Raw genomic sequence first — 72,089 nt, forward strand, 5'->3', positions numbered from 1 at the left:
TCGCTCTGCTCCCGTCATCCTGGTTCGCCCAGGCTCGCTCTGCTCCCGTCATCCTGGATCGCCCAGGCTCGCTCTGCTCCCGTCATCCTGGATCGCCCAGGCTCGCTCTGCTCCTGTCATCCTGGATCGCCCAGGCTCGCTCTGCTCCCGTCATCCTGGATCGCCCAGGCTCGCTCTGCTCCCGTCATCTTGGATCGCCCAGGCTCGCTCTGCTCCCATCATCCTGGATCGCCCAGGCTTGCACTGTTACTGTTCCTGGATCGCCCAGGCCCGCTCTGTTCCTGTCATCCTGGATTGCCCAGGCTCGCTCTACCTCAGTCATCCTGGTTCGTCCAGGCACGCGTTGCCTCTCTCATCCTAGATCGCCCAGGCCTACGTGGCCTCTCTCATCCTGGATCACCCAAGCCTGCTCTTCCACTATCATCCTGGACCGTCACTTTACTAAATACCCAGTTCCTTCCCGAAGCACTCAGGTCATTTAACAGCCCAGCTCCTGCCTGAATCACTCAGGCCCTTGATACCTCCCGTGTCGTTCGGTTCAATTAACTATTCCCCTCCTACAGCGTGGGTAGTCTTTTTGCCCACTTATTCAGGCCTACCCCGCACTGGCTTTGGGCACAGTTCAGCCAGATGGATCATGGAGGGTGATAGGCATCCCTCCCGACTCTACGCCAATGTACACCTCAGCCCCTGCCACAAGTATTAAGGCTGGTTACAGCCTGTATTTGTGGGCGGGGCTGCTGACTATTTATTCTCACGCGACCTCACCCTGTGGACGGTCGCTTCAGGCCCCACCCTCCCGACCCTTCTTTCTTTCATCCCACTCTCTTGGGTGGCCCACTTATTCAGGCCTACCCCGCACTGGCTTTGGGCACAGTTCAGCCAGATGGATCATGGAGGGTGATAGGCATCCCTCCCGACTCTACGCCAATGTACACCTCAGCCCCTGCCACAAATTTCTTTTGATGTTTATATGCTACCCATAGTCAGCCAGCATTCAGAGTAAAAATTGGGTGATGACATGCTGTCAGATACTGAATGCCACACAGGTAGAATATGGGGTAAAAATGACACCCTGATGCTAGTAGGCAAGTACACCATGTAGTTACGAGCAATCATGGTAACATGATATCTGTCACGTGACTGCAAGCAGTTAATTTACTCCACTTACTCAATCTTGCACTCACTTTCCACTTAGGATGCAAATTGAGCACAAATCATAACCCAACTGAATCCACACACCCCATGCTGCCACCTCATATTGCATTCCAGGCCACATGAACTCACTGCTCTCCAACAGTCAGACGGCAAGACACACTTCACAAGGCAATGGATCCATAGAGCATATTGATCTAACAAGAAATAAGGTAATTCGGTGGCTCACTCACTGTGCAGTATGGATAGAGGTGCTCATACACCGGTACACCTAAAAACCGTATAAACAATAGATTGAGGAAAAGTAGTTGTGATGGCACACTCTCATCTGGTATAGATTGACATAAGTTGTTGTATTTAAAAACGTATTTATTTATATAGTAAAAACACTTTAATAGAGTGCCATGTAGTGTATTTCAAGAGCTATGGTGCTGTATACAGGCTAGATACACATTAGTGCTAGGGGGACTGATGTGCAAATGCGCTAATTGTAGGCTGAGTATAGGAATGCTGGGTGTCAGCTACAATATAAGGTGTTGGCGTGCAGGCTGAATACACATAGGTGCTGGTGTGAATTTAAATGAACTAAAGTGCTTGTGCGAGCTGAATACACTAAGTGCTAGTGTAGACTGAATGTATTTGCGTGTAGATGTACACTAAACACAAAGGTGCTGATGTGCGCTGGGTACACTAAAGTGCTAATGTCTGCTGAATACACTAAAGTGCTGATGCAAACTGGGTATATGTTGGATACACTAAGGTGCTAGTGCAAGCTGGGTACATTAAAGTGCTAATGCTTATCTGGATGTACTAAAGTGCTAATGCATAGTATATAATAAATTAGTAACATATGTATTACATGTGCTTGAGTGCTGTACAGATACAAACATAAATGTGATGCTTGCTGGATTTAGCTGGAGTGGAGCTGAATATATTCAGTACTATAAGCAATCGGTATGCTTAAAGTTTAAGCGGTATGCTGTAGCTGGGTATACAGATAAACACTATTATCTAGAAATGCACAATTAAAGATTGATCATTGAACATTGCATGCTTAAAAACAAGGAATTCTCTGGATATGCATATGCATACAGTTCAGTGCACTAAGACTTGGTTTAAGACGAGGAGAAAAGAAATAGCATTAGGGCATATAGAGTCTAGAATGTCACATATATCGATCGTTGGGTGTTAAGATCGACTGACTAATGTTCTGGTGTTGAATACAATTCCGATCACAAATGTTCCCACTTGAATTGCGGGTATAAACAGTAGTTATAGGAAACTTAATAATTTAAATTCAGCTGCTATGAGCTGGTTTAGTACGTTACCACTCCACGCCATTTGTTAGTTGTTTTGTCTTGCAAGGACCTTACGCGGCGTCCCACATGGTCTACTTGCTTTATCTGGTGGTGTCCCACGTTATCCTGGCGGGGCGGTACATAACTAAGTCCGTGATTCCTGATTGGTTGTTTTTTTTTTTACGAAGATACGTAGGCAGCTGCGATTGGAAATATTCGGCTTTGTATCTTTCCTTTGAATACGTGGATACGATCTTAAAAGTGTACGGCCTTGTGTCGTTCCTTTTAGTACGTGGATACGATATTAAAAGCTTGTTCCGATATAGATGTTCCTCACAGTTTTTTCTGTACCAAACGCGTTTCAAGTTGCCATCTCCCACAATGGCTAACCAATATTCAGATGAATCAGTTTACGAGACTCAAAAGAAACTGCACTAATGACATCAAGTTTGAAGAGGAAGCTGCAGAAATGAAACAAAAATTCAAAAATAAAATGTATCCAGATAGATTACTAGAGAGTTCACTCAATAAAGTGAAAAAAATGGATAGGCAAGATTTCTTCAAAGAAAAAACGAGTCACTCAACAAAACGATGAGGCTCGATTGATTTTACCGTATAATTCTCAACATAAGGCCATTGCAAAAATCATAACCAACATTGGTATCAATTACTAAATGATAAAATTATAGGTTCATTACTAAACACTACCCCGCAAATAATATACACCAAAGCCCCCAATTGAGGTCTCAAAATAGCTCCCACAATAAAACAGAAAATAAAAGGGACACCTAAAAACTGGCTCTCATTAAAAGTTTTTTTTTTCGGTGCGGACACTGCAGCAATTGCAAATGCACCAACTTTCCGAGAAAAACAACTCAAGTTTGATCTACACAAAACTCATATAAATTACAAATTGATGAGTGCCTAACATGTAACACTACAGATGTTATTTACATGTTAGAGTGCCCATGTTCTAAACAATATATTGGCAGAACAAAAAGACAAATGAAAACAAGAATAGCCGAACATGTGGCCAACATCAAAAAAGGATACGAACAACACACAGTATTCAAGCACTACAAAACTTACCATAACAGTGACCTTACATCATTGAAATTCACAGCACTTGAAAAAAATCATTAAATCCTGGAGAGGAGGCAATCACATTGAAAACATGTCCAGAACAGAATCGTAACGGATTTATGAATTTAATACTCTAATACCTTCTGGCCTCAATGCCGAACTCGAGATTTTTGGATTCCTCTAAACCACACCTCAGATAGGGGGGGTGCCCTCTGACAACAGTAGGATAGAGGTCAGGCTGTTCTACCAGCACCTCTATCCTCTCTTCTCTCAGGGCCCCCTTCCCACATACATCTTTCCCTGCAATACATAAGAACATTTACTAGAAGTTCAATATTTAGGCTTATAATAACGAAAACTCCACCATTCAAGGAATCCCAAGAATATAATAATATTGAAAAACTGATCGACTAACACATGTTAGACATTAAATCAAACCAATATCACAGTCTGCTACAACATCAAGAAAACTAATCTGAATAATATAAAATCTTTTCAAGACAAAAGAACAATAAGTTAAAATTCAGATAATATTTTTCCATATCTAGGTACATTAAAAATATCACAAGGAATAAAGCAACACATGTAAAAGTCCAAACAAACCCAAAAAACATCAAAACACTAATAAAATAATAAAACGCACAATAACCGCACACAAACCGCACTGATGGTTGGCTACTTCAAATTACAACAAGATTGGAACCATTCACATGAACATCCAGTTCAAACATTCTAGGTAGTTTTAAAAATAGTAAAAATAAGGAAGACCGACACTATACATATATTAAACTTGCATATATTAAATGTCTTATAACTTTTTATATATCTACCTCCAGACATTTGAACTGTACACATGTTACATTTTTTATTTGGTTTTTATCTAATCTTTCTTATGCATATTGATGCACATTTTATAGATTGTTTTATAATAGATACTATATGAAAGTCTATATGTATATATCCAAACAACAATATTCAAATCAAATGATCCGGTCCAGGACTTATACATTTCTCGATTTAATTCGGGACACACCCCTTGGAAGGAGACACCATATATAAACCCTCACTTGTTCCCAGCATACAGCTACTAACCACTGAGGAAGGGATAAGAATTCGTCCCGAAACGCATTTGGTACAGAAAAAACAGTGAGGAACATCTATATCGGAACAAGCTTTTAATATCGTATCCACGTACTAAAAGGAACGACACAAAGCCGTACACTTTTAAGATCGTATCCACGTATTCAAAGGAATGATACAAAGCCGAATATTTCCAATTGCAGCTGCCTACGAATCTTCGTAAAGAAGAAAAAAACCAATCAGGAATCACGGATTTAAAAACGTACCGCCCCACCAGGATCACGTGGAACGCCACCAGATAAAGCAAGTAGATCACGTGGGACGCAGCGTAAGGTCCTTGCAAGACAAAACAACTAACAAACGGCGTGGAGTGGTAATGTACTAAACCAGATCATAGCAGCTGAATTTAAATTATTAAGTTTCCTATAACTACTGTATATACCCGCAATTCAAGTGGGAACATTTGTGATCGGAATTGTATTCAACACCGGAACATTAGTCAGTCGATCTTAACACCCAACGATCGATATATGTGACATTCTAGACTCTATATGCCCTAATGCTATTTCTTTTCTCCTCGTCTTAAACCAAGTCTTAGTGCACTGAACTGTATGCATATGCATATCCAGAGAATTCCTTGTTTTTAAGCATGCAATGTTCAATGATCAATCTTTAATTGTGCATTTCTAGATAATAGTGTTTATCTGTATACCCAGCTACAGCATACCGCTTAAACTTTAAGCATACCGATTGCTTATAGTACTGAATATATTCAGCTCCACTCCAGCTAAATCCAGCAAGCATCACATTTATGTTTGTATCTGTACAGCACTCAAGCACATGTAATACATATGTTACTAATTTAGTATATACTATGCATTAGCACTTTAGTACATCCAGATAAGCATTAGCACTTCAAATAATACACTTTGTGGATGGGATAGGTGTTCCATGGTATAATTTGAACATGTTTCTGGACTAAGGCCCTACTAGTGAGTACCAACAACCTAGACTATATCGAGAACAATAAATTGACTTTTGTCTCTTATAACAAGAAGTAAATATTTCCATTTTTGGCTAAAACTAGCTATTAATAGTTATATGCAGCACTGCATGTAATGCTAATGAAAGACATTATAACTATAGCAGTGTTAGTATTTTCACCACATAAGTGCTTTTGCTTAAATCAAAATTCCCTATATCTGCAAACAGAGGTAGCTGGCATTATAAGTGTAAAACTAATTTAAAAAATATATGAATACCATTCTGTGTGACAGTGACATCAGAGGATTCATTTTGATTTTTAATTTTGAATCTACAGATGATAGGCAATTATTGAGGTTGAGTAAGAATCAGAATATCCTCTGCAAATGTTCTGTAGGCTGAATATTAATTTGACTTTTGAAATGTAATATTGCTGGTATTCAAGCTGTGTATTCCTGTATGCTATAAAGACAAATATTATCTGCCCTATGGGGAATTCTATGTTCAAGTGTTCTTCATAACAGCTGCCTACATTTATGAAATCTATACTAATGATTAGGCATCCGGTAATATATAGCAACAAAAAACTATAAATGAGCAATATAGTTTACAACATCAATGGTCTTGTTGTTGGCAACAGCAAAACATAAGCATCACCAGATATAATTGCCATCAATTGATCAGCCTAGAGAATGACAATTTAAAAGACCTTACTTGTTTAATATATTCAGATATAAACTGTGATTTTGTCATCTTTACTCAAGTGTACTTACATTTTCAATGTTTGTGCATTGAAAATGCTAAACACGGATACCGGCCGTGTGCATTTCGCATTTCAGGGAACACACACAACCAGCCCAATGATAGAAATGCCTATTCTGATCCAGAATTGCAGACAAGAATAGGACATACTCTATCTTTTTTGCTGGGCCGTGGAATGGAAATACGGACATGGAGTGACAGTGACACCTGCCACCTCGCAAACAAAGGATCTGCCAACAACACCACCATCTGGGTCGCCAAGTATCTCCACAATGTCCCACGGAAGTGTTCAGCTCTCCATCTCCCAAGCACTGGAGCGGAAGAGGAAGTACCCCCCAACCCACCCGCAATTCCTGGCCCTGAATGCCAGCATTTCTAAATGACTGTCCTTTGAAATGCTGTCATTCCGTCTGGTGGAGACGGAGAGTTTTAAAAGACTTATGGCGGTGGCTGTCCCACAGTATGTCATGTCCAGCCGCCACTACTTTTCCAGGTGTGCCATCCCTTCCCTGCACAACCAAGTGGGGGACAAAATCAGGTGTGCACTGCGCAACGCCATCTGTGGCAAGGTGCACCTCACTACGGATACGTGGACCAGTAAGCACGGTCAGGTACGTTATATCTGGCGCATGTCCTTCCACCACGAGGATTGCAGGGCACTTCAGTTTGCCTCCTGTTGCTTCCTCCTCCTACTCCGCTTCCTCATCCTCTACCGGCTCCTCATCCGGTCTGCATAACACCTTCACCACCAACTTCAGCACAGCCAGGGGTAAACGACAGCAGGTAGTTTTAAAACGTATCTGTTTGGGGGACAAACCCCACACTGCGCAGGAGCTGTGGACGGGCCTTGAATAACAGACCGATGAGTGGTTGGTGCCAGTGAGCCTCAAGCCCGGCTTGGTGGTGTGCGATAATGGGCAAAATCTCATAGCAGCTCTGGGACTAGCTGGTTTGACGCACATCCCTTGCCTGGTGCATGTGCTGAATTTGGTGGTGCAGAGATTCCTTAAAAATTACCCCGATAGGTCAGAGCTGCTGCATAAAGTGCGGGCCATCTGTGCGCGCTTTCAGCGTTCTCACCGTGCTGCTGCTCGCCTGTCAGCGCTGCAGCGTAACTTCGACCTTCCCGCTCACCGCCTCATATGCAACGTGCCCACAAGGTGGAAATCCACCTTGCACATGCTGGCCAAACTGTGCGAGCAGCAGCAGGCGATAGTGGAGTTTCGGCTGTAGAACGCAATGGTGAGTCGCTATGCGGAACAGCACCACTTCACCACCAATGATTGGACCTCCATGCGAGACCTGTGTTCCTGTTGCGCTATTTTGAGTACTCTACCAACATGGCAAGTGCCGATAACGCCGTTCTCAGCTTTACTATCCCACTTCTATGCCTCCTTGAAAAAACACTGCTGGCAATGATGGAAGAGGATGTAGCACAGGAGGAGGAGGAGGAAGGGGGATCATTTTATAGGGTTTCCCAGTCATTCACAAGTGGCTCCGACGGTGGGTTCCTGCACCCACAAATGCTAACTTACACAATTGTCTAGCGAGGGCACAGTTCTGGAGGATGATGAGATGGAGGAGGAGGAACCATGTTCATAGCAGGGTGGTACCCAGACCAGCTCATGGCCATCCCTGGTGCATGGATTTTGGGTATACAGAGGACACAGACGATACACCTCCCACATAGGACAGCTTTTTGTTGCCTCTGGGCAGCCTGGCACACATGAGCGATTAAATGCTGCAGTGTCTCTGCAACGACCGCCGAGTTCCCCACATTCTAACTTGTGCTGATTACTGGGTGGCCATGCTGCTGGATCCCCGTTACAAGGACAACGTACCGTCCTTAATTCCCTCACTGGAGCGTGATCGTATTATGCGCGAGTACAAGCGCATGCTGATAGACGTGCTGCTGGTGGCATTCCCACCTAACACCGGGGGCACAGTGGAAGCACAAGGTGAAGTCATAGGAGGAGGAATAGGTCGCCAATGCAACATTTTGTGAAGTTCGGCTGAACCCGTCGAACCCGAATATCCAGGTGTCCGCTCAACTCTACTCTTCTCCATTAATCTATGGATCAGCACGTGCACTACCTAATCTTAACCTGCAAATGACACCTCAACTCAGGGTACTAGGGTGCCTGAGCAATCAGTTTCTTAGTGTCTTGCAAAAGTGTGTTTCTCTGTTGTCTGCCCGTGTAATGACTTTCTGCCCGTTTACTGAATTCTGACCAATTCTGGCCCTTCAGTGATTTATCTGACCTGTGATTGACCACCTTATTGTCCCTTCCCTGTCTCCCCTGACCTCAAATCTGTCATTAAATGGCTTGTACTCTGACCTTGGCCTCTTCCTGACTATAGTTTTGTCTGGCCCTTTGGTGCTTTACACTGGTAATTCTTGACCACTGTGGGTCAGCTATCCATCACACAGAGACTACTCCAGGAACATGTCTAGATTCCTGTACAGGGGTTAAAGGGTGAAAACTATGGAACTGCAAGAAGGACCCTTATGGCCCCTTTCACATGGGCGAGTATTCCGCGCGGATGCGATGCGTGAGTTGAACGCATTGCACCCGCACTGAATACCGACCCATTCATTTCTATGGGGCTGTTCACATGAGCGTTGATTTTCACGCATCACTTATGCGTTGCGTGAAAATTGCAGCATGCTCTATATTCTGAGTTTTTCATGCAACGCAGGCCCCATAGAAGTGAATGGGGTTGCGGATGCGGTGCGATTTTCACGCACGGTTGCTAGGAGACGATCGGGATGGAGACCCGATCATTATTATTTTCCCTTATAACATGGTTATAAGGGAAAATAATAGCATTCTGAATACAGAATGCATAGTAAAATAGCGCTGGAGGGGTTAAAAAAATGAAAAATAAATTTAACTCACCTTAATCCACTTGATCGCGAAGCCCGGCTTCTCGTCTGTCTCCTTTGTTGAACAGGACCTGTGGTGAGCATTAATTACAGGAAAAGGACCTGTGATGACGTCACTCTGGTCATTACATGATCTATCACATGATCTTTTACCATGGTGAGGGATCATGTGATGACCGGAGTGACGTCACCACAGGTCCTTTTCCTGTAATTAATGCTCACCACAGGTCCTGTTCAACAAAGGAGACAGACGAGAAGCCGGGCTTCACGATCAAGTGGATTAAGGTGAGTAAATTTTTTTTTTATTTTTTTTTAACCCCTCCAGCGCTATTTTACTATGCATTCTGTATTCAGAATGCTATTATTTTCCCTTATAAACATGTTATAATGGAAAATAATACAATCTACAGAACACCGATCCCAAGCCCGAACTTCTGTGAAGAAGTTCGGGTTTGGGTACCAAACATGCACGATTTTCCTCACGCGAGTGCAAAACGCATTACAATCTTTTGCACTCGCGCTGAAAAATTGCGGGTGTTCCCGTAACGCACCCGCACATTTTTCCGCAACGCCCGTGTGAAAGGGGCCTATAAGTAGTTCAAAACCAAATCTGTTGGTTAACACGGTGGATCCACACCCACTGCTGTAACAACTGTATTCGAGAAATACATATCTGAACTTAATGAAGATACTGTATCTTCTGACAATGATCAGCATACAGTTAGGTCCATATATATTTGGACACTGATACAATATTTTATTTTTTTACCTGTTTACTAAAACATATTCAAGTTATAGTTATATAATGGACATGGACATAAAGTCCAGCTTTCATTTAATTGTTTCCACATTAAAATTGGATGAAGGGTTTAGGAGTTTCAGCTGTGGTACCCTGTTTTTAAAGGGACCAAATGTAATTGGACAATTGACTCAAAGGCTGTTTCATGGGCAGGTGTGGGCAATTACTTAATTATTTCATTCTCAATTAAGCACATAAAAGGCCTCGGGTTGATTTGAAGTGTGGAGCTTGTATTTTGAAGATTTTGCTGAGAAGTAAACATGTGGTCAAAGGAGCTCTCCATGCATGTGAAACAAGCCATCCTTGATATGCGAGAAAGAAAGAAAGAAAGAAAGAAAGAAAGAAAGAAAGAAAGAAAGAAAGAAAAACTGGTGACCTCAACAATGCAAAAAGACCTGGACACCCACATAAGACAACAGTGGTGGATGATTGCAGAATAATTACCATGGTGAAGAGAAACCTATTTGCAACAGCCAAACAAGTGAACAACACTCTCTAGGCGTATCAATATCCAAATCTACCATAAAGAGAAGACTGCATGAAAGTAAACACAGAGTGTTCACTGCAAACCACTCATAAGCCTCAAGAATAAGAAGGCTAGATTAGACTTTGCTAAAAAAAAACATCTTAATAAAACAGCACACTTGTTGAAGAGCATTCTTTGGACATATGAAACCAAGATCAACCTCTACCAGAATAGTGGAAAGAAAAAAGTATGGTGAAGGCATGGTACAGCTCATGATCCAAGGTATACCACATCATCTGTAAAACATGAAAGACGCAGTGTGATGGCTTGGGCATGCATGGCTACCAGTGGCACTGGGTCCCTAGTGTTTATTAATGGTGCAACACAGAACAGAATCAGCCGGTTAAATTATTGGGTTTTCAGAGACATACTGTGTACTCAAATCCAGCCAAATGCAGCCAAACTGATTGGTAGGCATTTCATAATACAGATGGATAATGACCCAAAACATAAAGTCAAAGCAACCCAGGAGATTATTAAAGCAAAGAAGTGGGATATTCTTGAATGGCCAAGTCAGTCACCTGATCTGAACCCATGAACCCAATAGAGCATGCATTTCACTTATTAAGACTAAACTTCAGACAGAAACGCCCACAAACAAACAGCAACTGAAAACCGCTACAGTAAAGGCCCGGCAGAACATTAAAAAGAAGGAAACACAGCATCTGGTGATGTCAATGAGTTCAAGACTTTAGGCAGTCATTGCCAACAAAGGGTTTTCAACCAAGTATTAGAAATTAAAATTTTATTTATAACTAGACATTAAGCCTTTTACAATAATGGGCGCTAGAACAGTAGTGCATAAACATTACTAGGAACAGTCTATATTAAATAGCAATGGAATTTGACCACATTGTATTTAATGTTTTATTTGTTTTGTCAAAAATATTTTGTCAAGAAGTTAAAATAAAAATAATAATAAAAATAAAATGGAAACGTATATATCACAATACAGTAAGTATAATTATTATTGCCTTAGTGTAAAACTGTAACAATCTGCAATATACAATATCTGAAGCAGATATTCAGGGAAAAAAAATTACATCTTGAAATTTTTCTATAAGATTTCTTTCTAGACAACATTTCTTGTAAATATTCTGTCTGAATTTGGCAACAGTTTGCCTTATTCAGGACCATCTACAACTTTTACAACCACACCTGAAAAAGTTCTAACTCTTGTTAATGCAACATATAACTGACCGTGGCTGAATACTGGTTCTGGCAAGTAAATGCCAACTTTTTTTTAAGGTTTCCCCCTGAGCTTTATTAATTGTCATGGCAAAGGCTAATGTAACTGGAAATTGTCGCCTTCTTAAGGTAAATGGTAAATTAGTAGAGGATGGAGCCATCCCTTTTATTGCTCCCTTTTTAAGGTTCAACTTATGCCTCGGTATTCCTGTTGGAGTTAGCTCATTAAGAAACTCAATAGGATAGTTCTGCATATCTTCCTCAGTTGAGTCATCAATTAAGTTTGAGCTGAGGAATGTCACAGTATTTCCTTCCAAAATGTTTAGTACCTCTTCATTTATGCTATCAACATCAGAGTTCTTTGGGCAAAGAATACATTTTATTTTTATCTTCGAGACATCAGCAACTAGAATTCTTTCTCCAAATAATTCTTTGACAATATTTTTATGTACATAAAATTTTTGAAGGGATTTCAATTATGTGTGTATCACCATTGCCAACATGGATCAACCATCTGCTGAATTCAGTGTCAACTGAACGCATATTGTTAGTAAAGTTAAGTATTTGGAAGTTTTGCCACAGTTTATTATACTTTATACATGCTTCTACAATTTTGTCCGGTCACCATGAGGAACCACAGGTGTTTGCCGAAAATCTCCACCAAGTAATAAAACTTTTCCTCCAAAGTGTTTGTGGTTATCCATTATTTCTTTTAGCAGTTTGTCGACCACTGTAAGAGCAATAGACAGGGCCATTGTACACTCATCCCAAATGAGTACTGTAGTGGATCTCAAGTTTTCAGCATCAGCAGAATTGAGACGCGTATTTGAAATTGAGTTCTCAACTATCGGAACAGGTAATTTGAACTGAGAGTGGTATGTTCTTCCACCCTCAAGATTGACTGCTATACCTGTTGAGGCTACAGGGAGTGCAATGTAAGGGTACTTTTGCACTAGCGTTAAAGTTTTCCGGTATTGAGTTCCGTCCTAGGGGCTCAATACCGGAAAAAAAAAGCTTTAGTTTTGTCCTAATGCATTCTGAATGGAAAGATTTCCATTCAGTATGCATCAGGATGACTTTAGTTCAGTCACTTTTAGGGTATTTGGTCGGAGAAAATACCTACATGCCAAAATTCCGGAACACTTGCCAGAATGCCGGATCTGGCATTATTTTCCATTGAAATGTATTAATGCCGGATCTGGTACCAGGTTTTCTTGAAAAACGGATCGTGTTTTCTGGTCTGCGCATGTGAAAATAATAAATACCAGATCCATTTTTCTGGATGACACCGGAGAGACAGATCCGGTATTTCAATGCATTTGTCAAACGGATCCGCATCTGGATCCGGAAACAAATGGTATCCGTTTGCACACAGATTTCCGGATCCGGCAGGCAGTTCCGGCAACGGAACTGCCTGCCGAATTCCTCTGACGCAAGTGTGATATTACCCTTACCTTCTCCATGAACTGTACTGAGACGATAGGTTTTACCACTACCCCCTGGACCATCCAAAAAAAAGAAACAACTGTTGCAAAGGTTGTCATTTTTGCCTGCAGACAATATTTTTTCTAAAGCTGTTTTTTTGTTCTCTGTTTAATGTTTTCTCCATTTTTTTACCTGTGCATTTTTGTAATTCCTTGTCATACATATTCCAAAATAGATCAGTGTTTAGCATTGTGGAAGGCAATCCAAAATCTTCACAGGTTTTACTATGCAGTACCAGATTTTTGGCTATTTCTGTAAGTGCGCACTCACGACATATTGTGCAATCATCATTGTGTTGTTTATGTTTGTGAACTAACTGTTCAATGAGATATTGCTCATATTTTAGAAAAATGGCATTCATATTTTGTAATGATGCAAAAACACAGATATATGAAAATAATTCCCTAAGTCGTTTAGGCATTGCAAAGTGGACAGCATCTTCCAGAGTGTTCTCCCACACGTGATCATCATTAATTAGTCCTTTTGCTTTTGCAGCCTCTTAGAAAGTGGGATAGACATTTCCATGTACCGTCGTCAGATCTTCAAAGGATACTGCACCTGCCACATGCAGCAATAGTAGACGCAGACAGTAACGCTCTGTATCTGATGTTAAATTGACAGAATACAATATTTTTTTCTGCACCACGTTGATGTAATTTCCAATTTTACAATTTACAATTTTGAGAGTCAAACACATGTCAGAATATAATATATTGTTTGCTTCCTGTTTTTGTTGATTCAATTTGAACCAAGCTGTCATTTGAGTATCACGGTTTAAAGCTCTCTGTACTGCTGTGGTAATGTTATTTGGGTTGAAAAAAACTGATTGTTTCTCAGGCAGATGCACAGCTTATCTATGGATTGTATGGGATTGATAATGCATTTCAAACCCATGCAAAAGCCATGCTGCTTCTGGAGCACTGACATACCTTAAATTAATAAAGGTGTTTATTTCATCGTGATTCAAATTACCTTGTTCTTGAATGACAATATTTGCACAATCATGAACTTTGTACGCATATTTAAAAAGGTTATTGACACTTTTCACCGATGCTCAAACTTCCACGCTCAAACGCTAACTAAGGATTATATGGTACAACCCAAGAGTTATCAATTTTCATTCCGTTAAGAATTATAGTTTGGCCTGTATTTTTTCTCTTGTACTTTGAATAGCCATTGCTGTTAGCAATAGTTTTTTGTTGGAATTCCTTCGGAAAATCCTTACAGCATTTGTCATTTGTCATACATGGAGAATTAGGATTGAGTGCTCCACATGGTCCATGAATCATATGCTTAGTTACAGTTGCATGTAAGTGAGGAGTGATTTATATGTTAGGGATTTAAGCAGAGATAATTATATCTATCAGTTCTTCATTTTTTGGTTTACAGCTTTCTTTAAGAATGAGAAGTATGTGAGCATGTGGTAAACCTTTCTTTTGAAATTCTATCATGTAGACCATTGCATTTGGGACTCCAAAGCACATAGACCATTGTGTTTGGGATTGCATGTCATTGTAATTAAAGATCTGTTTTTTCATATTTTCTGACAATTACCATAGCATCTTGATAAGTTTGTTGCATGTTTCTGGCGCTCCCTGCAAATGAAGAAAGCAAAAAATATATTTTCCAGGACTCATGCCTGCTTCATTGGCTTCATTAACCACCTCCCGTCTGCCCATAGGATATAAACGTTCGGGAGGTGGTTCTCTATTTCTGAATAGACGTTCCTGAACGACCGTTCAGAAACTGCAGCTGCACGCTAATCGTGCAGCTGCTGATCGGGTTGCCCGCTGTCAGTGACAGCAGGGCAACCCAGAGAGAAGGCAGGGACAGTTCCCAGGTGTCCCTGCCTTCTAGATCGCTGCATACACAGCACTCATCGAACGCTGTGTATGCAGACCAGGAAGCTCTATGTGCTTCCTGTTCCGGCCCAGTGGTCATGTGACCGCCGTGACCGGAGAGTGCAGGAGCTGTGTGAGGTCTTTCAGAGACCTCGATCAGCCCTGCACTGAGGCTGTACAGCACAGTATAGTGCTGTACAGCCTCTCTGGGGGCAGTATTTCTCCTGTAACTGGGGCTACTATGTCAGCCCCAGTTACAGGAGAAATCAACAGTAAAAAAAAAAAGAAAAAGTGAAGTAAATGTCCCCCAGAGGTCTTGTATGACCTTATGGGGGACGAAAAGTGTAAAATAAAAAAATAAAAATAAAAGGTTGAAAAAATAAAATAGAAAAAATAAAATAAAATAGACATATTTGGTATTGCCGCGTCCGTAAAAACCAGCTCTATAAAAATATCACATGAACTAACCCCTCGGGTGAACACCGTAAAAAAAACTGTGTCAAAACAAGCAATTTTTGTCACCTTACATCACAAAAACTGCAACACCAAGTGATCGAAAACGCTTATTTCCCACAAAATGGTACCAATAAAACCGTCACCTCACCCCAAAAAAATTAGCCCCTACATAAGAAAATTTCTCAAAAAATAAAAAAAACTATAGCTCTCAGAACATGGACACATTAAAACATAATTTTTTTGTTTCAAAAATGCTATTATTGTGCAAAACTTTAATAAATAAGAAAAAGTATAGATATTAGGTATCGCCACGTCCGTAAAAATCTGCTCTATAAAAATGTCACTTGACTGAACCCCTTGACTGAATTTTTTGGTCACCTTGCCCCATAAAGTGTTATAATGAATGATCAAAAAATCATATGTACCCAAAAATAGTAGCAATTAAACTGGCAGCTTATCCCCTAGTTTCCAAAATGTGATCACTTCTTGGGAGTTTCTACTGTAAGGGTGCATCAGGGGGCTTCAAATGGAACATGGCATCTAAAAACCATGTGGAGTTCCTTTTCTTCTGCGCCCTGCCGTGTGCCCATACAGCAGTTTATGACCACATGTGGGGTATTTCTGTAAACCGCAGAATCTGGGTAATAAATATTGAGTTTTGTTTGGCTGTTAACCATCGATGTGTTAAAGAAAAAAGTTGATTAAAATGGAAACTCTGCCAAAAAAGTGAAATTTTAAAATTTGATCTCCATTTTCCTTTAATTCTTGTGGAACGCCTAAAGGGTTAACAAAGTTAGTAAAATCGGTTTTAAGTAACTTGAGGGGTGTAGTTTCTACAATGGGGTCATTTATGGGGGTATCCACTATGTAGGCCCCACAAAGTGACTTCAGACCTGAACTGATCCTTAAAAAGTGGGTTTTTGCAATTTTTTAAAAAATTTGAAGAATTGCTTCTAAATTTCTAAGCCTTCTAACGTCCTAAAAAAATAAATGACATTTCCAAAATGATGCCAACATAAAGTGGACATATGGGGAATGTTAAGTAATAAATATTTTATGAGGTATCACTTTCTGTTTTAAAAGCAGAGAAATCGAAATTTAGAAAATTGCTAATTTTTCTAAATTTTTGGTAAATTTGGTATTTTTTCATAAATAAAGGTGAAATATTTTGACTCAAATTTAGGACTATCATGAAGTACAATGTGTCACAAGAAAACACTCTCTGAATGACAAAGTTATTACCACATAAAGTGAGATATGTCAGTTTTGCAAAATTAGGCCTGGTCAGGAAGGGGGCAAATGGCCCAGATGGCAAGTGGTTAAGTAAATGATCCATTAATCCAGAGTATTTTGCGATGTGCAATTTAAGCTGATTTTCACGTATATATTTTCACGTCTGTTGGCTTCTGTTTTTACATATGCATCAACTATACAGGGAGTGCAGAATTATTAGGCAAGTTGTATTTTTGAGGATTAATTTTATTATTGAACAACAACCATGTTCTCAATGAACCCAAAAAACTCATTAATATCAAAGCTGAATATTTTTGGAAGTAGTTTTTAGTTTGTTTTTAGTTTTAGCTATTTTAGGGGGATATCCGTGTGTGCAGGTGACTATTACTGTGCATAATTATTAGGCAACTTAACAAAAAACAAATATATACCCATTTCAATTATTTATTTTTACCAGTGAAACCAATATAACATCTCAACATTCACAAATATACATTTCTGACATTCAAAAACAAAACAAAAACAAATCAGTGACCAATATAGCCACCTTTCTTTGCAAGGACACTCAAAAGCCTGCCATCCATGGATTCTGTCAGTGTTTTGATCTGTTCACCATCAACATTGCGTGCAGCAGCAACCACAGCCTCCCAGACACTGTTCAGAGAGGTGTACTGTTTTCCCTCCTTGTAAATCTCACATTTGATGATGGACCACAGCTTCTCAATGGGGTTCAGATCAGGTGAACAAGGAGGCCATGTCATTAGATTTTCTTCTTTTATACCCTTTCTTGCCAGCCACGCTGTGGAGTACTTGGACGCGTGTGATGGAGCATTGTCCTGCATGAAAATCATGTTTTTCTTGAAGGATGCAGACTTCTTCCTGTACCACTGCTTGAAGAAGGTGTCTTCCAGAAACTGGCAGTAGGACTGGGAGTTGAGCTTGACTCCATCCTCAACCCGAAAAGGCCCCACAAGCTCATCTTTGATGATACCAGCCCAAACCAGTACTCCACCTCCACCTTGCTGGCGTCTGAGTTGGACTGGAGCTCTCTGCCCTTTACCAATCCAGCCATGGCCCATCCATCTGGCCCATCAAGACTCACTCTCATTTCATCAGTCCATAAAACCTTAGAAAAATCAGTCTTGAGATATTTCTTGGCCCAGCTTGTGTGTCTTGTTCAGTGGTGGTCGTCTTTCAGCCTTTCTTACCTTGGCCATGTCTCTGAGTATTGCACACCTTGTGCTTTTGGGCACTCCAGTGATGTTGCAGCTCTGAAATATGGCCAAACTGGTGGCAAGTGGCATCTTGGCAGCTGCATGCTTGACTTTTCTCAGTTCATGGGCAGTTATTTTGCACCTTGGTTTTTCCACACGCTTCTTGCGACCCTGTTGACTATTTTGAATGAAACGCTTGATTGTTCGATGATCACGCTTCAGAAGCTTTGCAATTTTAAGAGTGCTGCATCCCTCTGCAAGATATCTCACTATTTTTGACTTTTCTGAGCCTGTCAAGTCCTTCTTTTGACCCATTTTGCCAAAGAAAAGGAAGTTGCCTAATAATTATGTACACCTGATATAGGGTGTTGATGTCATTAGACCACACCCCTTCTCATTACAGAGATGCACATCACCTAATATGCTTAATTGGTAGTAGGCTTTCGAGCCTATACAGCTTGGAGTAAGACAACATGCATAAAGAGGATGATGTGGTCAAAATACTCATTTGCCTAATAATTCTGTACAGGGTGTATATTGCTGTGTAAGTCGGCCTGCATTTAAGAAGGGGTTAAAATCCTCTCTAATGCAAAGACGGTAACCGTAGTATTGCATTTGAGTGACTCTAACTCTAGGATTGTGTGACTGGTTTGGTAAATTTAATAAAGCTTGTGGTCTGTTTTGTAATGGTATGTCAATTCCCCAGCTTTAATCCCCATAGGGGAATAACAATGGATAAACCATGGGTTCCAATTTAGGATCAAGGACACTAATTCTTTGTCTTTGTTTTTTATTTGTATAATTTTCACTTGCTTTGCAGTGTATAAGAAGATCTCTTTCAAGTGGTAGTTCTCCATCATCATTTTGAAAAATAAAAGCAACCTCATTATATTTTCGTGCGTTATAGCGCCTTTGGTCATTTTTGAGATCTTGTACTATTGTCATGGACATTTCCTTAATAACATTGCCGTTTTTTGCAGCATCCTCTTCATATTCTTTTTGAACTTGGTACAACATTTTGCAGGCCTCAGAAAAAAGAATTTAATTGCACCATAAATGTACTTAATGTTTGCATAAGCTCTGAATTTATTCCTGAGTTGGCTTAAATTTGCATTCTTTGCTCTGCAGCTTCAGAGGGCTCTAAAATGTATAATTGTGCAAACTGTCTGTTTTCACCCTGTTGAGGATGCAGTGTTCCTGCTCAGTGACAAATTAAACCATGGATTAGCCAGAAGGCGCAGTAAAGTTGGCTCCCATAGATGCAAATGCTAGAGCACTATTTATTGACCTAATATTTTGCATGAAATTTTTGCTGTCATGATGCTGACCCGTCATGAGCTGTTGTATAAAAGAATTTGTTTGAATTTGTTGAAGATTTACTTTTCCTTTTGAGCAACACTGTTTAATTTTTTGATCAGATGGTCTTTCTCCTTCAAAATGTTTTGCTTGACAAAAATTGCATATCTGATTTAAATCTCCACATGTGTGGGGTATAATATTACCCTCATTAATATTAAATATCGTATATACTCGAGTATAAGCCGACCCGAATATAAGCCGAGGCCCCTAATTTTACCCCCAAAAAATGAGAAAAATTATTGACTCGAGTTTAAGACTAGGGTGGGAAATGCAGCAGCTACTGGTAAATTTCAAAAATAAAAATAGATACCACCTAAATGCAGAGTGTGTGCATATATATGTGTATATAATGCACACACTCTACATTATATACACACATCTGCAAGAGGGTGACTCAGATTGATGGGAGTCTGACTCTGACTCCCTGTATTTAATGCAGAGTGTGTGCATTATATACACACACACTCTGCATTAAATACAGGGAGTCAGACTCCCATCAACTGGGCATTTATTTTTATTTTTTTATTTTTTTATATTTATCAGGTTGTTTATTTTTTATTTTTTGTTCAGGGGGAGGGGAGGCTGTGCAGGGGCCGATACTTACTGCCGGTGTAAATCTCGCCGGTCTGCTCCCAGTGTAAATCTCGCGGCCCGCGTGTCTCGCGAGATTTACACTGGGAGCTTAACAGAGGTGCCGCGCGGACGTGCTGGGGGCTGACCGGAGCAGCTGTAAAGGTAAGTAACAGCTTCTCCGGCCCCCAACATGTCATGGTCTGTATTTGTCACGAGGGTGTCAAGAGCCACGCCTGACTCCGTTATACCCGGGGTCAGGAAGTCGCAGCGGGTGGCTGCGCGCTCTATGTCTAAAGACAGTGCTGTTTATTAATGGTAGCTTTCTGGGTTTGCCTTGCAATCCTTTTTGGCTCACTCAGGGATCCGTAGCTTCTCCTCCTCAGCTGTTTCTTGTCCAGCACTCCCAACCTCCTTATATTCCCATCTCTCACTTCTCTGGTTGCCAGATATAGAGATTCCTGCCTGGACTTCTATACTGACCCACTGGAGCTGTGTAGCTGTGTTCCCTGGTTGTTGTTCCAGAACGTTACCCTCCGGATCCCTGTTGGGCCTTGGTGGTCTGCTGTTGTCGCCCACCTGGGATTATATGTTTGTCTGTATTGTCTGTCCTCTCCTTGGTGTTTTCCTCTTAGTGTCAGTGGTGCGGACTAGTGATCCCACCGCCCCGTTTACTACATAGGACTCATCTTAGGGAAAGCCAGGTTTAGGCACGTGATCGGCGTACGGGTGAGGAACCCGTCTAGGGACGTCAGGGCAGTCAGGTTCCAGCCGCAAGGTGAGTCAGGGGTCACCATCTTTCCCTCTCCCTTGGACAGGGCCTTCCAATTTCCCTCCCTTTGCGTGACGCCGGTCATTACAGTATTATGGCAATATAACTTGCCATAATACAGACCTAGACTCGAGTATAAGACGAGGGGGCTTTTTGAGCACAAAAATATGTGCCAAAAAACTCGTCTTATACTCAAGTATATACGGTATATCATTTATAAGTGCCATTCTTTCTAGTGTAGCCCTAGATAAATTTGTTTCCACTCGTTTACTCCAGGCCAGTCTCTGTAATTGCGCATGTCACAAACATTGTAATTGTCATTCTTCTGGTGTAAATCTTGCTCTGCTAGCCTTTTCTCTTTCAGCATGTCTCCTACATTTTTGTCTTTCTCTTATATCATTTATCCTCTCCTGTGTGGTTGTTGATAGATGTATCTTGTCTGTTTGAAGATCTTTTATCCTGCTTTTCTTTATTTTAGCTTGTTGCTGACTTTTTGCTGAGTTTTTCGCTCATCTGCAGTAAGACGTGCTGTCTTAGCTCTGTGTTTTTTTGGCATTTGTCCTCTTCTTCAATAGATCTATTTGCTTCTCTGAGTCTTTGTCCTTTAGCGTTTTTGTGATGATCATTTTCTTTTTCTTCAATTGACCTATTTGCTCATTTTTTTATTTGTTTTTCATTGTTTCTTTTTTTGATGTTTACTTGCTGAGCTGACTGTTTCTCCAGGAGAAGTTGCTTATGTAGGATTTGATTGTCTGTGTATGTTGTCCTACTTGAAGTGTCATTTTTTTGGGGTGGCATGTTGTTAGTAGATAGTCCCAATAATATAGGCTTGTACTTTTCTAATATAATCTCTTACCGTATTACTGGCCTATACGCGGCTGTAATATGCATCACTGGCAGTGACTGCTTGCTGTGGCTGAGATTGCTGGCACTGATTGCTGGCTGAGATGGCTGGCACTGAGTGCTGGCTATGGCTGAGACTGCTGGCACTACCGCTAGCTATAGCTGAGATTGCTGTCACTGACTGATGGCTGAGAGTGCTTGAACTGACTGGAGGCTGTGGCTAAGACTACTGGCACTGACTGCTGGCTGAGACTGGTGGCCGTGGCTGGTGGCCGAGACTGGTGGTTGTGGCTGAGACTGCTGGCACTGACTGGTTGTTAAGACTAGCGGCACTGACTGCTGACTGTGGCTGAGACTGCTGGCTGCGGCTGGTGGCTGTGACTGCTGGCTGTGGCTTACAGCTGAGACTGCTGGCACTGAGTGCTGGCTGTGGCTGAGACTGCTGACTGCGGCTGGTGGCTGAGACTGCTGGCACTGACTGGTGGCTGTGTCATGATGAGGTGAGGGAGGGAACACCATACCAAACACAAGGGGGGGAGTTATCTACCCTAGAAGCTAGGGAGATGAAAAGGTCACTACCTAATGAATCCAAACCCTAGCCCTGACTGCTAACCGAATGAACGGACCTCAGTGGTAGGACCGTTCATTCACTGAAACCAAAAGCCGGACAACCCTGTAATGCCCTGAGGTAGTGATAGGGCCCAAAGGCGACTAATTCCTGAAGGAACAGGGGTCTTGACTCAGACCAGATACCAGAAGGCAGGGGAAACAACACAAAACAAATACAAAGGAATGAGACACTTAACTCCTGAAGTAGAAGAAAGAGCAGGAACACCAGAGACAACACACACCAGCTCTTCCACTTGCAAATTAAGCTACACACCACAAGGAGTGAAGGGAGTAGCCAGACTTAAATAGTAATTACCACTATGCTGCACCTGACTAGAGGTGTGGTCATTACCATCAACAACAAAGTGAAATTAAAAGAGGCAGTCAGATCACGTGCAGACATTCTCTCAGACCCTCTAACACCTAGTCTGGGAGTGACCGTGACAGGCTGAGACTGGTGGCTGAGACTGCTGGCACTGACTGGTGACTGAGACTGGTGGCTGTGGCCGAGACTGTTGGCTGTGGATGAGACTGTTTGCACTGACTGATGGCTGTGGCTCTAACTGGCCAAGACTGGTGGCTGTGACTGCTGACACTGACTGGTGGGTGAGACTGGTGGCTGACACGGCTGGCACTGACTGATGCTACTGCGACTGGTGGCTGAGACTGCTGACACTGACTGGTGGCTAGCACAGCTGGCACTGTAACTGGTGGCTGTGGCTGGATGACTGGCACTGACTGATGGTGCTAAGACTGCTGGTAGCGACTGGTAGTTCAGACTGCTGACAGAGGCTCCTCTCTATATGGGTTATAATGCTGTGATAGATGACTGAAGAACAGAAATGGTGCTGAGACTGATGAACTTAAATGTCAGACTACAGACATTGGCTCCTCTCTGGGTTATAGTGCTGTGTCTGATGACTGACAAACAAAAATGGCGCTGTGACTGATGAACTAAAATGTCAGACTGCTGACAGGGGCTCCACTCTGGGTTATTGTGCTGTGACTGATGACTGACTAAAAGAAATGGCGCAGTGACTGACAAAAATGGGGCAGTCCGACCTGCTTGCCAGCACAAAGGTGTGGGCAGTGCAGCTTGCCCGTGAGGCAACGACAGAGCCAGCAAGTCACTAGTCAAACATGCCCAGGGTAGACCACCCACTTTGCAGGATCCTACCTGCCCGAAAAGTAGTGGTGCAGGGGGACATGGAAGCAGCGGCTGTAGCAGTCAGTCAGTAAGTGTGGAGTGTTGGGGATAAAATCACCTACTCTGTGGTGTGGCAGTGTTTTGTTAAGCCGCCGGAGGAGGTGAACATGTCCATTTGTAGAATCTGTGAGCAGAAAGTAAAGCGTGGCCAGGGTGCCAATGTTGGCACCACGGCCCTGCGTCAACATATGCAGCGTCACCATAAAGTGGCCTGGGAGAACTGTGGCTCCGATGTGGTGGTCAAGCCTGCCGCAGCAACCGCTGCATCACCCAGTGGAACGCACCCGATTTCAGGCAGTCAAGGCTCCACCACCTCAGCCGAAGGGAGCTGTCCGTCCTTCCATCATCTGTTGGTCCTGATGTTCCTGCTCCTCCTCCTCCTACTCCTCATCAGTCATTCTGTCAGCAATCGATCACCAAAGCGATTGCCAAGATACAACAGTATGCGTGCACTCATCCAACGGAACAGAAGCTGAATGTGCTCCTGGCCAAGTTGCTGGTGCTGCAGTCCCTCCCTTTCCAAGTGGTGGACTCTGCACCTTTCAGAGAACTGATGGCTTGTGCCGAGCCGAGGTAAGGAGTCCCAAGCAGTCATTTCTTTGCCAAAATGGCAGTACCAGCCCTTCACAAATATGTAGAACAAAAGGTGGGCCAGTCCTTGAGCCTGTCGGTGTCTGCCAAAGTGCGCAAGTGCCAACGAGTGGAGCTGTAACTACGGTCAGGGACAATACATGTCCTTTAAGGACCACTAAGTAAATTTGTTTTCTGCCCAGCAACACCAGCAACTTGGCCAGGTGACGCCGCTTCTGCCACCACGTTCTCATGCCGTTGGTCCTGCGACAATGTCCGTCTCTGCCCCCTCATCCTCCACCGTGTCCTCAGCCTCCTCTGCAGGGACAATTCACAGTGCCCCTCCAGCATACCACATGCGCTGCGTCAAGAAAGGGTGAGTCATGCGCCCTGCATGGCACACATGTTTAATCTGGTTGTCAAGCGGTTCCTGAAGTCTTCCACCCATCTGCAAGAGATCCTAAAAATGGCCAGGAAACTTTGCATGCACTTCAGCCACTCATACACTGCAAAGCACACCCTCCTACAGCTGCAGTGGCAAAACGACATCCCCAACATAGGCTGACGTTTCCACCCATTGGAATTCCACCCTCCATACGTTGGACCGACTAAACAACCAGAAAATGGCCATAAATGATTTCTTGATGATCAAAGCAGACAGGAGTACTCCTTTGTGTAACTTCGATGTCAGCCAGTGGCAGCTCATGCGTGACACCTGCCGTTTACTCAGGCCCTTTGAGGAGGCCGCGTTATTTGTCAGTCGCCAGGACTATGGGGAGAACGTCATTCCACTGCTTTATGTCCTGGAAAATATGCTGGTAACTATGGCTGGTCAGGGGACTGGAGACGTGATTTCTAGATCTCATGGCTACATGAGCCCTATGGGGGCTGAACTGGAGGAGGAGGACATTTAAGCACAAGCAATGTGCAGCAAAATGGGTGGTTTTTCTACACAGTTGACAGGAGATGAGCAGGAGCAGCCGGAGGAGCAAGATGGAGATGAGGAAGACGAGGCAGATGACCCAGGCACGCCATGGCAGTATGCAGTGGAGATTGAGGCAGGGAGTCACTTGCACAAATGGCCCAATGCATGCTCACTTGCTTGCTTAGTGACAGCTGAATTGTTACTATTCGGCAGAGGGATGACTTCTGGCTCTTCACCTTCTTGGACCTTCGCTTCAGGTCCAAAATTACACCTGCTGAGAGGGAGAACAAACTGAACTGCTATAGAGACATCCTATTTAGTCAGTTGGCCACTGGCTATCTGCGACATTGTCCATCCTCTCTCAGGTCTGACCGGGGGGGGGGGCCTCTATGCTCATGTTTCTCTGCAATGGCTGCTGTGTCAGTGTGGGAGGGCAGGAGCAGTTCCTGCTCCATCAGCAGCAACTTGAGTCTAGATTCGCGGATTAGCAGCTTCCTTCACCCTCCTAGTGAAGAAACTACTCACCAGCAGCAGAAGCAGCAGCTAGACCTGGAGCAATACCTGAACCAGCAGGTTGCGGCATACTTGGACAGCACCCTGCCATCCCACATTGAAGATCTGCTGGACTACTGGGCAGCCAAACTGGATTTGTGGCCTCAACTGGCAGAGTTTGCCCTGGTAAAGTTGTCCTTCCCGGCTAGTAGTGTGGCATCATAGCGGGTGTTTATTGCTGTGGGGGCCATAGTTACCCCAAGAAGAACTTGCCTGTCCACCCAAAATATAAAGAGACTGACCGTTGTCAAGATGAATCAGGTGTGGATCAGCCAGGATTTCCACCCAACAATGCCTGATTCAACAGACTAGATCATTCATGGTGCCACACAAATACTTTGACAAAAGATACCGGTTTCTTCTGGCTACCTGCCTCAGCTACTATTCTGATGCTGCCACACATCTGATGCCAAGTGCTCCTTTTTTCACCCACCATATTTAGCTGGTACTGGTATTGCCACCCACCACCCCAGTCTGTCACCGGGTCACTCTGTGGTCTCCTGATGCTGCTGCCACTTCCTCACTATGTCACCTTGATACTCTATGGCCTCCATATGCTGTCGCCACCTCCACACTGTGTCACCTTGGCACTCTGTGGTCTCCTGATGCTGCTGCCATCTCCACACTATTTCACCTTGCCACTCTGTGGTCTCCTGATGCTGCTGCCACCTCCACACTATGTCACCTTGCCACTCTGTGGTCTCCAGATGCTGCTGCCACCTCCACACTATGTCACCTTGCCACTCTGTGGCCTCCTGATGCTGCTGCCACCTCCACACTTTGTCATTGTGCCACTCTGTGGCCTCCTGATGATGCTGCCACCTCCACACTCTGTCATTGTTCCAACCTACGCATGACCTCCTCCTGATGCTGCTGCCACCTTCACACTCTGTCATTGTGCCACTCTGTGGTCTCCTCATTCTGCTGCTGCCACCCACACACTCTGTCATTGTGCCACCCTGTGGCCTCCTCCTGATGCTGCTTCTGCCACCTCCACACTCTGTCATTGTGCTACTCTGTGGCCTCCTCATGCTGCTGCTGCCACCCACACACTCTGTCATTGTGCCACCCTGTGGCCTCCTCCTGATGCTGCATCTGCCAACTCCACACTCTGTCATTGTGCCACTCTGTGGCCTCCTGATGATGCTGCTGCCACCTCCACACTTTTTTATTGTGCCACTCTGTGGCCTCCTCCTGATGCTGCTGCTGCCGCCACCTCCACACTCTGTGCTACTCTAAGGCCTCCTGATGCTGCTGCCATCTCCACACTGTCATTGTGCCACTCAGTGGCCATCTCCTGATGCTACTATTACCTCCAGACTCTGTCATTGGGACTCCCTATGGTCTCCTCATGCTGCTTCCACCTCACCACTATGTCATAGGGCCACTCTGTGGACTTCTAATGCTGTTCCCACCCTCCCCACTTCATGACTGGGCCATTATTTTTCCTTTCAGCCTGGCTGAGATTATCATTTATTTGACAATTCTTCTGATCTGTCAGAAAGAAGAAAACATGAGACGCACAACGGATCCTGTCTGTCTAGCAGCTGTAAGGCCTTTATGGTCCCATCAGAATTGGCTTGTGATTTGGTAGCCAAAAGCAGGAGTGGGTACAAAACACAGAAGACATGCAAATATTCCATTCACATGTCATCTTTGTTTTGGATCCTCTCCTGTTTTTTTTTGCATTAGCAATACTGATGGATTACTGAACAAATTCTGACTGAGTGAAGGCGGATGCTCAACAGACAGGATTCGTTTTTTTTAGGTTATTGTTCTGACGGATCAGAGGAAGGGCAAAATAATCAGTGACATCAACACAAACTTGCTGCTGACACCCTCTCCACTATGTCGGGGGGGGGGGGAGGTTCTACTTGTATAAGCATTTAAAGGGAATCTGTCACCTGCTTTTACCATTTTAAGCTGTCGCCATTGCCATGTTCACTAAAGTACCTTATTTCCAGCAGTCTTCTTCTTACTTTATTTCGTTTTGTCCTTTTGATGATGTGCTAATGAAGCTGTAAGGTGCCCAGAGGGGCATTTTTTTCTCTCTCCGGTGCCCAGTGATGCCCCCCTGCAGTGCCCAGCCCGCCTTAATTTGAATCCCAAGAACGCCTCCTGATCCTCAAATAATTGAGATTGGGATTCAAATTGAGGCGGGCTGGGCACTGCAGGGGGGCGTCACTGGGCACCGGAGAGGAAAAAAAAAAAAAACGCCCCTCTGGGCACCTTGGAGCTTCATTAGCATATCATAAAAAGGCTTTTTTATCAAAAGGACAAAACAAAATAAAGTAAGAAGAAGACTGCTGGAAATAAGGTACTTTAGTGAACATGGCAATGGTGACAGCTTAAAATGGTAAAAGCAGGTGACAGATTCCCTTTAATAGAACAGGTTCTGTAGACGTCTAAGTGAAATCAGCTGATGACGGTGTAAAAGGAGTGCGCTTCTTCTTGACGCTAACATTGACCTGTAAGGCTGAGTTCACACTTGAGTTATTTGGTCAGATTTGGCACCGTAACTGCCCAAATAAGTGAAGTGTGCAGTGATTCTAAGAGCGACACCTGTCATCTGCATGTCATACTGACTCGCAGTATTGTTTCACACCACAGCAGACTCCCTATGTGTGTTACTGCAAGGCACATTGTTCTACATCACTACAAAGGCTCTCTGAAGCCAGGAAATAGCCGTTTTATAACACGATTCACTGTGAATACATTCGGATCGAACCAGAGTGGCCTGGGTATACCTGATTTATAGTGATTTGGGACAAATTAATTTGTAACTAATCAAATTTCTTAGCTAACTTTGGTAAAGTTTACAAATCAAATTTTTCAAAACTTCGCTCATCTCTAGTTTTCATGTTCAAGTTTTTTTTTTTTTTTTTCATTGCAACTTTTAAGCCAAGGCCAGCAATGTATAATAAATAGATTACACATATAAAGTAAATCGTTTTTTAATACAACCCTATTCCCAACTGGCTTTAAATTTTGCATTAAAAAAGTAAATGTGTAAACCCAGCCTAAAGGGTCTGTTTAGTCACACTGATGAAAATACTATCCTATAATGACCTCTATAAGTAGGTCTAATTCACCGTAGTACACTTCAGGAAACTTTAGTATTATAACTTTTTTTTTGTTCATATTAGAGATATCCTCTCTTATTACAAATTGGTTTTGCATTGCTGCAAATTGTACGCATCTGCATGAATGCATTTTGCTACGTGGACCAAAATATTTAGTCACCTCTAATACATTAAGTGTGCAGATGGATAAAATATGTGACAAAAGGTATTTTTTAATATTTTATATATGTATATAAAACCAGAGAAAAACATTTAGTATTTTGCCTTCTGCAGCATAACAGAGAAAATAACCTCCAGATTTTGTTGATGCTGGCACTGAAGCTGCAGCTTGTCAGTACTCTTGAGCAATGCTTGTGAAGCATGGCTTCAGCTTGGCATGATTGCACTGATAAAAGACCTTGGATGTAAAGAGCTATCGTCAGCCTAAAGAGAGCAACCATTCCACTTTTCTCCTTGTTGTTTAAGATACTTAGAATTTATTATTCCTGTCTGCTGTATGCTTTCCCTGGGCTCTTCACTTTTTCAAGGAGAAAACATAGTGCTTGCACCCTCAACCTTTAATCTACTGCACATTCATTGTTTTGTTAAAAAAAAAAGAAAAAGAGGAACACATTAAATGTTCCGGACAATCAAAGAAAGTTGCCTATCCAAAATATCATGAATGTGATGCACTGAATAGGTGAAAATGCATTTCCCAATTTCAAATGTAAAAGTATGAATATTCTTTATTATACTTTGAATATTTTAGCCTTAGCTAGATATACACTTTTGTCCAGAGTTGTCACCGCCAGTTCAGTGAGAAGGTCTGGCAGACGTTCTTCTCTACCTCTTGCATGACGTTCTTTGTTTTGGTTTCACTTTGTCATCTCCTTTCCTTCTCCCAGGTGTCACCTATTTAGACTAATTGTCTCCCTTTATATTCCCTCCCATACTGCCTCACTTTGCGGTTTATACTACTTCCTGGATGAGGTGTTCACTGCTGGAGGCTGCTGCTGTTTGCTAAGGTAAGTGTTTTTCTTTATTTGTGTTTCCTTGCTGGCTTGATTCTAGGTGACCCTGACTCCGTCCGTATTAAGTGCAGGGAGCCGGTGGTCATGTCCCCTCACTATTATGGGGTCTTCAGGTGTCACACAGTCTTAGGTACGTGGGCAAGCAATCATCTACCATTCATACCCTTGCATGGGCATAGCAGTGAGGGAGAGCTCTTAGGGTTTTATAGGGCTTATCCATATGCTCCTTAGTTTGGGATCAAGCCAGTCGGATGTTTATTTATAAGTTCCAGCTATCTGCAACATCATCCGTGACAAGAGTGGAACTAGTCTCCCACTCCCTAGATAAGCCTCGTTCTTCTACTTGTTGACTTTGGGCTAGTCATGACACAGAGTCTATAATATAGAAATACTGTAGTCCCTCATCTAGACAATATCAGCAGACACAATGAGGCAGTTTTATGACAACTGCCTAATAGACTTGACCACAGCAACCAATCACAAATCAGTTTTCATTTTATCAAGATCACTACAATAGATGACAGATGCTGAGATATGTGTCTATGGACAACAAATTAATTTCTTCTGTTAGACAGTTTCAGAAATCTGCATCATTTCTTACCATGATAGTCAGGGCAATTAGGATAACAACTTAGTGCAGGTACCTGACCATTAATGTTATTAACTGCTAAAAGGACTCTGACCATGTAGCTGCTACATTTTGACTTGATTCTCTCTGACTACATCCTCTATATTCCATGACACATCTCATTCTTGATTTCATTACATCTTTGGTGTCAGTTTACTGTCCAACAACCACCAATTTGTAACTATTATGAAAGCTGCAGCCTGCTCCAACTATGTAACTTGGTGAGTTGGTGCCATGAATGACCCACAAGAGGCCTCACAAAATAATATGTATCTCTAATAAATACAGGTCTTCAAGAGGCTACTGTCAGAATACATTTTTAATCATGCTTGAAGCAAGGAACTGGAAAAATTAGGCATATGATGCATAATGTTATACGAGGTGGGAGCTTATATAGAGGAAAATGATTTATAATTTTCCATTTGGCAAATCTAACTGGGCACAATGTCATTGTGAAACTCATTGCATAGGGTGCCTGATACTGTTGATATTATTATCTCAGTGGCTTAGGTATCACTATTGGCCAACTGGCTTGACTCTTGTCCAAGACATAAATTTTTAAGATATCGTAGAAACAGAACTTACCAAAGAAATGTACAGTGCATGATTCTTCAGGAGATTGAAATTTTGTGTAATGCATATGAGAGCCATGATCTAGTGCAGAACAATTTTATCAATTATTGTATTTAACCTCAAAGGCAACTTAGTTTTTTTCTAGTTGCTGTGAATAACACAATAGTGACATTGGTTGGCTATGAAGGTAAACTGAATTTATGCAATGTAATAATATATGACAACCATATGCTTGGATCAGCCCATTGATGCTACAAAATTAAATGTCCCACATTTACTAATGTGATTGCATCTAGATCTTGTCGTACAATGTGACAAAACTGATGCTTTTTTTGTTTAATTCGGGGCAGGATTTTGCCTGTTTTGTCGGTGATACAGGCATTTATGCCAAATTCATAATCTTTTTGCACCATTTTATTGTGATTTGTGCCATTCCATGCAGTTTGCATTTACTAAGGGGCAGCCAGGTGTTTTGTGGGCAGACCTACAATTTTAGCCAGGTTTATTATTGCAACTTTTCACAAAAAGTCACAAATAGGGATGAGCGAACCCGAACTGTATAGTTCGGGTTCGTACCGAATTTTGGGGTGTCCGTGACACGGACCCGAACCCGAACATTTTCGTAAAAGTCTGTGTTCGGGTTCGGTGTTCGGCGCTTTCTTGGCGCTTTTTGAAAGGCTGCAAAGCAGCCAATCAACAAGCGTCATACTACTTGGCCCAAGAGGCCATCACAGCCATGCCTACTATTGGCATGGCTGTGATTGGCCAGTGCACCATGTGACCCAGCCTCTATTTAAGCTGGAGTCACGTAGCGCCGCACGTCACTCTGCTATGATCAGTATAGGGAGAGGTTGCAGCTGCGACGTTTGGGCGAGATTAGGCAGATTAACTCCTCCAAAAGACTTGATTCTGTGATCGATCTGCAGCTGTGGATCATTGAAGTGCTATTATTGACTTGCTCACTTTTTTGAGGCTGCCCAGAGCGTTTTTAGATCACTTTTTTCTGGGGTGATCGGCGGCCATTTTGTGACTTGTGGTGCGCCAGCACGAGCTATCACCAAGTGTATTTAACCATCGATAGTGTGGTTATTTTGTGCTATATCCTACATCAGCTGCAGGCTGAGCCTGTGTCACCCAAGTGCATTTAACCATCAACAGTCTGATTATTTTTTGGCCATATACTACATCAGCTGCAGGCTGAGCCTGTGTCACCCAGGTGCATTTAACCATCAACAGTATGGTTATTTTTTGGCCATATATTACATCAGGGGCAAGTTGAGCCTGTCACCCAGCGCCTAAAAAATAGACCTGACATTTCTATTCAACCAAATCTGCACAGTTTTAGCTGGTCAAGTTATTTGTACTGACCGTAAAAGCAGACTTTTTGTTCTGGGTTGAAAAAGCATTCCCAAATTTGCCATTCTGAAAATAACTAGTTTGTGGTATTTGAGGCCTACTTGAAATCTATCCCAAAAAGAAAATCTTACATTGAAGGTATTGATAGTGTGATTCAGAAAAACCTAAGACACACGCTAGCGTGCTGATAGAAGTGTCATTCTGTGATTAAACCTATAACTGTCACACAGCGCAAAAAAAAAAAACAGGTCTCACATCTCTATTCAACCAAATCTGCACAGTTTTAGCTGGTCAAGTTATTTGTAGTGACCGTAAAAGCAGACTTTTTGTTCTGGGTTGAAAAAGCATTCCCAAATTTGCCATTCTGAAAATAACTAGTTTGTGGTATTTGAGGCCTACTTGAAATCTATCCCAAAAAGAAAATCTTACATTGAAGGTATTGATAGTGTGATTCAGAAAAACCTAAGACACACGCTAGTGTGCTGATAGAAGTGTCATTCTGTGATTAAACCTATAACTGTCACACAGCGCAAAAAAAAAACAGGTCTCACATCTCTATTCAACCAAATCTGCACAGTTTTAGCTGGTCAAGTTATTTGTAGTGACCGTAAAAGCAGACCTTTGTTCTGGGTTGAAAAAGCATTCCCAAATTTGCCATTCTCAAAATTACTAGTTTCTGGTATTTGAGGCCTACTTGAAATCTATCCCAAAAAGAAAATCTTACATTGAAGGTATTGATAGTGTGATTCAGAAAAACCTAAGACACACGCTAGCGTGCTGATAGAAGTGTCATTCTGTGATTAAATCTATAACTGTCACACAGCGCAAAAAAAAACAGGTCTCACATCTCTATTCAACCAAATCTGCACAGTTTTAGCTGGTCAAGTTATTTGTAGTGACCGTAAAAGCAGACTTTTTGTTCTGAGTTGAAAAAGCATTCCCAAATTTGCCATTCTGAAAATAACTAGTTTGTGGTATTTAAGGCCTACTTGAAATCTATCCCAAAAAGAAAATCTTACATTGAAGGTATTGATAGTGTCATTCAGAAAAACCTAAGACACACGCTAGCGTGCTGATAGAAGTGTCATTCTGTGATTAAACCTATAACTGTCACACAGCGCAAAAAAAAAACAGGTCTCATATCTCTATTCAACCAAATCTGCACAGTTTTAGCTGGTCAAGTTATTTGTAGTGACCGTAAAAGCAGACTTTTTGTTCTGGGTTGAAAAAGCATTCCCAAATTTGCCATTCTGAAAATAACTAGTTTGTGGTATTTGAGGCCTACTTGAAATCTATCCCAAAAAGAAAATCTTACATTAAAGGTATTGATAGTGTGATTCAGAAAAACCTAAGACACACGCTAGCGTGCTGATAGAAGTGTCATTCTGTGATTAAACCTATAACTGTCACACAGCGCAAAAAAAAAACAGGTCTCACATCTCTATTCAACTAAATCTGCACAGTTTTAGCTGGTCAAGTTATTTGTAGTGACCGTAAAAGCAGACTTTTTGTTCTGGGTTGAAAAAGCATTCCCAAATTTTCCATTCTGAAAATAACTAGTTTGTGGTATTTGAGGCCTACTTGAAATCTATCCCAAAAAGAAAATCTTACATTGAAGGTATTGATAGTGTGATTCAGAAAAACCTAAGACACACGCTAGCGTGCTGATAGAAGTGTCATTCTGTGATTAAACCTATAACTGTCACACAGCGCAAAAAAAAAAACAGGTCTCACATCTCTATTCAACCAAATCTGCACAGTTTTAGCTGGTCAAGTTATTTCTAGTGACCGTAAAAGCAGACTTTTTGTTCTGGGTTTAAAAAGCATTCCCAAATTTGCCATTCTGAAAATAACTAGTTTGTGGTATTTGAGGCCTACTTGAAATCTATCCCAAAAAGAAAATCTTACATTGAAGGTATTGATAGTGTCATTCAGAAAAACCTAAGACACACGCTAGCGTGCTGATAGAAGTGTCATTCTGTGATTAAACCTATAACTGTCACACAGCGCAAAAAAAAACAGGTCTCACATCTCTATTCAACCAAATCTGCACAGTTTTAGCTGGTCAAGTTATTTGTAGTGACCGTAAAAGCAGACTTTTTGTTCTGGGTTGAAAAAGCATTCCCAAATTTGCCATTCTCAAAATTGTTATGAACGGGAACAATGAGGTGTTAGTGTACCCTCTGGTGCTGGGAGAGGACGTGGCCGTTCTGCCACAGCCACACGTCCTAGTGAACCAACTACCTCAGGTCCCAGTAGCCAGCAGAATTTACAGCGATATTTGGTGGGGCCCAATGCCGTTCTAAGGATGGTAAGGTGCAGCCATTAGTCAATTGGGTGGCCGACAGTGGATCCAGCACGTTCACATTATCTCCCACCCAGTCTTCTGCAGAAAGCGCACAGATGGCGCATGAAAACCAAGCCCATCGGTCTGTCACATCACCCCCATGCATATCAGGGAAACTGTCTGAGCCTCAAGTTATGCAGCAGTCTCTTATGCTGTTTGAAGACTCTGCTGCCAGGGTTTCCCAAGGGCATCCACCTAGCCTTTCCCCAGGGGTGGAAGAGATAGAATGCACTAACGCACAACCACTTATTTTTCCTGATGATGCGGACATGGGAATACCACCTCAGCACGTCTCTGATGATGACGAAACACAGGTGCCAACTGCTGCGTCTTTCTGCAGTGTGCAGACTGAACAGGAGGTCAGGGGTCAAGACTGGGTGGAAGACGATGCAGGGGACGATGAGGTCCTAGACCCCACATGGAATGAAGGTCGTTCCACTGACTTTCACAGTTTGGAGGAAGAGGCAGTGGTGAGACCGAGCCAACAGCGTAGCAAAAGAGGGAGCAGTGGGCAAAATCAGAACACCCGCCGCCAAGAGACTTCGCCTGCTACTGACCGCCGCCATCAACAGGGACCGAGCACCCCAAAGGCAGCTTCAAGGAGTTCCCTGGCATGGCACTTCTTCAAACAATGTGCTGACGACAAGACCCGAGTGGTTTGCACGCTGTGCCATCAGAGCCTGAAGCGAGGCATTAACGTTCTGAACCTTAGCACAACCTGCATGACCAGGCACCTGCATGCAAAGCATGAACTGCAGTGGAGTAAACACCTTAAAAACAAGGAAGTCACTCAGGCTCCCCCTGCTGCCTCTTCTGCTGCTGCCGCCTCGGCCTCTTCTGCTGCTGCCTCGGCCTCTTCTGCTGCTGCTGCCGCCGCCTCGGCCTCTTCCTCTGCCTCTGGAGGAACGTTGGCACCTGCCGCCCAGCAAACATGGGATGTACCACCAACACCACCACCTGCGTCACCAAGCATCTCAACCATGTCACACGGCAGCGTTCAGCTCTCCATCTCACAAACATTTGAGAGAAAGCGTAAATTCCCACCTAGCCACCCTCGATCCCTGGCCCTGAATGCCAGCATTTCTAAACTACTGGCCTATGAAATGCTGTCATTTAGGCTGGTGGACACACACAGCTTCAAACAGCTCATGTCACTTGCTGTCCCACAGTATGTTGTTCCCAGCCGCCACTACTTCTCCAAGAGAGCCGTGCCTTCCCTGCACAACCAAGTGTCCGATAAAATCAAGTGTGCACTGCGCAACGCCATCTGTGGCAAGGTCCACCTAACCACAGATACGTGGACCAGTAAGCACGGCCAGGGACGCTATATCTCCCTAACTGCACACTGGGTAAATGTAGTGGCGGCTGGGCCCCAGGCGGAGAGCTGTTTGGCGCACGTCCTTCCGCCGCCAAGGATCGCAGGGCAACATTCTTTGCCTCCTGTCTCCTCCTCCTCCTACTCAGCTTCCTCCTCCTCTTCTTCCACCTGCTCATCCAGTCAGCCACACACCTTCACCACCAACTTCAGCGCAGCCCGGGGTAAACGTCAGCAGGCCATTCTGAAACTCATATGTTTGGGGGACAGGCCCCACACCGCACAGGAGTTGTGGCGGGGTATAGAACAACAGACCGATGAGTGGTTGCTGCCGGTGAGCCTCAAGCCCGGCCTGGTGGTGTGCGATAATGGGCGAAATCTCGTTGCAGCTCTGGGACTAGCCGGTTTGACGCACATCCCTTGCCTGGCGCATGTGCTGAATTTGGTGGTGCAGAAGTTCATTCGCAACTACCCCGACATGTCAGAGCTGCTGCATAAAGTGCGGGCCGTCTGTTCGCGCTTCCGGCGTTCACACCCTGCCGCTGCTCGCCTGTCTGCGCTACAGCGTAACTTCGGCCTTCCCGCTCACCGCCTCATATGCGACGTACCCACCAGGTGGAACTCCACCTATGGCGAGCAGCAGCAGGCCATAGTGGAGTTTCAGCTGCAGCACGCACGGGTCAGTCGCACTGCGGATCAGACACACTTCACCACCAATGACTGGGCCTCCATGCGAGACCTGTGTGCCCTGTTGCGCTGTTTCGAGTACTCCACCAACATGGCCAGTGGCGATGACGCCGTTATCAGCGTTACAATACCACTTCTATGTCTCCTTGAGAAAACACTTAGGGCGATGATGGAAGAGGAGGTGGCCCAGGAGGAAGAGTAGGAAGAGGGGTCATTTTTAGCACTTTCAGGCCAGTCTCTTCAAAGTGACTCAGAGGGAGGTTTTTTGCAACACCAGAGGCCAGGTACAAATGTGGCCAGACAGGGCCCACTACTGGAGGAAGAGGAGGACGAGGATGAGGAGGAGGTGGAGGAGGATGAGGATGAAGCATGTTCACAGCGGGGTGGCACCCAAAGCAGCTCGGGCCCATCACTGGTGCGTGGCTGGGGGGAAACACAGGACGATGACGATACGCCTCCCACAGAGGACAGCTTGTCCTTACCTCTGGGCAGCCTGGCACACATGAGCGACTACATGCTGCAGTGCCTGCGCAACGACAGCAGAGTTGCCCACATTTTAACGTGTGCGGACTACTGGGTTGCCACCTTGCTGGATCCCCGGTACAAAGACAATGTGCCCACCTTACTTCCTACACTGGAGCGTGATAGGAAGATGCGCGAGTACAAACGCACGTTGGTAGACGCGCTACTGAGAGCATTCCCAAATGTCACAGGGGAACAAGTGGAAGCCCAAGGCGAAGGCAGAGGAGGAGCAAGAGGTCGCCAACGCAGCTGTGTCACGGCCAGCTCCTCTGAGGGCAGGGTTAGCATGGCAGAGATGTGGAAAAGTTTTGTCACCACGCCACAGCTAAGTGCACCACCACCTGATACGGAACGTGTTAGCAGGAGGCAACATTTCACTAACATGGTGGAACAGTCCCTGTGCACACCCCTCCACGTACTGACTGATGGTTCGGCCCCATTCAACTTCTGGGTCTCCAAATTGTCCACGTGGCCAGAGCTAGCCTTTTATGCCTTGGAGGTGCTGGCCTGCCCGGCGGCCAGCGTTTTGTCTGAACGTGTATTCAGCACGGCAGGGGGCGTCATTACAGACAAACGCAGCCGCCTGTCTACAGCCAATGTGGACAAGCTGACGTTCATAAAAATGAACCAGGCATGGATCCCACAGGACCTGTCCATCCCTTGTGCAGATTAGATATTAACTACCTCCCCTTAACAATATATTATTCTACTCCAGGGCACTTCCTCATTCAATACTATTTTTAATTTCATTTTACCATTATATTGCGGGGCAACCCAAAGTTGAATGAACCTCTCCTCTGTCTGGGTGCCGGGGCCTAAATGTGTGACAGTGGCCTGTTCCAGTGGTGGGTGACGTGAAGCCTGATTCTCTGCTATGACATGAAGACAGATTCTGTGCTGACATCAGGCCAGATTCTCTGTTACGTGACCTCTCTCCTCTGCCTGGGTGCCTGGGCCTAAATATGTGACAGTGGCCTGTTCCAGTGGTGGGTGACGTGAAGCCTGATTCTCTGCTATGACATGAAGACAGATTCTGTGCTGACATCAGGCCAGATTCTCTGTTACGGGACCTCTCTCCTCTGCCTGGGTGCCTGGGCCTAAATGTGTGACAGTGGCCTGTTCCAGTGGTGGGTGACGTGAAGCCTGATTCTCTGCTATGACATGAAGACAGATTCTGCGCTGACATCAGGCCAGATTCTCTATTACGGGACCTCTCTCCTCTGCCTGGGTACCTGGGCCTAAATGTGTGACAGTGGCCTGTTCCAGTGGTGGGTGACGTGAAGCCTGATTCTCTGCTATGACATGAAGACAGATTCTGCGCTGACATAAGGACAGATTTTCTGTTACGGGACCTCTCTCCTCTGCCTGGGTACCTGAGCCTAAATGTGTGACAGTGGCCTGTTCCAGTGGTGGGTGACGTGAAGCCTGATTCTCTGCTATGACATGAATACAGATTCTGCACTGACATAAGGCCAGATTCTCTGTTACGGGACCTCTCTCCTCTGTCTGGGTGCCGGGGCCTAAATATGTGACAGTGGCTTGTTCCAGTGGTGGGTGACGTGAAGCCTGATTCTCTGCTATGACATGAAGACAGATTCTGCGCTGACATCAGGCCAGATTCTCTATTACGGGACCTCTCTCCTCTGCCTGGGTACCTGGGCCTAAATGTGTGACAGTGGCCTGTTCCAGTGGTGGGTGACGTGAAGCCTGATTTTCTGCTATGACATGAATACAGATTCTGCGCTGACATAAGGCCAGATTCTCTGTTACGGGACCGCTCTCCTCTGTCTGGGTGCCGGGGCCTAAATGTGTGACAGTGGCCTGTTCCAGTGGTGGGTGACGTGAAGCCTGATTCTCTGCTATGACATGAAGACAGATTCTGCGCTGACATAAAGCCAGATTTTCTGTTACGGGACCTCTCTCCTCTGCCTGGGTACCTGGGCCTAAATGTGTGACAGTGGCCTGTTCCAGTGGTGGGTGACGTGAAGCCTGATTCTCTGCTATGACATGAATACAGATTCTGCACTGACATAAGGCCAGATTCTCTGTTACGGGACCTCTCTCCTCTGTCTGTGTGCCGGGGCCTAAATATGTGACAGTGGCTTGTTCCAGTGGTGGGTGACGTGAAGCCTGATTCTCTGCTATGACATGAAGACAGATTCTGTGCTGACATAAGGCCAGATTCTCTGTTACGGGACCTCTCTCCTCTGCCTGGGTGCCTGGGCCTAAATGTGTGACAGTGGCCTGTTCCAGTGGTGGGTGACGTGAAGCCTGATTTTCTGCTATGACATGAAGACAGATTCTGTGTTGACATAAGGCCAGATTCTCTGTTACAGGACCTCTCTCCTCTGACTGGGTGCCTGGGCCTAAATGTGTGACAGTGGCCTGTTCCAGTGGTGGGTGACGTGAAGCCTGATTCTCTGCTATGACATGAAGACAGATTCTGTGCTGACATCAGGCCAGATTCTCTGTTACAGGACCTCTCTCCTCTGACTGGGTGCCTGGGCCTAAATGTGTGACAGTGGCCTGTTCCAGTGGTGGGTGACGTGAAGCTTGATTCTCTGCTATGACATGAAGACAGATTCTGCGCTGACATAAGGCCAGATTCTCTGTTACGGGACCGCTCTCCTCTGTCTGGGTGCCGGGGCCTAAATGTGTGACAGTGGCCTGTTCCAGTGGTGGGTGACGTGAAGCCTTATTCTCTGCTATGACATGAAGACAGATTCTGTGCTGACATGAAGCCAGATTCTCTGCTATGGCATGAAGAGACTGATTCTGTGCTGACATGAAGCCAGATTCTTTGCTATAGCATGAAGAGACTGATTCTCTGCTGACGTGAAACCAGATTCTCTGCTGACGTGAAACCAGATTCTCTGCTATGGGACCTCTGTCCAATTGATATTGGGTCATTATTTTTTTTATTTTTTTTTTTAATTCATTTCCCTATCCACATTTGTTTGCAGGGGATTTACCTACATGTTGCTGCCTTTTGCAGCCCTCTAGCTCTTTCCTGGGCTGTTTTACAGCCTTTTTAGTGCCGAAAAGTTCGGGTCCCCATTGACTTCAATGGGGTTCGGGTTCGGGACGAAGTTCGGATCGGGTTCGGATCCCGAACCCGAACATTTCCGGGAAGTTCGGCCGAACTTCTCGAACCCGAACATCCAGGTGTTCGCTCAACTCTTTGCACAAAGCAAACCTAAAGTCACTTTGTAACTATTTACAAACTTGTTACTATTCACATGCAACCAACTGAATATTTCAGCAAATTGTGCCAAGCCGTAAAATAACATTAAACACTGCACATTATATACACAAGCACTTTATATCATATGGACACCACTATTTCTGTTTAAAGGACCACACATATTAATTGCAGTGAAACCGCATCAGTATGAGCAATCATTATCTTTGCTGAACTTGTGTAATACAGGACATATATTTTAGCCTTCTTTACAAACTAGACATATATATGCGAGAGCGTCGCATGTAGGCATTATTAAGGGACCATGACTGCCAATAATTTTTTTATGCATTGTTTTTGTATTGATGTTTTTATTTGCATGTTTATTCAATTCAGATTTATTAATTGTACAGTGAGCCAGCCATATCCTATATTGTAAATTTGTCTCAAAAACATGACAGTCACTTAAAAAAAAGAAAGAGTGTGAAAAGATGCATTTTAATACATTGCCCCTAAGTTTCCTTTGTATACAAGATTAATAAATCTACCCCAATATGTGAATGTTACCCTGCTGCTGAGTCTTGGAGATATCAATTTTTTTGTGCCTTTTGTACATGTGTCTTCAGCCTGACTATATGTTGTTAATTATAAGGACAAAATGGTGAATAATTAGCTTTTATACGATAAAAGGATTATAAGGAAGAATATGTAATTTGAAATAAAAGCTTTCCGTTTTTCATTCTATGGCAATATATTATTTTGTAGAATTCACAAAATGAACATTTACAATGATCTCCCTTTCTCTAAATCCTTTCTCAGAATGAGGATCATTAACCTTTACCCTATGACCAAGGAGGTGAAATTTTAGCAAAAGTCATTTATTCACTAGTGTATTAATTCTACTTTTATAAAGTATTAGAAATCCTTAATTCAGTCTGCTAAGCTATAAAACCATCCTCATCTTATTGATTGTGTCTATGAAGGAATAATCTGTCCACTATACTCAGCAACTTAGAACAAGAGAGGCTTTTAAGGATAAAGTTGTGTGAACTGGGTTGCTATTTAGGGTGGGTTCACACTAGCGTTAGGTATTTCATTTTGGCTTTTCGTTATAACTAGAGATGGCCTTGCGGTTCGCCCATCGGTCGCTTGGTGGAAAATTTTGCTCATTCGCGATTCGCAGAACGAGCTAACATATGGCGATGTTCGCGCGTGCTGTTCGCGTATTGCGCCGCTGCGCGTACTGTGCGAAACGGGTGTGGCCTACTTTTGCTAACTGTTTGCTGAGCTTAGACTGGAGAAAATGGTTGGAAGCAAGTATAGCGAACTTGAGGATAAACTTCTGATAACTGTAAGTAATTTGACATTACATCACTGTTTTTGATTAAATTTCCCTTGCATGGCAGAATAATAGCTTGCCTTATATGCAGATATATTGTTTGCAATTGTTGCGAACTTGTGACACCTTTACATTTTATCAGGTCTGACTACATGATATTACTGATTGGTGCACTAAGTATTGTTGTGACATCACAGATTCACAGCACTATGTCTGTAGCATGTATGTATGGACAGCAGAGAAATATCCATCACATGCACATTGAACATCCATTTTCCTGTCACACACTATATACCACACACACAGCATATAGATTAGAGTTTGTGTCCTGTTGGTCAGGAGAACGGTGCACCACGGGGAAGTGAACAAGCTGTACACCCCATACCATACCGTCACTTCACTACACAGGTACATCTCTGCTCAGCTGGCCAATATCTGATTGCTCAGACCCCACACACATACAATTGCTATCCAATCCGATCTTATAACGATCACATTACATCTAATATTTCACCTTCAAAGACTTAAATATATTTTGCTGTGTTGTTGAGGACATTATTTTCAATCCTTATGAATTTCAAAAATGTGGGATTATATACTTGCATCTTTATCCTGCAGTGCATGTTGGAGCAAGGATACAATAGGACCGTGGTCCAAGAGGAAAAACAAAAGATTGTGGAGGGCATACAGAAGGAGCTATGGAGAGAGTATAAGGCCCAACATACAAATACGTCCATAATCAAGCATTGGTCCGACTTGAAGAGAAGGCGCGTCAGGTGGATCACTCGGATCCGTGACCGCAAATACCCAGGTACAATACTTACATTACTTTTGTATACTATATCTTGCCAACACTCTGTAATGTATATATACAGTTATGCAAATAAGTATTTCATCCCTTTACAAATAATTACATAGTACCTGATGTGACACGTAGCAAATCAGCCATTAAATCATACATCTCTACCTAGCTGTGAGTGTATATATATATATATATATATATATTTATACACACATGTAGGTACAGATCGATGTATGATGTAACCGGCTGATTTTGAATGTTTCACACACACATAAATATTTATATGTGTGTGTGTGTATATATATGTGTATATATATATATATATATATATATATATACATAAACTGCAATCAACTTTCTGTATTTAAGTGAAAGGCCCCGTCCATCATTGCATTAGATACATCCCCCACTTAATTTGCATTTGTTGAGTTCTGAGTTGGTTGTCCAAATTCCGAACATTGTGTGATTACAGGGCTTCTATGTTCCTTCAGTCCCCATAGGTGTTCCCCAGAGGATTTGGAGTTCTCCACAGAGGAGGAGAAGAAGAATGGAGAGCAGGCAGGACCCTCAGCAGAATGCCCCTCCCCCACCTGATGTGGGCCAAGTAGTGGAGGTCGCAGCTGAAGAGGACAGACCCTCCCAGCCGCCGGATTCCCCCACCCCAGGTCAAGATGATGAAGAGTAGGTTGTCACCACCCCCTGCTAGGTGGGTACACAGCAAAATAACTCTGTACCCATAACATATACAGAAAAATTAAGCCTTTCTACCCCAGGCCAGTTTTCACCTTCCTGCCTAGGCCATTTTTTGCAAATCTGACACGTGTCACTTTTAGAGTTGAGCGGACACCTGGATGTTCGGGTTCGACGAGTTCGGCCGAACTTGAAAAAAAAGTTCGGGTTCGGGAACCGAACTTGACCCCGAACCCCATTGAAGTCAATGGGGACCCAAACTTTTGGGCACTAAAATGGCTCTAAAATAGTCCTGTAAAGGGCTAGAGGGCTGAAAAAGGCATCAAAATGTGCTTAAGAGCATGGCAACTGTTCTGCAAAAAAATGTGGATGGGGAAATGACTTAAAATAACATAAAATACTGAAAAATTAAAAATAACAATCTGGATCTAGGAGGTTGAGGAGGCGGTGGATGGGTGGATGTGGCGGTGTAGGTTGACGTGGCGGTGTAGGTGGAAGCGGCGGTGAAGGAGGAATAGGTAGCCAACACTGATTTGTGTTATTTTTTATTTTTAAATTGGGGTATCCCCCAAAATATAGGGACATATAACAAAATAAAACATAGAATTAGTGCACTTGAGTACAAGAATGGGTGGTTGAGGCTGGTATAAATGTCTATTCTACACAAGGTACGATCAAGTCCTGTGGGATCCATGCCTGGTTCATTTTAATAAACGTAAGCTTGTCCACATTGGCTGCGGCCTGTGATAATGCTCTCTGCTGTGCTAAACGCACGTTCACACTATACACTGGCTGCAGGGCGGGTCAGCGCCTCCAAGGCTGACAAAGCATTTCCACATTTTGGCCATGCTAACCCTGCCTTCTCAGGTGCTGGCGGTGCCCCAGCTGCGTTGGCGACCTCTTACTCCTCCTCTGCCTTCACCTTGTGCTTTCACTGTGCCCCCGCTGTCAGGTGGGTATGTGATCAGCAGTGTGCGCTTGTAGTCGCGCATCTTCCGATCAGTAACAGATGTTTTCACTAAATTTAGTCCCCTGTCAGCAATGCTGAGCAGGGGTTCATTCACGGCAAAAGGGGGATCTTGTCACCCAGCAATAGAACAGAGGATTTTGAGAGATTTAGGCCCCTGTCACCCAGGCACAGCAGGGGATCATTCACGGCAAAAGGTGGTTCATGTCACCCAGCAATAGAACAGACGATTTTGAGAGATTTAGGCCCCTGTCACCCAGGCACAGCAGGGGTTCATTCACGGCAAAAGGGGGTTCATGTCACCCAGCAATACAACAGAGGATTTTGAGAGATTTAGGCCCCTGTCACCCAGGCACAGCAGGGGTTCATTCACGGCAAAAGGGGGTTCATGTCACCCAGCAATACAACAGAGGATTTTGAGAGATTTAGGCCCCTGTCACCCAGGCACAGCAGGGGTTTATTCAAGGCAAAAGGGGGTTCATGTCACCCAGCAATAGAACAGAGGATTTTGAGAGATTTAGGCCCCTGTCACCCAGGCACAGCAGGGGTTCATTCACGCCAAAGGGGGGTTCATGTCACCCAGCAATACAACAGAGGATTTTGAGAGATTTAGGCCCCTGTCACCCAGGCACAGCAGGGGTTTATTCAAGGCAAAAGGGGGTTCATGTCACCCAGCAATAGAACAGAGGATTTTGAGAGATTTAGGCCCCTGTCACCCTGGCACAGCAGGGGTTCATTCACGCCAAAAGGGGGTTCATGTCACCCAGCAATAGGACAGACGATTTTGAGAGATTTAGGCCCATGTGACCCAGGCACAGCAGGGGTTCATTCATGGCAAAAGTGGGTTCTTGTCACCCAGCAATAGAACAGAGGATTTTGAGAGATTTAGGCCCCTGTCATCCGGGCACAGCAGGGGTTCATTCATGGCAAAAGGGGGTTCATGTCACCCAGCAATAGAACAGAGGATTTTGAGAGAACGAGGATCATGTCACCCGGGCACAGCAGGGGTTCATTCACGGCAAAAGGTGGTTCATGTCACCCAGCAATAGAAACGGACGATTTTGAGAGATTTAGGCCCCTGTCACCCAGGCACAGCAGGGGTTCATTCACGGCAAAAGGGGGTTCTTGTCACCCAGCAATACAACAGAGGAATTTGAGAGATTTAGGCCCCTGTCACCCAGGCACAGCAGGGGTTTATTCAAGGCAAAAGGGGGTTCATGTCACCCAGCAATAGAACTGAGTTTTTTGAGAGATTTAGGCCCCTGTCACCCAGGCACAGCAGGGGTTTATTCACGCCAAAAGGGGGTTCATGTCACCCAGCAATAGGACAGATGATTTTGAGAGATTTAGACCCATGTGACCCAAGCACAGCAGGGGTTTATTCATGGCAAAAGTGGGTTCATGTCACCCAGCAATTGAACAGAGGATTTTGAGAGATTTAGGCTCCTGTCACCCAGGCACAGCAGGAATTCATTTACGGCAAAAGGGGGTTCATGTCACCAAGCAATAGAACAGAGGATTTTGAGAGATTTAGGCCCCTGTCACCCAGGCACAGCAGGGGTTTATTCAGGGCAAAAGGGGATTCATGTCACCCAGCAATAGAACGGAGGATTTTGAGAGATTTAGGCCCATGTCACCCAGGCACAGCAGGGGTTCATTCACGGCAAAAGGGGGTTCATGTCACCAAGCAATATAACAGAGGATTTTGAGAGATTTAGGCCCCTGTCACCCAGGCACAGCAGGGGTTCATTCACGGCAAAAGGGGGTTCATGTCACCAAGCAATAGAACAGAGGATTTTGAGAGATTTAGGCCCCTGTCACACAGGCACAGCAGGGGTTTATTCAGGGCAAAAGGGGATTCATGTCACCCAGCAATAGAACGGAGGATTTTGAGAGATTTAGGCCCATGTCACCCAGGCACAGCAGGGGTTCATTCACGGCAAAAGGGGGTTCATGTCACCCAGCAATAGAACAGAGGATTTTGAGAGAACGAGGCCCATGTCACCCAGGCACAGCAGGGGTTCATTCACGGCAAAAGGGGGGTTCATGTCACCCAGCAATAGAACAGATGATTTTGAGAGATTTAGGCCCCTGTCACCCAGGCACAGCAGGGGTTCATTCACGGCAAAAGTTGGTTCTTGTCACCCAGCAATAGATCAGAGGATTTTGAGAGATTTAGGCCCCTGTCACCCAGGCACAGCAGGGGTTCATTCACGGCAAAAGGGGGTTCATGTCACCCAGCTATAGAACTGAGAATTTTGAGAGATTTAGGCCCCTGTCACCCAGGCAAAGCAGGGGTTCATTCATGGCAAAAGGGGGTTCTTGTCACCCAGCAATAGAACAGAGGATTTTGAGAGATTTAGGCCCATGTCACCCAGGCACAGCAGGGGTTCATTCACGGCAAAAGGGGGTTCATGTCACCCAGCAATAGAACAGAAGATTTTGAGAGATTTAGGCCCATGTCACCCAGGCATAGCAGGGGTTCATTCACGGCAAAAGTAGGCTCTTGTCACCCAGCAATAGAACAGACGATTTTGAGAGAACGAGGCCCATGTGACCCAGGCACAGCAGAGGTTCATTCACGGCAAAAGAGGGTTCATGTCACCCAGCAATAGAACAGAGGATTTTGAGAGATTTAGGCCCCTGTCACCCAGGCAAAGCAGGGGTTCATTCACGGCAAAAGGGGGTTCATGTTACCCAGGAATAGAGCAGAGGATTTTGAGAGATTTAGGCCCCTGTCACCCAGGCACAGCAGGGGTTCATTCACGGCAAAAGGGAGTTCATGTCACCCAGCAATAGAACAGAGGATTTTGAGAGATTTAGGCCCCTGTCACCCAGGCACAGCAGAGGTTTATTCACGGCAAAAGTGGGTTCTTGTCACCCAGCAATAGAACAGAGGATTTTGAGAGAGCGTGGCCCGTGTCACCCAGGCACAGCAGGGGTTCATTCACGGCAAAAGGTGGTTCATGTCACCCAGCAATAGAACAGAGGATTTTGAGAGATTTAGGCCCCTGTCTTCAGGTACAGCAGGGGTTTGTATATGCCAAAAATGGTAAAATGTCACCTGACAATTGAAAATAAGAATTTTTTTTCAATTTTTGGCACTAAATGTGGCACTTTTTTTAATTAAAATGGCTCTAAAATAGTCTTTAAAAAGTCTAGTGGGATGTAAAAGGCAGTAAAGTGTGCTTAAGAGCATGGCAACTGCTCTGCAAACAAATGTGGATAGGGAAATTACTTAAAATAAAATAACTAAAAATTTCAAATTATTAACCTGCAACTCAGAGAAGGAGGTGGATATGGAGTCGGAGGTTGAGGAGGCGGTGAATGTGGTGTTGTAGGTGGAGGCAGCAAACAATGTTTTTGATTTATTTTTTATTGGGGTAGGTAGCCCCCAAAATATTGGGACAAATAAAAAAAAGAAAACAAAGAATCATTGCACTTGACTTGAGTACAAGAATGTATGTTTGATGGTGGTATAAATGTCTATTCTGCACAAGGTACAAACAGGTCTTGTGGGATCCAAGCCTGGTTCATTTTAATAAACGTGAGCTTGTCCACGTTGGCTGTGGGCAGGCGGCTGCGCTTGTCTGTGATGACGCCCTCTGCTGTGCTAAACACACGTTCAGATAATACACTGGCTGCAGGGCAGGCCAGCACCTCCAAGGCGTAAAGTACAAGCTCAGGCCATATGTCCAATTTGGAGACCCAGAAGTTGAAGGGGGCAGACCCGTCCTTCAGTACGTGTAGGCGTGTGCACACATACTGCTGCACCATGTTGGTGAATTTGTGCCTCCTGCTAAGACTTTCCAAATCAGATGGTGGTGCTGGTTGTTGTGGCGTGCTGACAAAGATTTTCCACATTTCGGCCATGCTAACCCTGCCTTCTGAGTTGCTGGCGGTGCCCCAGCTGCGTTGGCGACCTCTTCATCGTCCTCTGCCTACACCTTGTGCTTCCACTGTGCCCCCGCTGTCAGGTGGGAATGCCACCAGCAGCGCGTCTACCAGCGTGCGCTTGTATTTGCGCATCTTACGATCACGCTCCAGTGACGGAATTAAGGACGGTACGTTGTCCTTGTAACGGGGATCTAGCAGCGTGGCCACCCAGTAATCAGCACAAGTTAGAATGTGGGCAACTCGGCGGTCATTGCGGAGACACTGCAGCATGTAATCGCTCATGTGTGCCAGGCTGCCCAGAGGCAACAAAAAGCTGTCCTCTGTGGGAGGTGCATCGTCTGTGTCCTCTGTATCCCCCCATCCACGTACCAGTGATGGCCATAAGCTGGTCTGGGTGCCACCCTGCTGTGAACATGGTTCCTCCTCCTCCATCTCCTCCTCCTAATCATCTACCTCCGCATCCTCCACAACTGTGCCCTGGCTGGACAATTGTGTACCTTGGGTTTGTGGGTGCAGGAACCCACCCTCGGAGCCACTTGGGAATGACTGGCCGGAAACCCTATGAAATGATCCCTCTTCCTCCTCCTCCTCCTCCTGTTGCGCTGTTTCGAGTACTCCACCAACATGGCTAGTGCCGATAACGCCGTTCTCAGCGTTACTATCCCACTTCTATGCCTCCTTGAAAAAACTCTCCTGGCGCTCCATCCTCTTCCATCATCGCCAGGAGCGTTTTTTCAAGGAGGCATAGAAGTGGGATAGTAACGCTGAGAACGGCGTTATCGGCACTAGCCATGTTGGAGTACTCGAAACAGCGCAACAAGGAACACAGGTCTCGCATGGAGGCCCAGTCATTGGTGGTGAAGTGGTGCTGTTCCACCGAGCGACTCACCCGTGCGTGCTGCAGCTGAAACTCCACTATGGCCTGCTGCTGCTGCTCGCACAGTCTGGCCAGCATGTGCAAGGTGGAGTTCCACCTTGTGGGCACGTCACATATGAGGCGGTGAGCGGGAAGGCCGAAGTTACGCTGCAGCGCTGACAGGCGAGCAGCAGCAGGGTGAGAACGCCGAAATCGCGCACAGACGGCCCGCACTTTATGCAGCAGCTCTGACATGTCGGGGTAATTTTTAAGGAATCTCTGCACAACCAAATTCAGCACATGCGCCAGGCAAGGGATGTGCGTCAAACTGGCTAGTCCCAGAGCCCATTATCGCACACCACCAGGCTGGGCTTGAGGCTGACTGGCACAAACCACTCATCGGTCTGTTGTTCAAGGCCCGTCCACAGCTCCTGCGCGGTGTGGGGTTTGTCCCCCAAACAGATACGTTTTAAAACTGCCTGCTGTCATTTACCCCTGGCTGTGCTGAAGTTGGTGGTGAAGGTGTTTCGCTGACCGGATGAGGAGCTGGTAGAGAATAAGGAAGCAGAGTAGGAGGAGGAAGCAACAGAAGGCAAACTGAAGCGCCCTGCAATCCTCGGTGGTGGAAGGACATGCACCAAACTGCTATCCGCCTCAGGCCCTAGCGCCACTGCATTTACCCATTGTGCTGTTATGGAGATATAACGGCCCTGATTGTGCTTACTGGTCCACGTATCCGTAGTCAGGTGCACCTTGCCACAGATGGCGTTGCGCAGTGCACACCTGATTTTGTCCCCTACTTGGTTGTGAAGTGAAGGGATGGCTCACCTTGAAAAGAAGTGGCGGCTGGGCACGACGTACTGTGGGACAGCCACCGCCATAAGGCCATTAAAACTATCCGTCTCCACCAGACGGAATGACAGCATTTCAAAGGCAAGTAACTTAGATATGCTGGCATTCAGGGCTAGGGATCGCGGGTGTTTAGGGGGGTACTTCCTCTTCCTCTCCAGCGTTTGGGAGATGGAGAGCTGAACGCTTCCGTGGGACATTGTGGAGATACTTAGTGACCATGGGGTTGGTGTTGCTGGAAGATCCTCTGTTTGCGGGGTGCCAGGTGGCACTGTCACTCCAGAGGTGGATGAAGAGGCCGCGACTGCAGCAAAAGAGGAAGCAGGAGGAGCCAGAGACCTTTCTTGGTTTTTGAGGCGTCTACTTGACTGCAGCTCGTGCTTTGCACTTAAATGTCTGGTTATGCAGGTTGTGCTCAGGTTGAGAACGTTTATGCCTTGCTTCAGGCTCTGATTGCACAGCGTGCAAACCACTCGTGTCTTGTCATCAGCACATTGTCTAAAGAACTGCCACACCAGGGAACTCCTTGGAGCTGGCTTTGGTGTGCTTGGTCCCTTGCTGCGGTGGGCAGTAGGAGGCTTACTGTCTAGATGACAGCCACTCCGCTTTTGCACCCTGCTCCCTCTTCTGCTGTGCTGGTGGCTCTGTGCAACCACCGCCTCTTTCTCCGAACTACATCGGTCACTCGCATGACCTTGATTCTATGTAGGGTCGAGGACCTTATCGTCCTCTACATCATCTTCCACCCAGTCTTCACCCCTGACTTCCTTGTCGGTCTGCACACTTTCTAAAGCCCCAGCAGTTGGCACCTGTGTTTTGTCATCATCCGAGATGTGCTGCGATGGTACTCCCATGTACTCATCTTGAAAAATAAGTGGTTGGGCATCTCTTCTACTTCTGGGGCAGGGCTAGGTGGATGGCCCTGGGAAACCCTGCTAACAGAGTCATCAAAAAGCAAAAGAGACTGCTGCATGACTTGGGGCTCAGACTGCTTGGCTGATTTGTAAGGGGGTGAGGTGAAAGACTGATGGACATCGGGTGCAGGTGCCAACTGTGGTCTTTCAGCATGAGACTGGTGGGAGACAATGTGAAGGAACTGGATCCACTGTCAGCAACCCAATCTACTATCGCCTCTACTTGTTCAGGCCTCGCCATTCGTAGAGCAGCATTAGGCCCGACCAAATACCGCTGCAGGTTTTGTCGCCTACTCGCACTTTAAGAAGGGGTTTCACTTGTGCGTGTAGCTGGCTCAAATCGACCACGTCCTCTCCCTGCAACAGGAGCTCCACCAGCAGCACCACGACCTGGGCCACGTTCCTTATTTGACTCGCTCCTCATATTTTTTTAATTTAGGATCTTGCCCTAAATGGGTGTTTAATTAATAGTAGAATAGAACGACACTATGTAAAGGGTGTATCTTACACGGCCTGAACCAAACTAGGCCTCAATATAAGATTTTTTTGCTCATAATGGCTGTATTTCAAAAGCGTAATTCAAACCCCTGTATGTAGAGGTAGTATCTCAGAGGGCCTGAACCTCTGTAGGCCTGCAGTAAATATATCTTTGCATTAAATGGCTGTATTTCAAATGCCAAATTCAAACCCCTGTATGTATAGGGAGGATCACACACGCCCTGAATCAGTGTAGGCCTGAATTAAAGATTTCTTTGCACAAAATTGCTGTATTTTAAATGGCTGTATTTCAAATGGCTGAATCAAACACCTGTATGTATAGGGGGGATCACACACGCCCTAAATCAGTGTAGGCCTGAAGTAAATATATCTTTGCACAAAAAGGCTGTTTTTCAAATGGCTGAATCAAACCCCTGTATGTACAGGGGGGATCACACACGCCCTGAATGAGTGTAGGCCTTAGATAAAGATTTATTTGCACAAAATGGCTGTATTTCAAATGCCTAATTCAAACCCCTGTATGTATAGGGGGATCACACAAGCCCTGAATCAGTGTAGGCCTCAAATAAAGATTTCTTTGCACAAAATGGCTGTATTTCAAATGGCTGTATTTCAAATGTCTAATTCAAACCCATGTATGTATAGGGGGGATCACACACGCCCTGAATCAGTGTAGGCCTGAAGTAAATATATCTTTGCACAAAAAGGCTGTATTTCAAATGGCTGTATTTCAAATGCCTAATTCAAACCCCTGTATGTATAGGGGGGATCACACATGCCCTGAACCAGTGTAGGCCTGAAGTAAAGATTTATTTGCACAAAATGGCTGTATTTCAAATGGCTGTATTTCAAATGGCTGAATCAAACCCCTGTATGTATAGGGGGGATCACACACGCCCTAAATCAGTGTAGGCCTGAAGTAAATATATCTTTGCACAAAAAGGCTGTATTTCAAATGGCTGTATTTCAAATGCCTAATTCAAACCCCTGTATGTATAGCGGGGGATCACACACGCCCTGAACCAGTGTAGGCCTGAAGTAAAGATTTATTTGCACAAAATGGCTGTATTTCAAATGGCTGAATCAAACCCCTGTATGTATAGGGGGGATCACACTCGCCCTGAATCAGTGTAGGCCTGAAGTAAATATGTCTTTGCACAAAAAGGCTGTATTTCAAATGTCTGTATTTTAAATGCCTAATTCAAACCCCTGTATGTATGGGGGGATCACACACGCCCTGAATCAGTGTAGGTCTGAAGTAAAGATTTCTTTGCACAAAATGGCTGTATTTCGAATGGCTGAATCAAACCCCTGTATGTATAGGGGGGATCACACTCGCCCTGAATCAGTGTAGGCCTGAAGTAAATATATCTTTGCACAAAAAGGCTGTATTTCAAATGTCTGTATTTTAAATGCCTAATTCAAACCCCTGTATGTATGGGGGGATCACACACGCCCTGAATCAGTGTAGGCCTGAAGTAAAGATTTCTTTGCACAAAATGGCTGTATTTCAAATGGCTGTATTTTAAATGCCTAATTCAAACCCCTGTATGTAGAGGTTGTATCTCAGAGGGCCTGAACCTCTGTAGGCCTGAAGTAAATATATCTTTGCACAAAATGGCTGTATTTCAAATGGCTGTATTTCAAATGCCGAATTCAAACCCCTGTATGTATAGAGGGGATCACACACGCCCTGAACCAGTGTAGGCCTGAAGTAAATATATCTTTGCACAAAATGGCTGTATTTTAAATGGCTGTATTTCAAATGCCTAATTCAAACCACTGTATGTAGAGGTGGTATGTCAGAGGGCCTGAACCTCTGTAGGCCTGAAGTAAATATATCTTTGCACAAAATGGCTGTATTTCAAATGGCTGTATTTCAAATGCCGAATTCAAACCCCTGTATGTATAGGGGGGATCACACATGCCCTGAACCAGTGTAGGCCTAAAGTAAATATATCTTTGCACAAAATGGCTGTATTTCAAATGGCTGTATTTCACATGCCTAATTCAAACCCCAGTATGTAGAGGTGGTATCTCAGAGGGCCTGAACCTCTATAGGCCTGAAGTAAATATATCTTTGCACAAAATGGCTGTATTTCAAATGGCTGTATTTCAAATGCCTAATTCAAACCCCTGTATGTAGTGGTGGTATCTAAGAGGGCCTGAACCTCTGTAGGCCTGAAGTAAATATATATTTGCACAAAAAGGCTGTATTTCAAATGCCGAATTTAAACCCCTGTATGTATAGGGGGGATCACACATGCCCTGAACCAGTGTAGGCCTAAAGTAAATATATCTTTGCACAAAATGGCTATATTTCAAATGGCTGTATTTCAAATGCCTAATTCAAACCCCTGTATGTAGAGGTGGTATCTCAGAGGGCCTGAACCTCTATAGGCCTGAAGTAAATATATCTTTGCACAAAATGGCTGTATTTCAAATGGATGTATTTTAAATGGCTGTATTTCAAATGCCTAATTCAAACCCCTGTATGTAGAGGTGGTATCTCAGAGGGCCTGAACCTCTGTAGGCCTGAAGTAAATATATCTTTGCACAAAAAGGCTGTATTTCAAATGCCTAATTCAAACCCCTGTATGTAGAGGTGGTATCTCAGAGGGCCTGAATCAGTGTAGGTCTGCAGTAAATATATCTTTGGACAAAATGTCTGTATTTCAAATGGCTGTATTTCAAATGCCTAATTCAAACCCCTGTATGTATAGGGGGGATCACATACGCCCTGAACCAGTAAAGGCCTGAAGTAAATATATCTTTGCACAAAATGGCTATATTTCAAATGGTTGTATTTCAAATGGCGGTATTTCAGATGCCTAATTCAAACCCCTGTATGTATAGGGGGGATCACACACACCCTGAATCAGTGTAGGCCTGAAGTAAATATATCATTGCACAAAAAGGCTGTATTTCAAATGGCTGTATTTCAAATGCCTAATTCAAACCCCTGTATGTATAGGGGGATAACACACACCCTAATTTATGAAGTCACTGTTTGAGGCTTACATAGTGGAAACCACCCATAAATCACCCTATTTTATAAACTACAACTCTCAAGCTAATCAAAACTGATTCTACAAACTTTGTTAACCCTTTAGGTGGGCCACAAGAATGAAATGAAAATGGGAATTAAATTTCAAAATTGCACTTATTTTTCATCATCGGTTACCTCCACATGACACCCACTGCCCCCCGCCCCCTGCATATCCGGAGATGCGATGCGCATGTGTAAGAAATCCGGCCAATAGCAGCAATTGGGGCTGCAAGGGGCCCGAAAAACCTCCCGCAGCCCTTAGTTAATATAGCTGCCTGCTCGGCAGAGCAGCCTTTGCACCTCAGTTCCTGAACAATTATGCTTGGTGGCGGGGTGTTCGTTGCGCCGTAATAGTACGGCGCTGGGCGGCAAGTCACGTCCCGCTGCCCTGTACTAGAACGGCACAGGTCTGGAAGGGGTTAAAACGGCCAACAATGAGGGGACAACACAAAGTTCAGTAATAGAAAACAACAACATTGGACACTAACTCTGTAATCAACATAAAAACCATTAACTAACCAAATAAATAACATTATACTCTACTTAACTATCACTAACTAACCAACTATATAGTTAGCATAAATTTCATTAACAAACAAATTGATATGTAAATCGACAGTGCTTAAACAAATACTACACACAATGCACTAATTGTCGCTTAGTCTGAATAGGGAGTCATTTTCATATAATTTTTTTTCTAACAGTACTCATTAAATTTAAAACCCTGCTAAACATGATGCAGCAGAAGAAGAAAAAAAAAACATGCATGAGATCCAGGAGCAGCAGCGTCAGCTGGAAAATAAGGTGAAGGAGATCCATGCACAGCAGCGGAAGCTTGCACTGAAGGTGCAGCAGTTGGATGCGCTGCAACTAAATCAGATGCAGGAGTTGTGTGACCTGCATGAGTTACTTTAAAAGTTTCCATAGAGCCGTGTTTGGCTCCAACTGTTGAATAAAAAGTTTTTGCAGTTAAAATGTGTGCGTACTTTTTTAATACTGTTATGTTTTCATGTTATTTTAAATGATAAGGTTGCAGTAAGGCCCCTTTAGTCCATGACAAACTCACCATGATCAGGACAGACAGCAGCATCAGCGGGTAATGGTAATGGTGGAGTATAAGGCCTACACATAACTCAGCATGATCAGGACAGACAGCAGCAGGTTCTTTGTTTGCAGCAGGAATGTGTTCCCAGGAATGGGCCCCTACCAGACCGGGGCAAAACACAACAAATAAACTTAGACACCTCTGAGAGAAGTATATTTTTCGTCTAGAGTGGGAATGTGCTCCCATGCATAGAAAAAGCAATATTTTCCATTGAATTTTTTTTTTGTAAGGTATTTTAACTTTGTAGAGCCCACAATAAATTTGTACAAATTTAGCTCCACACATCACCCGCACTGGTCTGCTCTCATTTTACATATTGGGCACATTGAGTCTGGAGCAAAACACTGTGGTAACGCAGCCTGCCGCACCGTGTTCTGATTGTTCCAAGCCAGAGGGCAGCAGGACCGACGGGGTTTAGCACTGCAGCGGGTCTTTCATCCTCCTTTTGTCTTTAGTTTTCGGGGATACCTTGAGTTGTCTGTGGCTGGGGGGAGGAGACCAAGGACGACATTCTCCTGGGTGATGAGCAGGAGCCAGGTGCTCCATCACTTCCAATTTAGTGCAAATGGGGGCATTCATGCTCCAGTGTTTGAAGAGGGACCCTCGTATCAAAAGCATAAAGGGCAAGGACCAGTACTGGGTTGCAACGTACTTAGACCCCTGGAACAAACACAAAAAGGCGGACATGTTACCTCCAGCCACATAATCGTTATAATAAAAGTTATTTTCTGTCAGGTGAATGCCTAATTTTTGGGGCCTGTACTCCCATGGCCTATAATTAAATTTTTCTTGGCACCAGCAGGGCACATTTTTGCGAGTTTTCCCTTTCCCATGATTAAAAGACATATTTGTTGTGGGAATTTTTGCCATTGATCCCCCTCTGGTACAGTAACGTCCATAAATATTGGGACATCAACATAATTCTAACATTTTTGGCTCTATACACCACCACAATGGATTTGAAATGAAACAAACAAGATGTGCTTTAACTGCAGACTGTCAGCTTTAGTTTGAGAGTATTTACATCCAAATCAGGTGAACAGTGTAGGAATTACAACAGTTTGCATATGTGCCTCCCACTTTTTAGGGGACCAAAAGTAATGGGACAATTGGCTTCTCAGCTGTTCCATGGCCACGTGTGTGTTATTCCCTCATTATCCCAATTACAATGAGCAGATAAAAGGTCCAGAGTTCATTTCAAGTGTGATATTTGCATTTGGAATCTGTTGCTGTCAACTCTCAAGATGAGATCCAAAGAGCTGTTACTATCAGTGAAGCAAGCCATCATTAGGCTGAAAAAACAAAACAAACCCATCAAAGAGATAGCAAAAACATTAGACGTGGCCAAAACAACTGTTTGGAACATTCTTAAAAAGAAGGAACACACCGGGGAGCTCAGCAACACCAAAAGACCCGGAAGACCATGGAAGACAACTGTGGTGGATGACCGAATAATTAATTCCCTAGTGAAGAAAACAGTCTTCGCAACAGTTGGCCAGATCAAGAACACTCTCCAGGAGGTAGGTGTATGTGTGTCAAAGTCAACAATCAAGAGAGGACTTCACCAGAGTGAATACAGAGGGTTCACCACAAGATGTAAACCATTGGTGAGCCTCAAAAAAAGGAAGGCCAGATTAGAGTTTGCCAAACGACATCTAAAAAAGCCTTCACAGTTCTGGAATAACATCCTATAGACAGATCAGACCAAGATCAACTTGTACCAGAGTGATGGGAAGAGAAGAGTATGGAAAAGGAAAGGAACTGCTCATGGTCCTAAGCATACCACCTCATCAGTGAAGCATTGTGGTGGTAGTGTCATGGTGTAGGCATGTATGGCTGCCAATGGAACTGGTTCTCTTGTATTTATTGATGATGTGACTGCTGACAAAAGCAGCAGGATAAATTCTGAAGTGTTTCGGCAATATTATTTGCTCATATTAAGCCAAATGCTTCAGAACTCATTGGACGGTGCTTCACAGTGCAGATGGTCAATGACCCAAAGCATAATGCAAAAGCAACTAATTTCACTTGCTGAAGACAAAACTGAAGGGAAAATGCCCCAAGAAAAAACAGGAACTGAAGACAGTTGCAGTAGAGGCCTTGCAGAGCATCACCAGGGATGAAACCTAGCGTCTGGTGATGTCTATGCATTCCAGACTTCAGGCTGTAATTGAGTGCAAAGGATTTGCAACCAAGTATTAAAAAGTGAAAGTTTGATTTATGATTATTATTATGTCCCATTACTTTTGGTCCCCTTACAAGTGGGAGGCACATATGCAAACTAATGAAATTCCTACACCGTTCACCTGATTTGGATGTAAATAATCTCAAATTAAAGCTGACAGTCTGCAGTTAAAGCACACCTTGTTCGTTTCATTTCAATTCCATTTTGGTGGTGTATAGAGCCAAAAATTTTAGAATTCTGTTGATGTCCCAATATTTATGGACCTGACATATTGTGGGACCATTTGTGCACTTCTACTAAGTATTTGGTGACTGCAAATCTGACCTAAAGGTTTTGTTTTTCAGGTTTGCCTGCCATTAAAGTAAATGGGGTTCGCCGCGAACTTGCGGTTCCCGAACATTTGAGCGTGTTCACGCGATTGCGTTCGTGAACCATCCCGGTCGATGTACGTCCATCACTAGTTATAACATGGTTATACCGGAAAATAACAGAATCCATAAGACGGAGGGATGGATCTGTTCTTCTGCCCATAGACTTGTATTATGACGGAATGCAAATTGGAAGCCTTTAAAAGGCATTCCGTTTGCTCTCCGTCCTAATAGAAGTCTATGGGAATCAAAACGGATGAGTCTGGGTCCCGTTATGTAAGATGGAAAACAAAGTCCTGTCGACAGGACTTTTTTTTCCGTCCTGCATAACGGGACTCAGATGGATCCGTTATGCTTTACCATAGACTTATATTAGGACGGAAAGCAAACAGAATGCCTTTTAAAGGCTTCCGTTTGCCATTCTGTCTGTGCATTCCGTTATTATACGTTATAAGCATGTTATAACGGAAAGCCATAACGGAATCCCTAATGCTAGTGTGAACCCACCCTGACGCTGAGTTCACACATGAGCGTCCCTTGTTGCACTCTGTATGCGCGATTTTATCGGGCGTCTCACATACGTGGCTCCGAAACTAGCAAACGCCCATTGTCGCGCGTTCCCGGAAGTCTATGTACGGGAACGCGCGACCATACGCCCCAAAGAAGCTCCTGTACTTCTTGGGGCGTAGGGCGTTTTACAGCGCGTTCGTATGCGCTGTAAAACGCTCAGGTGAGAACCATTCCCATACGGAATCATTGGTTCTTACCTGTTGAGCGTTTTACAGCGCGTACGAACGCGCTGTAAAACGCTCAGGTGTGAACCCAGCTTTAGTGGATATTTGCCTTCTCAAGTCTCTCAAACAACTAATTGGAATAATGGATGTGCTAAGAAATTTTATTTTCTTAAGGTAGATCTATTACATTCATAAACATTCTCGAACATTACAACAATGATTACACAATTGCAGCAGACCTGAATAGTAAACTTAAAGGGGAAATTAAAGGGGAAATTTTATGATTTTATTTTACTCATTTTGGGTACCAAAAAAAAAAATATATATATATATATATATACAGTACAGACCTACGGTAATGTCATAAGCCTGATTTGGTGGAATTACAAGACTTCCAAAAGCCATGTGAGCATAGCCTAAAATAGTGATCAGCAACCTCCGGCACTCCGGGTGTTCTGAAATTACAACTGTCAAAATGCTCTATTCACTTTTATGGGAGTTAGAAGAACAGCAAAGCATATTTGCATGCTGGAAGTTGTAGTTTCACAGCAGTTGGAGTTTTGAAAGTTGCTGACTCCTGGCCTAAAACATGCAAACCTGTATTATGGATACTATGTGGGGAAATTTACTATGAGAGGAATATCTGAAGTCAATTTTTCTTGAGTCTGCGTTGGGATAATTTGTGCCGAACTTATTTGCACACGGTTAAATTTCTGCATCTTTAAACCTAACTATACTCTAGTTTTCTGCACCACCCCCATACTGAAATGGCTTTAAGACTTTTTTAGCAGCTTTAAAAAAAATGGCCAGTCATAAATCTAAAGTGCAACTAATTAACATAGCTAGCCACTCTCAATTTTTTACCTACTTTTCAAAACTGAAGTACGGTAAGTGGTGTAGAAAATGTCAAAAGTAGCAAAAAGTTTGTGCAAGTGACCTCAATAATTAGAAAAGGCCCTATTTTTATAATAAATTCCCTTCCATGTATTAAGTATTACATATACAGGATAGAACTTGATTCACAGCTCAGAATCCTACATATTGTATGATATGTTAGATGTGATGACCAAACACCTTAAGCCTTATATGGCCTAAAAATATTTTCCTGTTCTTACAAAAATAAAGTAGAATGTTGGGATGAGCATTTCACAACATCTGACACTCTTTGCAGCTATCCTCTTCTCACTCTTTGGTTGCCTTCGTCATATTCCTATTATTTACATATGAACTCATAGGGGAACGTTTATCAAAAGTGGCGTGATTTGCTCCAAAAAATACTAACATTACAAATCAAAACTGGTGATTTGATTTACCTCATATATCAAAAGACGCACAGCAATTTTAACTATAGGTGAGCAAATTTTTCCAAAATTCAATTCGGCAAATTTGCCTAATTTTTCGGAAACATTTATTTTAATCCGAATTTATTCGCGGTGAATCGCATTAAAAAAAACTGCTATTTCTGGGCTGCAGAGAGCCTTTATAGGGGTGTAGGACACTGTGCCTTGCAGTAACATGCATAGGGAGTGTGCTGTGGTAGTGAAATAATATTGTGTGTCAGTATGACAAGCACATGACAGGTGTTGCTCTTAAAATTATTGAACACTTCACTTATTTGGGCAGTCACGGGGCCAACACTGACTAAATAACTCAAGTATGAACTCAGCTTTACAGGTCGATGTTAGAGTCAAGAAGACGGACACTCCTTTTTACACTCCTTTTATAAGAAAATGAACATACAAGAACTGAATATACAGCACAATGTACACAAAACGTATGCAAAAACATTAGTTAATCCCTTACCGACGATGCTTTAGTAAGAGACATACAATGTGCAGCTGCTCCTTCCATGAGGTTAAGGAAAAAGGAAGAAGGTGACTGTCCTTATCCCAGAAAGCACTGTGAACAGGAAGTCAGATGACCTAATGAATATGCATAGTTTAACAAGGCAGACAATGCACTTACAGCTAAAGGTCACTAGATGGTGCTGTGGGCACACATATGAACACATACATTAACAAACTATGCAATGGTTAGTGAAGGGAAGACAGTACACTACCCGCTTGACATCAGCCGATGTCAGTATTAGAGTCCTCAACAGATAACAGTAGAATTAGTTCGGAAGTAGGTCAGATAAACAGTTTGGTCTCATTTTGTTTGAAAATCTTGACCTCAATTTTACAGACATGTCCGTCTTCACTTGGGAACACTTTAGTAATGAGGCCCAAAGGCCAATGATTTCTTTGAGCCTGAGAGTCTTTAACAAGAACAATGTCATCAGGTTTCAGGTTGGGCTTAACTGTGTGCCATTTGGTTCTTGTCTGTAAGGTGGGAAGATATTGCTTCTTCCACCTATTCCAGAAAGTATCGGCAAGGCTTTGAACTTGTCTCCATTGGCGTTTTTAGAGATCTTTGGTGCCAAACTCTCCGGAAGGAGCATTCACTATACCAGTCTTTTGGGTAAGTAGAGAGGTAGGCCTAAGTAGTATTGGATCTCCTGGGTCATTTGATATCGGAGCCAAGGGTCTGGCATTGATAATGGCTGAGACTTCGGCCATAAAGGTTGTAAGGCATTCATGAGAGAGTCTAGCATTGCCCACTTGTAGGAAGATAGAGTTCAAGATTCTGCGGGCTATGCCAATCATTCTTTCCCATGCTCCTCCCATGTGAGAAGAATGAGGGGAATTGAAAATCCAAGTGCATCCTTGCTCACTTAGGAATCTTTTTACACTGTTATTATCCAAGTTGGAGAGAATCTATAGCTCATTAGCAGCTCCAACATAGTTTGTGCCTCTGTCAGAGCGGATTTGTTTTACAGTACCTCTGATTTCGATATAGCGCCTGAGGGCATTTATGAAGCTAGTAGTGTCCATAGACTCAATAACTTCAATGTGGACTGCGTGGCTACTTCTAGTTTGACGCGTGATAACGGACCAGGGACCAAACACGTCAAGGCCCACATTAGTAAATGGAGGGTCCATGTTAACCCTGTCGGACGGGAGATTGGCCATTTTTTGTGTTTGTAAACCCCCGCGTAGCTTGCAGCAAGTGATACATTTGAATATACATTTGTTAATACACCTTTTTGCACCAATGACCCACAGCCCAGCAGCTCGTAAAGCTCCTTCGGTGAATAGTCAGCCCTGGTGTTTTATCTTACTGTGGTAGTGCTCTACAAGCAAGGGAGCTAAATGATGATGACCAGGTATTATGATAGGATGTTTCTCATTAAACCCTAATTTGGCCTCCTTAAGCCGCCCTCCCACTCTTAGCAGACCATTCTCGTCAAGGACTGGATCGAGCTTCACTAACACACTGTCTTTTGACACAGGTTTTTTGTTGTTGATGCGGTAGAGTTCCTTAGCGAATGTCTCTCGTTGCATGGAACAAATAATTAGATTTTTCGATTGTTCTAGCTCACTTACTGAGTATCCATTCTTACAATGGTGCCAACCTTTGCAGTTACATTCCATAACAAATGGGGCATGCTTGAAGGAATGGACTACGTGTGCTAAGCAGGTGACAGCTCGCACAAGTGACTTCCAGGTGGAAAACCTGATGAAACGGTGGCTACCGAGCTGATTGTACAAATTTACAATAAGTAGCACAGATACCTGGGGGCGGATTTCTTTATCAGAATCCGCATCTAACAGCTCATATGAGTCACAGGCAGAAGAATGTTCTGAGTTGTATAGAAAAGCAGGACCTGTGAACCAAACTGTGTCCTTAAGGTGACTGGCAGCAACTGACCTGGTTGCTAAGTCTGCTGGGTTATGGTCAGTAGGTACAAAGTGCCATTGCTTTGTACGGTTGTTAACGTAAACGTAAAAACGCCAAATTTGGTTGTAAATGTAGCCCAGGACCACTTTACTGTCTGTATAAAACTCGGTGTCTCGAATCTCTAGGTTTATCTCTGATGTAATTAATTCAGCTAGTTCAACAGCTAGTACAGCGGCACCTTGTGTGGCACTGACCTTTGTTGTCTACAGTTTTAAGATAAGCTACAGCGGCAATTGCTTTGACGGACGCGTCAGAGAATAGGTAAAGTCTTTGTGTTTTTACTTCTGTGGATGGCACAGGAGCGTAAGAACATTGAACATGAAGGCTAGATAAAGTCTTTAGGGAGTTTCTCCACTCTATCCATATGTTTCTTTTTTCAGGGGAAAGTGGGTGATCCCAATCCAATGTCTCCTGAGTAGTGATTTGCCCTGGATTGTAACGGGGGCCGTGAATTGTAAGGGATCATAAAGACTGTTTATGGCAGACAGGACACCTCTACGGGTAAAGGGCTTCTCTTCCTGGCTGACTTGGAAGGTAGACGTATCTGATTTTAGATCCCAGAGGAGACCAAGGCTACGTTGTATAGGAAGGGAGTCAGTCCCGAAGTCTAAGCTCTGTAGGTCATTTGAGTGTTCTTGAGAGGGAAATGCTTCTATCAGCTGCTTACTATTGGAGGCTATTTTGTGGAGTCTCAGGTTCGAGCATGCAAGCATTTCTTGAGCTCTCTTAAGGAGACTTATTGCACCCTCAACAGTGGGTAGTGTTTTTAGACAGTCATCTACATAAAAGTCTCTTTTTACGAATTGTCTGACGTCTGACCCATATTCTATTTCGCCCTCCTGAGCAGAGTTTCGGAGACCATAAGTTGCAACTGCAGGGGAGGGGCTGTTACCAAACATATGTACCCGCATGTGGTACTCCGCAATATCTTTTGTGGGGTCATTGTCAATAAACCAAAGAAATCTTAAGAAGTTTCTGTGTTCCTCTTTAACGAGAAAGCAATGAAACATCTGCTGAATGTCTGCCATGAAGGCAACAGAGTCTTTGCGAAAACGAAGCAGTACTCCTAGGAGCCTGTTGTTAAGATCTGGACCTGAGAGCAGGACGTCATTTAAGGAGGCGCCTTCATGTTTTGCATTAGAGTCAAACACTACTCTAATTTGACCTGGTTTCTTTGGGTGGTAAACCCCGAATATGGGTAAATACCAACATTATTCTGAGTTTTTAAGGTGGGAGCTACCTCAGCATGACCATTCTCAAATATTTTCCTCATAAAAGTAAAGAAGTGATCTTTCATTTCTGGCTTCTTGTGGAAGCTACGTCTTGGAGAGACAAAACGTCTGTAGACTTGCTCTCTGTTGTTAGGCAAACGTTTCCTTTGAGGCCTGAAGGGAAGGGGTGCGACCCAACTATTTGTTTCAACCTTAGTGATTTCCCTTTGGTTTCTAAAAACAATCTGTCTTCGCGGGACATTGCTACCTGATTATCCTCCTTGGTCCTTTGGAACACTGAGCAACCTAGGTGGTCTTTGTCACTGTCACAAGCTATGTCGTGGTCTACAGAGTCTATGAAAGAACAAGGTAGTTGAGTACTATGTGGCAATTCCTTTATGAGGGAGTTGTTTTTACATGGTTGGAAGATAGAGGGACATCCATTATCTAATGTGCTTGTAAGCATGTCATTAATGGAAGTTGGTTTGTGTATGCTTCCTAAGCAGACATCTCCTACTATGACCCATCCTAGGTCATGCCTTTGGGCATAAGGAGCATGATGTGGGCCATTAATCTGCTCTCTAGTTTTATGAACTTGTAAGATATCTCTCCCTAGGAGTAGGATTATCTGAGCGTTAGGATCGAGTTTTGGTAAGAGATGGGCTATATGCTGTAAATTGGGGTGATGTATGGCTACCTCTGGTGTAGGGATCTCGTGTCTATTATCAGGGATTTGGTTACATTCAGTAATAGTTGGTAAGGAAAGACACGTCTTACCATCTATGGACTCAATTAGGTAACCACTAGCTCTCCTCCCCGCTGTTTCTACAGTACTTGCACAAGTCTTTAGAGAATAAGGAGTGTTGGGCCCTTTGATGTTGAAAATGTCAAAGAAAGTAGATTTGGCTAGGGACGCATTACTTTGGTCATCTAGGATGGCGTAAACATTGATGGCTTTGTCTCTGCAGCCCTTTGGGTATACTTTTGCTAGGCAGATTTTTGAGCAGGACCTGCTGCCTATGAGTCCTTTGCAGACTTCAGTGCATTGAGAAGTAACTGCTGGTGGGTTAGCTTCAGAGTTACTTTCCTCCCCGCCATGCTTTCCGGCACTGTTACTCTGTGATAAGGTCCATGGGAAAGGCCCAGGATGTAGGGCCGTGTTGTGATCTGAGTTGTTGCATTCTGTGCATTTTACACTAACCTGACAGTCTTTGGTAATATGTGATGTTGATGAGCAGCACTTGTAGCAAATGCGGTTCTCCTTGAGGAAGGCTTTGCGATCTCCTATGGACATTTCTCTAAAGGCTCTGCACTTCAGAAGAGGGTGTGGCTTCTTGTGTAGAGGGCACTGCTTACCAGGATCTTTGACTGTTTCGCGGCTGGCAGAGCTGTAATGCCTGTAAGAATCTGCAGGTGAAATGTTAGTTTTGTGTACTGCCACTGATCCTTTGTGTGGTCTGTGGTCATAGGGAGTGGCACAAGACTGTGATAGATCAAAGCTAGGGTCATTACGAATATTAGCTTCTAGCCTTACAAAGTCAACAAACACATTGAAGGGAGGGAATGGCACATTGTAGGTATGTTAGGAAGCTTTAATACAATAGGTTTGACACCTCTGACAGTGTCGAGTAAAGCAAGGCCCGGTAAATCCCCTTCGGCTTTGGCAACCTCTAATTCCATCAGTAGATCACTTAAATCCCTAAGTTTCTGGAACCCTTTGCTAGATATTTTAGGGAATTTGTCAATTCTTTTAAACAACGCATCCTCTATGACCTCTGCAGAACCATAACATTCATCAAGTCTATCCCAGATCATTTTTAGGCCAATCTCTGGGTAGTTTATATTAATATCCCTGATTCTCCTGGCATGTTCTACAGAGTCTTTTCCAAGCCGATCTACAAGGAAGTCTATCTCCTCACTGTATGACAGACCCAAGTCTTTTGTAATGTTATAAAAGCAGGCCCGCCATGCTCTGTAGTTTTCAGGGCGATCACTGAACTTCCCCAGTCCCTTTGTAACTAGCTCTCGTTTAGTAAAGAACCTGGCAAAGTCTATTGTGCTCTGGTTACTAATAAGGTTAGTTGGAGGTGGAAAATCACGGTGAGAGTGCGGTGGGTGATCATACCTGTATGGAGTCTCTGACTTAGGCCAGCCCATGTCATACCGTCTTGTAGGATAAGGTGGCTCTGCAGGCTGGACTGGAAGCTGGCTTCCTTGGTGTGCAGGGAAGTTAGCTGGAGTTTTGTCACGTGGCTCTGTGCTCTCTTGTATGTAGGACTGGGTTCCGAGTGTGACTCTTTCTTTTGGATGGTATGATTCCTCTGTGGCATAGGTGACATCTTCGGTTCCTGGGAATGGATCAGCATTGCTGTCTGGTCTAGAGTGTTGACGGACGTACTCTGAAGTGCGTCGTACAGGATCTTGCTGGCCGAGTTCTTGGCTAAGCACACTGCGGTGACTTTCGGTTTTCGAGTATTCCATTGCTTCCAAGAACTCTGCTTCAGCTATGGCGGCTGCTGTTTATTTCTGTACGGCGAGTTTCTCTACCTTTGCATCTAAGAGGACCTTTTGCATGTCTATTGAAGCCTGTTGCTTTGCTTTCTCAGCCTCTAACTGTGCCTTTTCTTCTTTCATCTTCATTTATTGTTCGGCAAAGCCTGCTTTGACCTTCGCGGCTTCTGCCTTTGCGCGGCAATGGCAGCTGCATTGCTAACGGAAGACGACTTGGAGGAACCATCCCTCTCTGATCTTGTCTTCTAGCTTGATACTGTGCTTCGCGACATGGTGTTGGTGAAGACACTTAACTGCGTGGAAACTACTGTGCTGTGGAATGTTGTTCGCTGTGCTTAGAGAGCGGTCACGGTTAGCAATCAAATGTGTCTACATTGCTTTAAGCAACTATCCCCTTGCAGCAATGGACTGTATAGAAGTCGCTGTGGTGTCCGTTTGCAGATATTGCGTGGACCGTAACAGACTTCTGTGTAGTCAGGTGTGCCTCTCTCGCTAGAAGTCGTCGTTTACGGTCCTTTTCTCACAACATGTACCTCCGGGGTCTATATGCAGTTCAACAGGCAGATATCACCATTCTACTAGTTAATAAGATGAGACTTGTTTCTGTAGTCTGTGGTTTTATTAACCGGCAGTAGATAAGGTAAACTATAAGAAAATGAACAGGCAAGAACTGAATATACAGCACAATGTACACAAAACTTATGCAAAAACATTAGTTAATCCCTTACCGACGATGCTTTAGTAAGAGACACACAATGTGCAGCTGCTCCTTCCATGAGGTGAAGGAAAAAGGAAGAAGGTGCCTGTCTCTATCCCAGAAAGCACTGTGAACAGGAAGTCAGGTGACCTAATGAATATGCATAGTTTAACAAGGCAGAGAATGCACTTACAGCTAAAGGTCACTAGATGGTGCTGTAGGCACACATATGAACACACACATTAACAAACTATGCAATGGTTAGTGAAGGGAAGACAGTACACTCATGCTGCTGATGGAGCTGGTACGGCTCCTGCCCACTCCACCCCTCCCCAGCAGCCACAGCAGTGGAACGTGAGTGCAGAGGGCCCCCTCAGTCAGACCTGCAAGAGGATGGACGATGGTGCAGTTTGTCCTCCCTCTCAGTGAGTGTAAAAACGGCCCCCATTCTGGACCGGTAGCGAGGGTCCAACAAGGTGTAGAGCCAGACGTCATCCATCCGCAGAATGGTGACAATTTATGCAAGCAAGTGAGCATGCATCGTGCCATTTATGCAAGTGACTCGAAGGGACTCCCTGCCTCCATCTCCACTGCATACTGCCACGGTGTGCCCGAGTCCTTTGTCTCATCTTCCTCATCACCCTGTAGCTCCTCTGGCTGCTCCTGCTCCTCCTCTCCTGTCAGCTGAGTAGAAAAACCACCCATTTGGCTACACATTGCCTGTTCTCCAATGTCCTCATCCCTCTTCCTCCTCCTCTTCCAGTTCAGCCCCCACAGGGCTCATGTGGCTTTGAGATCGAGGTGTCACGTCTCCTGTCCCCTGACCAGCTATAGTTACCAGCATCTGTTCCAGGACATGAAGGAGTGGAATGACGTTGTTAATTTCGTAGTCCTGGCGACTGATAAATAACGTGGCCTCCTCAAAGGGCCTGAGCAAACGGCAGGTGTCACACATGAGCTGCCACTGGCTGATATCGACGTTACACAGTGGAGTACTCCTATCTGCTTGCATCATCAAGAAATCGTTGATGGCCTTTCTCTGTTCGTATATTCGGTCCAACATATGGTGGGTGGAATTACAATGGGTGGAAATGTCGCATATCAGCCTATGTTGGGGGATGCCGTGCTGTGACTGAAGCTCAAGGAGGTTGTGCTTTGCGGTGTATGAGTGTCTGAAGTGCATGCAAAGTTTCGTGGCCATTTTTAGAAAGTCTTGCTGATGGGTGGAAGACTTCAGGAACCTCTTGACAACCAGATAGAACACATGTGCCATGCGGAGCGCATGGCTCAGCCTTCCTTGACTTAGCGCCAACACCATGTTCTTCCCGTTGTCGGTCAGCATGGTTCCGATTTTCAGTTGACACAGAGAAAACCAGAATTTGATTTCTTTATGCATCACATGGAGCATTTCCTCCCCTGTGTGACTCGGTTTGCCCAGGCAAACAAGGTGCAGAACAGCCTGACACCGCCGAGCCCTGCACATGTGGTATGCTGGAGGTTTACTGTGACTTGTCCCTGCAGTGGAGGCTAAGGGCACGGTGGAGGATGAGGAGGGAGAGGCAAACATTGTCACAGGACCAAGGGAGTGACAACGTGGAGGCGGAAGCGGCGTGACCTGGCCAAGTTGCTGGTGTGACTGTGCAGGAACCACATTCACCCAGTGGGCCATAAAGGACATGCACTGTCTCTGACCGTAGTTTATGCTCCACACGTCGGCTCTGCCATGCACTTTGGCGGACACCGACAGGCTCAAGGACTGGCCCACCTTCTGTTCTACATACGTGTGAAAGGCTGGTAGTGCCTTTTTCTCAAATAAATGACGGTTTGGAACTCTCCACCTTGGCTTGGCACAAGTCATCAGTTCTCTGAAAGGTGCAGAGTCCACCACTTGGAAAGGGAGGGTCTGCAGCACCAGCAACTTGGACAGGAGCACGTTCAGCTTCAGCGCCGTTGGATGCGTGCACACATACTGCTGTCTCTTGGCAATCGCTTCGGTGATCGATTGCTGATGGAATGACTGATGAGGAGTAGGAGCAGGAGCATCTGGACCAGCAGGAGATTGGAAAGACAGACAGCTCCCTTCGGCTGAAGTGTTGGAGCCTTGACTGGCTAAAACCGGGTGCGTGCCACTGCGTGCCACATCAGAGCCACGGTATTCCCAGGCCACTGCATTGCGACGCTGCATATCTTGACGCAGGGCCGTAGTGCCAACATTGGCACCCATGCTTAACCTTCTTCACACATATTCTGCATGTGGCCACGTTAACCTCCTCTGCCACACCGCCGAGTAGGTTATTTTGCCCCAAACAGTCCACACTGACTGACTGCTACCGCTTTTTCCTTCGTGAACCCCTGCACCACTACTTTCTGGGCAGGTAGGCTGCTGCGAAGCAGGTTGTCTACCCCGGGCACGTTTGGCTCCCGACCTGCAACTGCTGCCACCCTGCAACTGCTGCCTTCCAGCCATGCTACCACGCAGCTGGCTCAGCCGCTGCCTGACAGGCATGCTGCCATCCTCTTCTCCTGATGATGATGAAGCCCCTTCTGCTCCCAAGTGCGATCGGCTTCATCATCATCAAGTAGTGTCTGCACGTCACTGATGTCCTCCTCAACGATCTCTGGGTCAGGAAGCTGACCACTCGAAACACCAGCTCTCACGCCACTCTTGTGATCACTACTTGCCTACCTAGCAGAAGAAGAGGCGGATGTCTCCTCCAGATATTGGCTGGGCAGTAGCTGCTGACTGTCCTCTAGCAGCTCGTCCTTGCTGTATAGTGGAGCTGAGCCCACAGCATACAATACTTCTGTGGCTGAGGGAACAGAAAAGGACAGAATCAGGTTGAGGACAGGTGAGGGCACAGGGCCAGCTCCCGAGCCATGCCAACTAAGGGTTGTGTCTGACGAACCCACTGACTGTTGGCTGGGGGTGTCTGATGTCACTTGTGATGACATGGATGACCAAGTTAACCAATCAAGAACTACTAGGTTGCTGGTCAAGACACAACCGCTAGATGACACTGGGAGCTCAGGCATCTTGCTGCGACTCCTGCTGCCACGCCCCCTTACTCTGCTGCGACCTCTGCTTGCGCCCGAAACATTTAGGCCTCTGCCACTCCCATGTACATGGCCTGGCTCTTCTCTGTCTGACATACTTGTAGCTGAACTACACAAATTAAACGGAAATTAAAACACCCCTAAAAGCGTCAAAATATTTTTCTATTTGTAATAAAATAGTCCACTAAACTCTTTTACCACAATTAACTGCAAAAATGCACTGAGAATATATTTTTCTAGTTGTACTGAAATACGCCCCTATACGCTTTGACCGGAAAAAACTCAGAGTGAAGTGCGTATTTATTTTTCTTGTGGGACTGAAATAGGCCACTATACGCTTTGACCAGAAAACAATCAAAGAGTGAAGTGCGTATATATTTTTCTTGTAGTTCTGAAATACACCCCTATACACTTTCACAAAAAATAACTGCAACAGTGTAGTGCATATATATTTTTCTTTTTTAACTTTAATATGCCCCTATAAGCTTTACCAGAAATAACTGCAATAGTGCAGTGCGTATATATTTTTATTTCTTGACTGTAATACGCCCCTAAACGCTTTAAACTGAAATAACTGCAGAAATGAAATGCATATATATTTTTCTTGTTGGACTGAAATATGCCCCTATACGCTTTCACCAGAAATAACTGCAACAGTGCAGCACGTATATATTTTTCTTTTTCGACTGTAATATGCCTCTATACCCTTTAAACTGAAATAACTGCAACAGTGCAGTGCGTATATATTTTTCTTTTTTAACTGTAATATGCCCCTATACACTTTAAAAAGAAATAACTGCAACAGTGCAGTGCGTATACATTTTTCTTGTTGTACTGAAATACGCCTCTATACGGTTTCAACAAAAATAAATGCAGAAGTGAACTGAGAATATATTTTTCTTGTTGTACATAACTGTGCGCCTATATGCTTTCACCAGGAATAACTGCAACAGTGCAGTGCGTATATATTTTTCTTGTTGTGCTAAAATACACCCCTATACGCTTTAAACCGAAATAACTGCAACAGTGCAGTGGGTATATATATATATATTTTTACTGAAATACGCCCCTATACGCTTTTGCCTCAAATAACTGCAACAGTACAGTGTGCTTATATTTTTTTCTTTTTTGACTGTAATACGCCCCTATATTCTTTTTTGACTGTAATACACCCCTATATACAGAAATAACTGCAGAAGTGAACTGTGTATATATTTTTCTTGTTGGACTGAAATACTCCCCTATACCCTTTCACCAGTAATAACTGCAACAGTGAAGTGCATATATATTTTTCTTTTTTGACTGTAATTACACCCCTATACACTTTAAACTGAAATAACTGCAACAGTGCAGTGCGCATATATTTTTCCTGTTGTACTCAAATACGCCTCTATACGATTTCAACAGAAATAACTGCAGAAGTGAACTTAAAATATATTTTTCTTGTTGTACAGAATTATGCACCTATACGCTTTCACCAGAAATAACTGCAACAGTGCAGTGGGTATATATTTTTTTTGCTGTACTGAAATACTCCCCTATACGCTTTAAATAGAAATAACTGCCGAAGTAAAATGCATATATATTTTTCATGTTGTACTGAAATACGCCTCTATACGCTGTCAACAGAAATAACTGCAGAAGTGAACTTAGAATATATTTTTCTTGTTGTACAGAACTATGCACCTATATTCTTTCACCAGAAATAACTGCAACAGTGCAGTGCGTATATATTTTTGTTGTTGTACTGAAATTCACCCCTATATGCTTTAAACAGAAATAACTGCAACAGAACAGTACGTATATATTTTTATTTTTTTACTGTAATACGCCCCTATACACTTTCACCAGAAAAAACTGCTACAGTGCAGTGCGTATACATTTTTCTTGTTGTACTGAAATATGCCCCTATACGCTTTCAACAGAAATAACTGCAGAAGTGAACTGAGAAGATATTTTTCTTGTTGTACAGAACTATGTGCCTATATGTTTTCACCAGAAATAACTGCAACAGTGCAGTGCATATATATTTTTCTTGTTGTACTGAAATACACCCCTATAAACTTTAAACAGAAATAACTGCAACAGTGCAGTGGTTATATATATATATATTTTTACTGAAATACGCCCCTATACGCTTTCACCAGAAATAACTGCAACAGTTTAGTGCGTATATATTTTTCTTGTTGTACTAAAATATGCCACTAAACGCTTAAAACAGAAATAACTGCAACAGTGCAGTGGCATATATTTTTATTTTTTGACTGTAATATGCCCTATATGCTTTAACCACATATGACTGCAACAGTGCAGTGCATATGTATTTTTTTCTTTTTTGACTGTAATACGCCCCTATATGATTTAAACAGAAATAACTGCAGAAGTGAAATGTGTATATATTTTTCTTGTTGGACTGAAATACGCCCCTATACCCTTTCACCAGAAATAACTGCAAAAGTGAAGTGCCTATTTATTTATCTTTT

This window comes from Bufo bufo, chromosome 8 (assembly GCF_905171765.1).
Source record: "Bufo bufo chromosome 8, aBufBuf1.1, whole genome shotgun sequence".
NCBI lineage: Eukaryota > Metazoa > Chordata > Amphibia > Anura > Bufonidae > Bufo > Bufo bufo.